General features: G+C 47.1%; 1 protein-coding gene across 1 annotated transcript; it reads right to left on the bottom strand.

Moving 5' to 3' along the window:
- Positions 1-18,237: 18,237 nt before the first annotated feature.
- gcat (glycine C-acetyltransferase) lies at positions 18,238-50,149 on the bottom strand. Its single transcript, XM_068019401.1, has 9 exons — positions 49,916-50,149; positions 46,318-46,448; positions 44,374-44,475; positions 41,374-41,520; positions 38,261-38,415; positions 37,529-37,611; positions 27,113-27,284; positions 21,071-21,192; positions 18,238-19,730 (listed from the first exon to the last, which is right to left on the bottom strand). The coding sequence occupies exons 1-9, from the start codon at positions 50,100-50,102 to the stop codon at positions 19,579-19,581; spliced, it is 1,251 nt and encodes a 416-aa protein (XP_067875502.1). The 5' UTR covers positions 50,103-50,149; the 3' UTR covers positions 18,238-19,578.
- Positions 50,150-72,089: the final 21,940 nt, after the last annotated feature.

Raw genomic sequence — 72,089 nt, 5'->3', positions numbered from 1 at the left:
TTGACCGCGGAACAGATCCTAGAGTACAACAATGTGATTACAGGTTTAGGATGCCTCCCCAGAGAATATCATCTCGAAGTAGATGAGAGGGTAAGACCAATTCAGCATCTGCCATGGAAAGTTCCAGCTGCCCTCAAAGACAAGATAGAAGAGCTGGAAAAGAAGGGAGTAATCAAGAAAGTGACAACCCCTGAAGACTGGATTAGCAGCATGGTAACAGTGAAACAACCTGCAAAGCTGAGGGTATGAATCGACCGAAAGGAGCTAGCTAAAGCTCTGAGGAGATCTCACTACCCCATGCCAACCATCGAAGGAATTTTGCCACAACCTGCAAAGACAAAAATCTTCACTACCCTAGAGGTGGAGGATGGTTACTGGCAAGTGAAACTGGATGAAAGCTTAGATTGGGTGGGGTCAGATTGTTGAAGGGAGGGTCAGAACCAGAGAAGCAAGCCCGAATTGTGCACGTGGCCCAGCAAGAACTTCAAGACTTTAACTTCAACTAAAGACATTGAAACTCAGTACTTAAATTCCATTTATTATGGACTTTACTGCTACCTCCCAACTCTCTTTTCCCCTCTGTATCTATTTGTGTGTGTGCCTCTCGTATGAATGTGAACGTGGATGCATTGCGTATTTTAGTAATTTAACCAGTTTAGAGCGATAAGGTTAATAAACTTTTGTCTTTCTTGTTTAAACTCAAGAAAACCTGTCTGATTGGTTCATTTACAATTATAATTAGAGGAACAGGAGCAAGTGCTCACTGGGGTGGTAAGCTAAATCACTGTGTTAAAAGAATAAACCCTGTTGCAGTCAAACCAGAGAAGGGGCGAAAGGGGAACCTGAGACCCCCCCCTCCCCCCTCCTCCCTCCTCACCTGGTCGTAACAATGCCAACAGTTGTGTGCATCATGGGTAATTTGCGCAACTCACAGTGTAAATGATAATGGATGCTTCTTTTTCTTGTATGGAAAGGGGGACGTTTGGAATAGAAATGCAATACTGTACTCATGTGCCTCCTGGCTTGCCGTAGTCATGTGACCTCTTCCATGAGGTGCTCACTGCAGGCATCCATCACAAGGCGGTTCAATAAAGACACAGTACAAACAAGACTGTTGTCCTGTGTACTCGCAACAGATCTATCTCGAGAGGGTAAAGAGGAGATTTACGAGGCTGTTGTCAAGACTGGAAAATTTTAGCTATGAGGAAAGATTGGATAGGCTGGGGTTGTTCTCCTTGGAACAGAGAAGGAGGAAGGGAGATTTAATTGAGATGTACAAAATTGTGAGGGACCTGGATAGAGTGAAGGTGAAGGGTCTATTTACCTTAGCAGAGAGGTCAGTGATGAGGGGGCATAGATTTAAAGTGACTGCTAGAAAAATTAGAGGTGGGATGAGGAAAGACTTCTTTCACCCAGAGGGTGGTGGGGATCTGGAACTCACTGCCTCAAAGGTTATAGAGGCAGAGACCCGCAACTCATTTAAAAGGTGCCTGGATGTGCACCCGAAGTGCCGTGATCTGCAAGGGGGTCAGATTGAATTGTGATGGGGGGTCAGACTGTTTTGTGATGGGGGAGTCAGATTGTTTTGTGATGGGGGGGTCAGATTGATTTGTGATGGGGGTCAGAATGTTTTGTGATGGGGGTCAGATTGTTTTGTGATGGGGGGTCAGATTGATTTGTGATGGGGGGGTGTCAGATTGATTTGTGATAGGGGGGGTCAGATTGTTTGGTGATGGGGGGGTCAGATTGATTTGTGATGGGGGGGTCAGATTATTTGGTGATGGGGGGGTCAGATTGATTTGTGATGGGGGGTCAGATTGTTTTGTGATGGGGGTCAGATTGATTTGTGATGGGGGACAGATTGTTTTGTGATGGGGGGGTCAGATTGATTTGTGATGGGGGGGTCAGATTGATTTGTGATGGGGGGTCAGATTGTTTGGTGATGGGGGGGTCAGATTGTTTTCTGATGGGGGGGTCAGATTGATTTGTGTTGGGGGGGTCAGGTTGATTTGTGATGGGGGGGTCAGATTGATTTGTGATGGGGGGTCAGATTGTTTGGTGATGGGGGGGTCAGATTGTTTTCTGATGGGGGGGTCAGATTGATTTGTGATGGGGGGGTCAGATTGTTTTGTGATGGGGGGTCAGATTGTTTTGTGATGGGGGGTCAGACTGTTGGGTGATGGGGGGGGGGTCAGATTGTTTTGTGATGGGGGTCAGATTGTTTGGTGATGGGGGTCAGATTGTTTTGTGGTGGGGGGTCAGATTGTTTTGTGATGGGGGGGTCAGACTGTTGGGTGATGGGGGGGTCAGATTGATTTGTGTTGGGGGGGTCAGGTTGATTTGTGATTGGGGGGGTCAGATTGTTTTGTGATGGGGGGTCAGATTGTTTTGTGATGGGGGGGTCAGACTGTTGGGTGATGGGGGGGGGGTCAGATTGTTTTGTGATGGGGGTCAGATTGTTTGGTGATGGGGGTCAGATTGTTTTGTGGTGGGGGGTCAGATTGTTTTGTGATGGGGGGTCAGACTATTTTGTGATGGGGGGGGTCAGAGTGTTTTGTGATGGGGGGTCAGCTTGTTTTGTGATGGGGGAGTCAGATTGTTTTGTGATGGGGGGTCAGACTGTTTGGTGATGGGGGGTTAGATTGATTTGTGATGGGGGGGGTCAGATTGTTTGGTGATGGGGATGTTAGATTGATTTGTGATGGGGGGGTCAGATTGTTTGGTGATGGGGGGTCAGATTGTTTGGTGATGGGGGCTCAGACTGTTTTGTGATGGGGGGTCAGATTGTTTTGTGATGGGGGGTCAGACTGTTTTGTGATGGGGGGTCAGATTGTTTTGTGATGGGGGGTCAGACTGTTTTGTGATGGGGGGGTCAGACTGTTTGGTGATGGGGGTCAGACTGTTTTGTGATGGGGGGTCAGATTGTTTTGTGATGGGGGGTCAGACTGTTTTGTGATGGGGGGTCAGATTGTTTTGTGATGGAGGGGTCAGACTGTTTTGTGATGGGGGATCAGATTGTTTGGTGATGGGGGGTCAGACTGTTTTGTGATGGGGGGGTCAGACTGTTTGGTGATGGGGGGTCAGACTGTTTTGTGATGGGGGGTCAGATTGTTTGGTGATGCGGGGTTAGATTGTTTTGTGATGGGGGGTCAGATTGTTTGGTGATGGGGGGTTATACTGTTTTGTGATGGGGGGGTCAGATTGTTTTGTGATGGGGGGTCAGATTGTTTTGTGATGGGGGGGTCAGATTGTTTGGTGATGGGGGGTTATACTGTTTTGTGATGGGGGGGTCAGATTGTTTTGTGATGGGGGGTCAGACTGTTTTGTGATGGGGGGGGTCAGATTGTTTTGTGATGGGGGGGTCAGACTGTTTTGTGATGGGGTGGGTCAGATTGTTTTGTGATGGGGGGTCAGACTGTTTTGTGATGGGGGGGTCAGACTGTTTTGTGATGGGGGGGTCAGACTATTTTGTGTTGGGGGGGGTCAGATTGTTTTGTGATGGGGGGGTCAGACTGTTTTGTGATGGGGGGGTCAGATTGATTTTTGATGGGGTGGTCAGACTGTTTGGTGAAGGGGGTTCAGATTGATTTGTGAAGGGGGGTCAGATTGTTCGGTGATGGGGGGTCAGATTGTTTTGTGATGGGGTTCAGACTGTTTTGTGATGGGGGGTCAGATTGTTTTGTGATGGAGGAGTCAGACTGTTGGGTGATGGGAGGGTCAGATTGTTTGGTGATGGGGGCTCAGACTGTTTTGTAATGGGGGGGTCAGACTGTTTTGTGATGGGGGGTCAGATTGTTTTGTGATGGGGGGGGGTCAGATTGTTTTGTGATGGGGGGTCAGACTGTTTTGTGATGGGGGGGGTCAGATTGTTTTGTGATGGGGGGTCAGATTGGTGATGGGGGCTCAGACTGTTTTGTGATGGGGGGGTCAGACTGTTTTGTGATGGGGGTCAGATTGTTTTGTGATGGGGGGGGTCAGATTGTTTTGTGATGGGGGGTCATACTGTTTTGTGATGGGGGTGTCAGACTGTTTTGTGAATGGGGGGTCAGACTGTTTTGTGATGGGGTCAGACTGTTTTGTGATGGGGGGGGTCAGATTGTTTTGTGATGGGGGGTCAGATTGTTTTGTGATGGGGGGTTATACTGTTTTGTGATGGGAGGGTCAGATTGTTTTGTGATGGGGGGTCAGACTGTTTTGTGATGGGGGGTCAGACTGTTTTGTGATGGAGGGGTCAGATTGTTTTGTGATGGGGGTCAGACTGTTTTGTGATGGGGGGTCAGATTGTTTTGTGATGGGGGGCTCAGATTGTTTTGTGATGGGGGTCAGATTGTTTGGTGATGGGGGTTAGACTGTTTTGTGATGGGGGGGTCAGATTGTTTTGTGATGGGGGGTCAGATTGTTTTGTGATGGGGGTCAGATTGTTTGGTGATGGGGGTTAGACTGTTTTGTGATGGGGGGTTCAGATTGTTTTGTGATGGGGGTCAGATTGTTTGGTGATGGGGGTTAGACTGTTTTGTGATGGTGGTTCAGATTGTTTAGTGATGGGGGGTCAGACTGTTTTGTGATGGGGGGGTCAGATTGTTTTGTGATGGGGGGTTAGACTGTTTTGTGATGGGGGGGTCAGATTGTTTTGTGATGGGGTTCAGACTGTTTTGTTATGGGGTTCACACTGTTTTGTGATGGGGGGTCAGACTGTTTTGTGATGGGGGTTAGACTGTTTTGTGATGGTGGTTCAGATTGTTTTGTGATGGGGGGTCAGACTGTTTTGTGATGGGGGGGTCAGATTGTTTTGTGATGGGGGGGTCAGATTGTTTTGTGATGGGGGGTCAGATTGTTTTGTGATGGGGGTCAGATTGTTTGGTGATGGGGGTTAGACTGTTTTGTGATGGGGGTTCAGATTGTTTTGTGATGGGGGTCAGATTGTTTGGTGATGGGGGTTAGACTGTTTTGTGATGGTGGTTCAGATTGTTTAGTGATGGGGGGTCAGACTGTTTTGTGATGGGGGGGTCAGATTGTTTTGCGATGGGGGGTTAGACTGTTTTGTGATGGGGGGTCAGATTGTTTTGTGATGGGGTTCAGACTGTTTTGTGATGGGGGAATCAGTCGATCGTGTAGCAGGAACGCTGTCAGACTGTGCCCTGTTATCCTGGGGAGGAAGGGGAGGCACTCCTGCTCCCCCTGCTGGAGAAGCAGCGATCTGGCAGCTCCCACCTCCCTTCAGCTGCTGGTTTCCTGAGCCCTGGGAAAGCCAGTCAGCAGCTGCTTAACCTGAACTCATGATAATATCTGAGGTATGCAGCCTCATTTAAATATTATAATCACTGAACTGCCTCCCCAGAGTGTGTTACCCACCCAACCCCAAACCAACTGCTGTTAAACCGGGATATGGTGTGCTTGCACTGGGCCTCCCAATATTTTCAAATTTAATCCTCCCTAACCCTCTCCCTCCTGTCCTGAGGAGAGCAAGAGGGCTAAATTTCCCAACATTTTTCTCTGCCTGTTGGATTCTCCATGAAGGCCGGAAGTTATAGGCCAGTAACACAGACTCAGATGGAAATCATAGTATATTACGGCACAGAAGGAGGCCATTTGGCCCATTGTGCCCTATGCTAGCTCTTTGAAAGAGCTATCCAATGAGCTCTTTCCCCATTGACCTGCAATTTTTTTCCCTTCAGGTATTTATCCAATTCCCAAGTTCCTATTGAATCTGTTTCCACCACCCTTTCAGGCAGTGCATTCCAGATCACAACTCACAGAGTAAAAATATTTCTCCTCATCTCCTCCCAGTTCTTTTTCCAATTACCTTAAATCTGTGTCCTCTATTACCAACCCTTCTGCCACTAGAAAGTTTCTCATGTACTCTGTCAAAACAGTTCATAATTTTGAACGCCGCTATTAAATCTCCCCTTAACCTTCTCTATTCTAAGGAGAACAACCCCAGCTTCTCCAGTCTCTCCACATAGTTGGTTATTTGAGAAATTCAGGAATTGAGAAATTGAAATGGTAGGCCGGAGCTCGTGTTCTAGGTTAGAAAGAATGGAGTAAGGAAGAAGAGGGAAGACAACAGTGTATAGATAAATGCAGCTTGGGGTTTAAAACTCTGTAGAGGCAGGGAAGCCTAAGTGAGGTTAGCGATTTCCTTTCTCAATATCCTGGAAATGGTGAGGTTGAGGAGCAGATGAGAGAGATAACATTTGATTTCAACATAGTATAGATAGGAACAGGGTATAAATGGAGCTTACATGGAGCAGAGAGAAAATTTCAGAGAGGCAATGACTCAGAGCATTGACAAAACAGAGAGACAAGAAAGATTTTGATGGAAAGAGAGGGTTATAGTCTGGAAATGGGTGAAATAGTAAGCCACGAGAAAGTGACTCTATCTCAGTAGTCAGGATACAACTTTGGATGGATGTGTGTAGAAGCAGGGGCTGGGGAATGAACTGTTTATCGGGTTTAGACTCAAACACAGGCTTTGCATCAGTGTCAGAGCAGTGACATTTGACCCTTGTCCCTTTGTCTAACGTCACCACCAGTTTAACAGGTCCAGCTGACAGTACTGAAGCTCCACTCTCACTGTACCACATCCCACACTCTGATAATACACTTATTTCAGGTCATCCCGACACCAGAAATGTTCCAGAAAGCTACAATGGCATAGTTGAGACCTTGCCAAATTCCGTCAACACGGTCCTTTGATAACAAGAGCTGATTGTCGACTCCATCCTTAGCCAAGTCAGCAGGGGTCATTCCCCATCAACACTAATCCAGGATCAAACCGCACACTATGGAATTTAAAAAGGTACATACAAACATTCAGAGAATGACAGATAGGTAAAGACACACTCGTCCATTCAGCCTGACCCGCACAGTTGTGATGCCTTAAGTATCACAATATAAACATTCCCCATCAATCCAGGGCCTTAATCCCCTGGGACAGGTGAAAGCGGTATAAAATCCAGGCCAAGTCGGGAAAAAAAAGCTGGAATATTCCCCTTCGACCAACTTTGGCAATCAAACTCGTTCAGGAGACCTGGCTAATGCTAACAGGTACTTACTTCTTGTCAGAGATGATTTCCCCCCCCCATCCAGAAACACGTTTGCTTGAAGCAGTTCAACGAATGAGCATCCACCACATGTTCCATGGGCCCACTATTCTCCCCAAGAAGAACCACTCTCGATACCTAACCAAGATCTGTCCTGAGAGAAGTTGTGTGACCCTTGGCCTTCCCAACCTACCCAGTTGAGGTAGTGAATTTGGTGTTGGTCCGGCTGAAAGGAGCTCAAACCCACAGGAATCAAACTCGCAACGTTCCCAGAGTGTTTGGTTCGCAGGCCCACTGGGTGATGCCTTCAGCCGCTGAGGGGATACTCCGGGAAGAAATCGGGCCCTCCTGCATCCGCCTCCCACCCAGACTGGGGCAACAAAGCACCAATTTCCCAGTGCGGTTCCCCCACCCACTGCCCTCACCACAGTGCCTGAAATATGTCCGATGCCATATTGGTTTAGGCGACCCTGCCGGTCGCCTAAAACAGGGATTAGGCCCCATGCACATGTTAATGAGGGGCCGAATGTCTGCCTCAGGTCCTGCCCAGGAAATTGGTTAAGACTGAGCATGCTCAACTCAGGCTTATGGGTTCTCCAGCAGCTTCATCAATGGTCTCCAAGGGTCTGCTGGAGAGCTGCATAGAGCAAAGAGTATTCTTTTAAACAGTCCTTTATACACAGCTGGGGCTGGGGGAGGGAAGTAGGAACGTTCTCCTGTTATACAGCACACATTATACAGCCGTGGGCACACATTATCACTCTCCAACCTTACCCCACCCAGGTCCTCGTTCTCCCTCCCAGGACTCCTCTCCCAAGGGTTCCCGGTGTGGCAGCCAGCGCCAACTGATCCCCTTCATGCCTGCGAGCCGCCTCTGGATAACTGAATTGCATTTGCAGCTCTCTGGAAAGATACTGATGAGGCCCCAGGTTCAAGTTTGGTCTCACCCTGACCCTCCCGCTTCAGAAAACGGGATAAAACACAATTCTATAACAGAATGACGCAGCACATTCAGCCCTTTGTGCCTGAGCTGCTTCCTTGAAAGAGCGGTCCAATTAATGTCAAACCCCTGCTCTTTCCCCAGAGCCCTGCAAATCATAAAGTCATCACAGCACAGAAGGAGGCCACATGTCCCAGTGAGTCAGTGCCAGCTCCCAGCAGATCAATCCAGTCAGTCCCAGTGAGTCAGTGCCAGCTCCCTGCAGATCAATCCAGTCTGTCCCACTGAGTCAGTGCCAGCTCCCTGCAGATCAATCCAGTCAGTCTCACTGAGTCAGTGCCAGCTCCCTGCAGATCAATCCAGTCAGTCTCACTGAGTCAGTGCCAGCTCCCTGCAGATCAATCCAGTCAGTCTCACTGAGTCAGTGCCAGCTCCCTGCAGATCAATCCAGTCAGTCCCAGTGAGTCAGTGCCAGCTCCCTGCAGATCAATCCAGTCAGTCTCACTGAGTCAGTGCCAGCTCCCTGCAGATCAATCCAGTCAGTCCCAGTGAGTCAGTGCCAGCTCCCTGCAGATCAATCCAGTCAGTCTCACTGAGTCAGTGCCAGCTCCCTGCAGAGCAATCCAGTTAGTCCCAGTGAGTCAGTGCCAGCTCCCTGCAGATCAATCCAGTCAGTCTCACTGAGTCAGTGCCAGCTCCCTGCAGATCAATCCAGTCAGTCTCACTGAGTCAGTGCCAGCTCCCTGCAGATCAATCCAGTCAGTCTCACTGAGTCAGTGCCAGCTCCCTGCAGATCAATCCAGTCAGTCCCAGTGAGTCAGTGCCAGCTCCCTGCAGAGCAATCCAGTTAGTCCCGTTTCCTCACTCCATCCCCATAGCCCTGTAAGTTTACTTCACTTAAGTGCCCATCCAATTTCCTTTTGAAATCGTTAATCTCACTGATTCCACCACCCTCGCGGGCAGTGAGTTCCAGGTCATTACCACACGCTGCTTAAAAAAAAGTTCTTCCTCACATTCCCCCTGCATCTCTTGCCCAAAACCTTTAATCTGTGTCCCCTCGTCCTTGTCCCATCAGCTAATGGGAACAGTTTTTCCTTGTCTAATTTATCTAAGCATGTTATAATCTTGTACACCTCTATCAAATCTCCCCTCCATCTCCTTTGCGCGAAGGAGATGAACCCCAGCTTTTCCAACCTAACTTTGTAACCAAAATCCCCCATCCCTGGAACCATTCTGGTAAATCTCCTCAGGCCTAACCTGAGCTTTATAAAGGTTCAGCATAACTTCCCTGCTTTTGTACTCTATACCTCTATCTATGAAGCTCCCATATGCTTTACTAACTACTCTCTCAATATGATCTGCCACCTTCAAAGATTGATGCCCATGCCCCCCAGGATCCTGTCCCTGCACACTCTTTAGAACTGTGCTATTAAGTCACTATTGCCTCTCCCTATCCCTTCTGACAAAATTTATCTCATACTTCTCCATATAAAATTTCCTTTTCAAGTATTTATCCAATTCCCTTTTGAAAGTTACTACTGAATATCGGACAGGTGCATTTAAGGAGAAGCACACGACAGAGAAAGGAAATAGAAGGATATTCCTGTAGTTGGATGATGAGGGCTGGGAAAGGGCTTTTTTTTAGAGATACAGCACTGAAACAGGCCCTTCGGCCCACCGAGTCTGTGCCGACCATCAACCACCTATTTATACTAATCCTACAGTAATTCCATATTCCTACCACATCCCCACCTGTCCCTATATTTTCCCTACCACCTACCTACACTAGGGGCAATTTCTAATGGCCAATTTACCTATCAACCTGCAAGTCTTTGGCATGTGGGAGGAAACCGGAACACCCAGAGGAAACCCACGCAGACACAGGGAGAACTTGCAAACCCCACACAGGCAGTACCCGGAATTGAACCCAGGTCACTGGAGCTGTGAGGCTGTGGTGCTAACCACTGCGCCACTGTGCCGCCCGCTTGTGTGGAGTATAAACACCAGCATGGAGCGCTGGGTTGAATGGCCTGTTACTATGCTGTAAACTAAGGGAGTAACATTAACTCCCAACAATTGGCGGGTTTGGGTTGGGTAGGAAGTTAAAATGTTAAAAATGCCAAATCCGAACCCAAGCCGCCTACTTTCAGTTTTAACAGAGGCAGGACGAGAGGGTGGACAACCAAAACACTCTTAGAAGGCAGATTGGTTGTTGAAAGCCTTCATTTTACCAAGGTTTCTATTTTTCAGTCATGCCAGCTGGGCAAAAGGAGCCGAGAAGGGCTGGATTGATCAGGTAAGGGCCTTTACAGCACTGCTTGTGGGCCAGGAGGAGTTTCTTCCCCAAGGAATGTTTCTTCCCCAAGACTTGACAATCAATCTGTAAACACCCCACTGCAATCACTGATTTCCCCCCCCCCCCATGATCTTTTCAGTCCCCCCCACCTCCTGTGACCTCTACCCCTACCCAGATTCCCTAATCTCTGTAAGGAACTGAAACCCTTTAGCCCTGTTGCCATTTGTTAAATACCCTTTGCACTCTGCAAAGGCCTTTGTTTTTCTGAAAGGATTCTCTGTGTAAAGGAAATTGATGGAAAATGTACGACGAAAACATCGCCCGCCTGCCCTTGGAGTACTGTAAGCTTAATTCTCGCTCGATATCTCTGAGTTGAGACCAGTTAAATGTCAAGATGACCCACCATCCCAGCAATTGAGTGGCATTCCCGCACGTACACACTCATCGAGGCAGCTGAACTATTAAGAGTGCTTTATTCCCCACACACCATGTACAAAATCCTTTGAATTGGGGGAAGGCCAACTAAATTGGGGGAAGGCCAACTATACCAAAATTCGGCAGCAGCTGGGGAATGTAGATTGGGAGCAGCTGTTTGAAGGTAAATCCACATTTGATATGTGGGAGGCTTTTAAAGAGAGGTTGATTAGCGTGCAGGAGAGACATGTTCCTGTGAAAATGAGGGATAGAAATGGCAAGATTAGGGAACCATGGATAACAGGTGAAATTGTGAGACTAGCTAAGAGGAAAAAGGAAGCATACATAAGGTCTAGGTGGCTGAAGAAAGACGAAGCTTTGAAAGAATATCGGGAATGTAGGACCAATCTGAAACGAGGAATTAAGAGGGCTAAAAGGGGTCATGAAATATCTTTAGCAAACAGGGTTAAGGAAAATCCCAAAGCCTTTTATTCATATATAAGGAGCAAGAGGGTAACTAGAGAAAGGATTGGCCCACTCAAGGACAAAGGAGGAAAATTATGCGTGGAGTCAGAGAAAATGGGTGAGATTCTAAACGAGTACTTTGCATCGGTATTCACCGAGGAGAGGGACATGACGGATGTTGAGGTTAGGGACAGATGTTTGATTACTCTAGGTCAAGTCGGCATAAGGAGGGAGGAAGTGTTGGGTCTACTAAAAGGCATTAAGGTGGACAAGTCCCCAGGTCCGGATGGGATCTATCCCAGGTTACTGAGGGAAGCGAGAGAGGAAATAGCTGGGGCCTTAACAGATATCTTTGCAGCATCCTTAAACACGGGTGAGGTCCCGGAGGACTGGAGAATTGCTAATGTTGTCCCCTTGTTTAAGAAGGGTAGCAGGGATAATCCAGGTAATTATAGACCGGTGAGCCTGACGTCAGTGGTAGGGAAGCTGCTGGAGAAGATACTGAGGGATAGGATCTATTCCCATTTGGAAGAAAATGGGCTTATCAGTCATAGGCAACATGGTTTTGTGCAGGGAAGGTCATGTCTTACCAACTTAATAGAATTCTTTGAGGAAGTGACAAAGTTGATTGATGAGGGAAGGGCTGTAGATGTCATATACATGGACTTCAGTAAGGTGTTTGATAAGGTTCCCCATGGTAGGCTGATGGAGAAAGTGAAGGCGCATGGGGTCCAGGGTGTACTAGCTAGATGGATAAAGAACTGGCTGGGCAACAGGAGACAGAGAGTAGCAGTAGAAGGGAGTTTCTCAAAATGGAGACGTGTGACCAGTGGTGTTCCACAGGGATCCGTGCTGGGACCACTGTTGTTTGTGATATACATAAATGATTTGGAGGAAAGTATAGGTGGTCTGATTAGCAAGTTTGCAGACGACACTAAGATTGGTGGAGTAGCAGATAGTGAAGGGGACTGTCAGAGAATACAGCAGAATATAGATAGATTGGAGAGTTGGGCAGAGAAATGGCAGACGGAGTTCAATAAGGGCAAATGCGAGGTGATGCATTTTGGAAGATCCAATTCAAGAGTGAACTATACAGTAAATGGAAAAGTCCTGGGGAAAATTGATGTACAGAGAGATTTGGGTGTTCAGGTCCATTGTTCCCTGAAGGTGGCAACGCAGGTCAATAGAGTGGTCAAGAAGGCATACGGCATGCTTTCCTTCATCGGACGGGGTATTGAGTACAAGGGTTGGCAGGTCATGTTACAGTTGTATAAGACTTTGGTTCGGCCACATTTGGAATACTGCGTGCAGTTCTGGTCGCCACATTACCAAAAGGATGTGGATGCTTTGGAGAGGGTGCAGAGGAGGTTCACCAGGATGTTGCCTGGTATGGAGGGCGCTAGCTATGAAGAGAGATTAGATTAGATTAGAGATACAGCACTGAAACAGGCCCTTCGGCCCACCGAGTCTGTGCCGACCATCAACCACCCACTTATACTAATCCTACACTAATCCCATATTCCTACCAAACATCCCCACCTGTCCCTATATTTCCCTACCACCTACCTATACTAGTGACAATTTATAATGGCCAATTTACCTATCAACCTGCAAGTCTTTTGGCTTGTGGGAGGAAACCGGAGCACCCGGAGAAAACCCACGCAGACACAGGGAGAACTCGCAAACTCCACACAGGCAGTACCCAGAATCGAACCCGGGCCCCTGGAGCTGTGAGGCTGCAGTGCTAACCACTGCACCACTGTGCCGCCCTAAAGGAGGTTGAGCAGATTAGGATTATTTTCATTAGAAAGACGGAGGTTGAGGGGGGACCTGATTGAGGTGTACAAAATCATGAGAGGTATAGACAGGGTGGATAGCAAGAAGCTTTTTCCCAGAGTGGGGGATTCAATTACTAGGGGTCACGAGTTCAAAGTGAGAGGGGAAAAGTTTAGGGGGGATATGTGTGGCAAACACGAGGGGACATAGCTTTAAGTTGAGGGGTGATAGATATAGGACAGAGTCAGAGGTAGTTTCTTTACTCAGAGAGTAGTAGGGGCGTGGAATGCCCTGCCTGCAGCAGTAGTAGACTCGCCAACTTTAAGGGCATTTAAGTGGTCATTGGATCGACATATGGATGAAAATGGAATAGTGTAGGTCAGATGGTTTCACAGGTCGGCGCAACATCGAGGGCCGAAGGGCCTGTACTGCGTTGTAATGTTCTAATGTTCTTTCCGCAGAGGGTGGTGGGTGCCTGGAATGCGTTGCCAGCGGAGGTGGTAGACGCGGGCACGATAGCGTCTTTTAAGATGTATCTAGACAGATACATGAATGGGCAGGAAGCAAAGAGATACAGACCTTAGAAAATAGGCGACATGTTTAGATAGAGGATCTGGATCGGCGCAGGCTTGGAGGGCCGAAGGGCCTGTTCCTGTGCTGTAATTTTCTTTGTTCTTTGTTCTTTGAATTCAATGCTAGCACAATCCGTTCAAAGCCTGAAACTCCAGCGAAGGAGAGGCAGACGTAGCTCAGTGGAATTACTGTTCCTCTGCTCCAGTTTTACCCCTCCCTCTGTTGTAGGGACTGCTGTCGCATAGATTAGGGTTGCCAACTCTGATTGGGAGTATTCCTGGAGGTTTCATCACATGACCTCCCACCCCTCCGACCACTGGTCCATCCTACGAGCAGAGTGCCAATTGGAAAAGGGAACAGATGCTGATACCCAATTTGGTCCAGTACTAAAGCAGACATTTTCACCATCTCCAATATTTTTATAACTAATAAAGGAAAATGTTTGAAGCAAATAGAAAACAAAATCAACTTTGTTTCATGTGCCCTATGATTTATCTCCTTGGTCTCTCGCAGCAGCGGCCAGGAGATTGGCCTTCAATTGCTAGAGGCGTCAGGTCTGGAGGGTTGGCAACCCTGATATGGATCCACAGATGCCAACTGCTCTCTGCCAGTGAACCTGCTTCATGTGTTAGACTCCAGCTTTGGCTCATTGGACAGTCAGGGTATCATCTTTACAACAGATTGTCATGAGTGGGAGATATACTAGAACGATCCCAGGGATGCGAGACTTCAGTCACATGGAGACTTGAGAAACTGGTAAGCTGAATTGAGGTACTGATTAGCAATGATCTCATTGAATGGTGGTGCAGATTTCAGGAGCTGAATGGACCTCTGCACCTCCTCAACCCAAAGGCACTGAGGCCAACTGAAGCACCCAAACTGGTGTCAGGATCACTGACCAGAGATAGAACCTGAGACCTAATTTGTCTAAGATTCTGGCTGATTTAGAAACACAGGAACAGGAGGCCATTCAGCCCCTCGAGCCTGTTCCGTCATTCAACTAGATCATGGCTGATCTGCATCGTGATTCCATCTACCATCATTGGTTCTGTAATCCTCAAACATTCAAGACTGAGGGCATCAAGCGACATGGGTCAAAGGCCCTTAAATGGAGTTGAGGTGCAGATTAGCCTAGATTTAATTACATGGCAGAACAGATTCAATGGGCTGAATGGCCTCCTCCTGTTGCTATGCCCTCGGGAATTAGCCCTCGTCATCTAAATCGTGCTGCACTGCAGAAAGAGCCAAAGCAATCACCAGTCTCTGAATTTCTGAGGCAATTGGCAAAAGAACCAAAGGCGACATGAGAAAAAATACTTTTTAATGCAGCGAGTGGTCAGGATCTGGAATGCATTACCTCAGAGTGCGGAGGAGGCACATTCAATTGTGTCTTTCAAAGGAGAAGTGAATAATTACCCAAAAGGAAAACATTTGATGGGCTACGGGGAAAAGGCAGGGGAGTGGGATGAGCTGAGTTGCTCTTGCAGAGAACCGGCACAGACATGACGGGCCAAATGGCCTCCTTCTTTGCTGTAACCATTCTATGATTAAAGGATTGAGGGCATGGAAATTGGGAACTTGAAGTTTGGGACCTGACTTTTCCCTCCTACACTCGGCAGGAGAGAGACTTTCTGCTCCCAGGGCAACAGGAGATTGGAAGCAGAAAACAAAGGCCATTCTGAGATCTCAATGATTTTTTTAAAAGTTTTTTATAAAAAATATTACAAGGCGCGAGCTGCTTCTCTTGCTTGGGTAAGGCAACAATAGACTCCGCACCTTATCCGTGCTCAGCACTGTATGTTTCCTGCTTCGATGCTTGGTCAATTTTCGTGGCTTTAGCAAATTCAGAAAAGCCCTGTTGCCAATACTGTTGCCTCATGACTGGATAAATCTTAATTCAGAACTTGTGGTAGTGCCATCTTCCCGAGATATATGTACATTAATGAGAATGTGGATGGGATTGTTAGGGTAAAGGGGACACACATGAAGCAGACAAAACCAAGCCACCGTCCATTAGGCGTGTGATCTTTTAGTTAAGATCAAGACTTTCTGAACTCTGCTCTGGCACTCTGCTGTGTCGAGATGGCAATCACCATCTTACAGCAAGGAAGGCCATTCAACCCATTGTCTCTGTGCTGGCTCTCAAAGACGTATCCAATTAGTCCCACTCCTCTGCTCTTTCCTTGCAGCCCTGTAAAATAGTCCTTTTTGAGTATTTATCCAATTGCCTTTTGAAATGTAATTTTAAATCTGCTTCTACCACCCTATCAGGCAACGCATCTAAGATCATAACAGCTCAGAGTAAAAAAACAATTCTCATCATTTCTCCCCCTGGCTTTTTTAGCAATTATTTTAAATCTGTCTCATCTGGTTAATGACCATCCTGCCACTGGTGAGAGTTTCTTCCTATCTACTCTATCAAAATCTCTCATGATTTTGAACGCCTTATTAAATCTCTCCTCAACCTCCTCTGTTAGAAGAACAATGCCAGCTTCTCTAAGCTCTCCACATAACTGAAGTCCCTCATCCCTGGTCCCAATCGAGTAAATCTCCTCTGCACCCTCCCCAAGGCCTTGAAACTTCTGTGGCCACAATTCTGCAACTGAGGTTATGGGCATCTTTCGCTTCAGAAATGGCACTGGCATCCAACAGGGATAAACGCCACCTATTTACCAATCAGTTCTTCCGCCCACTATGTTTTTCTCCCGGTCGAATGTGTTTGAAAACTTGTGTTTTTAACACCGAAAACCAGTTTGCATGCGCACATTTAGATACTGAATTGCTAGCGCAAACACGCAAAGTCAACAAGTGAGCTTGGCAATTTTGCAGAATAATTTATCATTTAAGAAATGATTTTTCAGGCTTATTCATTTTACTGGGACCCATGTAAGCTGCGGACAAAGTGAAGCCCGCACCTGGCTGCTTCCTGCCCTGGAAGGGGTTAACCCCAACAGTGGATCCCTGGGCTGCCCCACTAAATTCTTCACCTAACGAACACAACATTTAGAGAGAATGAACAACCACCCGTGGGTATACAGCTCACCATATCTTATCGGGAACCTGGAGATTCCGAACACAAATCGTCCGCTGGTGTGACAGGAAATATTGAGGTTAATTTATCAGAGTAATTTGGCAGTACAGCCAGTCCTTGCATGTTAAACAAATAATCTGCCTGACCCCAAATATTTTATTTACATTCCACACGCGCTGACCATTTTTCAACACATCTAAGTTATTCAACTGAAAATTTCAAAACTGCAATTGGTAGACTTTTTGTTGTTAAGGGTTATGGAACCAAAATGCGTAGATGGATTTAATTGAGCTAATTGAATGGCCTTCTCCTGCTTTTATACAATGCAAAAGCTAAATACTGCAGATGTTGGAAATCTGAAATTTTCTGCTCTGTATTGAAAATTAGAATTAGTTCATCTATCCACTCTGTCCCTTTAATACATACACATGGAAAACCTTCATCGGTAAAAGAAACTTTCTAATAAAGAGTTAGGAAATATGCACGAAGGACCAACAGAATGGGACAACAGCAAGGTTGGAAATAGTCAGACAGAAGCTTTGTTGTGACAATCAGGAAGGTGACCTAGATGGACCTTAGTCCTGTCTCGTCTAGCAATTCTTAGTTCCCATGAAAACCAAGGTAATATAGGTGATATAGCTTGGGATTTAAAAGTATTAATATTGCAGGAGGAAGAAAGGTTTACAGTTCTGAGCTCCTTAGAAAGAATGTGTTTAAAATGAGTCTTGATTTTAAGACAGGAAGAGGAAGAATATGGAGGACAATGAACATGGAGTTTATAAGGAATGAGAATACAGAGCAGCAGTGACCAAAGCAGTAATCCAGAATATTCACCTTTGAAATGCCCCCTTGAACTTTGTGTGATGTTTTGCATGGGTCTATTATGATAATTAATACAATACTTTGTGTAAAGGATGGTCAACAGTAACGATTACGTAAAGATCTCCTCAATTTGGACTTGACATTATCTGCAAATGTTTTGCCCAGGTATAATTCCTAGACATCCAGTTATAGGATAACAAGAGACTGGGACCTGAATGGTTCACCAGACTCAGACGAAAAGTTCAAGGCAGCAAGCAAGTTTGTTTTTTTTTTAAATTCTTTTTTTTGTAGAATGTGGCTAGGCCAGCATTTATTGCCCATCCCTAATTGCCCTCGAGTGGCTTGGAATGGTCACCATTAGACTAGATTTTTTAATGCCAGATTTATGAATTGAATTCAAATTTCACCATCTACCGTGATGGGATTCGAGCCCATGTGCCCAGAGCATTAGGCTTGGCTCTGGATTACTAGTCTAGTGACATTACCACTACGCCAGCACCTCCCCTTGTTACACAAAATGTAAGGTGCCCTTCAACTGAGTTCAAGTCTCTGCAGCGGGACTTGAACCTACAACCTTCTGGTTCAGGAGGTAAGAGTGCTACCGACTGAGCCACAGCTGCCATGGGGTAATTAGTTGAGATTGTGACTGAAGGTGGACAGTCAGTTCTACTTCCCCTGTCACAACCAGGCAGGAAGTCCAAGGCCAAGCTTTTCCCTGCCGTGTGTTATTGAGCACCACATGTCCAAATCACCACATACTGCACCTTCTTTCTTTCACTCTCTGTAACAATTTATTCTCCCATCGAGAAAAATAAGCAACAAAACTCCTTCCTTGAGTACTAAAGCACAGATGCTGGAAAGCAAGCTGTAACGCAGATTATAAAAAAAGCAATACTTCATTTTTAATAAAATCACAAACACAATTGGTCATGTGGCTGATAACATCTTCCGTAATAGTCACATCCTGCTTCGAGTTGGAAATTCAGATATCGAGTGTCCAGTTAGATTTGTCGAGATTTGCTATTTCAGACCTGAGAACAGTCACTCTGTGCAGTAATACATAACAGTTACAGTACAGAGAGAGGCCATTCCGCCCAACCAGTCAGTGCCATAGGGAGGGAAGAATAGAAGCTAAAGAGGAGTTTGAACAGAGTAACTTTCCCTCTACTCTACCCCAACAATACTCTTTAACCTCAGAGATGAGCATCTGCTTCAGAACAGACTACAATGTCCTTGTGCTGTGATTTTCTTTGTTTTGATGCCAAGAAAGCAAAGGAGGAAAAAAGATATCACAATTTGGAATGCGCTGCCTGAAAGGGTGATGGAAGCAGATTCAATAGTGACTTTCAAAAGGGAACAAGATGAATACTTGAAATGGTGAAAATTCGCAAGGAAATGAGGAACGGGATGGGGGGATAAAATGGGACTTATTGGACAACTGGTTCAAAAACCTGGCACAGGTGCAATGGGCCAAATGGTCTCCTTCTGTGCTTTAAGGTTCTATTGACCAGAGGAATATAGAAGAACCCACGTTGCTGGACAGCCGAGTAACTCACTGACAGGACCATTACACTGCTCACTTAGAGCCAGGATGTGCATCCATGATTGTGTGTGAATTTATCACTGAACAATTCAGTTCACCAATTCTAACAACTCACTACAGAAGCATCAAAATGCAGAAAGATATGTCGATAGATGAAGTAGGAGGCTCGTGTGGAGCATAAACACCAGGGCAGACCAGTTGGGCCGAATGGCCTTTTTCTGTGCTGTACATTCTATATAATACAGCAATAAAAGGCCTTGATCAAATAAATAATTCCGACAGACAGGGTCTGAACCTTAACAGGACTGGCCTCTGATAGACATGCCTCAGCTTTAAACGTACGTTATGTAGAGGAACCCCAGAACTCAAGATACCAGACTTTGATTAAATATAACATCTCAGAACCAATAGATCAAGTGGCTGCAATATTTTTGTTTTATAAATGCAATGATAGACAGCACTGATTTCACACAAGCCTGATGCATCCTTTAGAAAATAGGCACTAGCAGTTAAACTGAACCCAGTGAACTTTGGTTAAATTCAGTTTTCTGTGCAAAATAATGTTCAGAAGTTTTGTTTTTAGGAGAGGTGGAAATCCGATGAATATTACAACATCCTTTACGCCATGTATGAAATGGCTCACAATAGATTGTGCTGCAGGGATTCAGACATCTTTCAGGAAATCACTCCGTGTTTGCGCCCAACCTCTATGAAGGCCTCCACACATTGGTTGATATCCTCGTCGCTATGGGCAGCAGAGATCTGCACCCGGATTCGTGCTTTGCCCTTAGGCACCACAGGGTAGCTGAAGCCAATCACGTATATTCCTGAGTCAAAGCAAGGCAAGGCAAGTTAGATCGGAGAAAAAAGCTCCAGATGGACAAGAAGTCCCAAAGATAAATCCAGCATGTACCTAACCTCCAGATCTTGGAATATAGGAATCCTCTCAGTTCAAACCACATTGTACAGAATATATTACTCCACAATCTGTCTAACAAAGAGGAAAAAACACTCCTGATGTCTCTGCTGTGGAGCTCCTTGGGAATCTCCAAGCCGAGACCCTGATGGAAAAAGTGATCAGGAAAGCAGGGAACTGACAATGAGCTAAGCTCAGTTTTGATCATTCAGGCCACGGAGGTGCTGCAGAGTCGAAGGTCAAAGGATTCATTTAGGAGGAAAGACCAGAGAACCTTTGCCCTTTATCCTTAAAATGAAGCAACTGAGAAAGAACAATATAGAAGTTCAGGGTTAAAAGGCAATGGATAGGGTGAATTAAGAGCAGTACCTCATGATGACTAAGTGCTTTACAGCCAATGAAGTACTTTTGAAGAGCAGTCACTGCTGTAATGCAAGAAACGTAGCAGCCAATTTGTGCACAGCAAGCTCCCACAAATGACAATGAGATCATGACCAGATAATTTGTTTTAGTGATGTAGTTCAGGGATAAATATTGATCAGGACACTGGAGAGAACTCCCCTGCTCTTCTTCGAAATAGTGCCATGGGATCTTTTAAGTCCACCTGAGAGAGCAGACATGGCATCAGTTTAACGTCTCATCTGAAAGTGTCTCCAACAGTGCAGCACTCCCTCAGTACTACACTGGAGTGTTAGCCTGGATTACAGGCTCAAATTTCTGGATTTGGGACTTGAACCCATCTCTTTTTGACTCAGAGTGCTACCACTAGTAATAGGTAAAGATGATAGAAGGACAGTTCAAGACCAAAGTCAGGAGAACATTGGCAAAGAGTGATAAACAGACAGAATGAATCTATACTGCCCTGAAAACCAATCATGAGTCAGTTAGAGTGGGGGCAGTGAGGGGCAATGTCAGTCAGTGATTTTAAGAAGCTAACTAAGATAGGCCGAATATCCCGCCTCATCGCCAGGATACTACCATCTTCATTCAGCCAAAAGCCACTCAGTGGCAATTAAAAACATTTTATATTTCAACAGTGGCAGCAACTCAGAACATTAACATGCGGAGCAATAAAAAGCTCCAAAAAAATTAAAAACCTACTGTGGGGGGGGGGGGGGGGGGGGGGGGGGGAACAACTGCTGAGGCCACAGGCTCGCCCGAGGGGAACAACAATGAAACCCAACGGCTCAGCAAGCAGCTGCCCTTAAACCAGGGCACACAGATACGGTAGGCTCTCTGTCTGCAGGTTACCTCGTTTCAACATGTCCTCTGCCATAGACGATGCCAGCCGGGCGTCTCCCAACATCACTGGGCAAATGGGATGGTCCATTCCACCAATGGTGAATCCTGCAGCTGTCATCTGACTACGGAATCTGTGTGTAACAGCCAATGACAGTTCATTAAAATTAGAAACCTTTCAACAAGAGTTGGAAACGTACATCAGGGAGTTCAGTACCTGAAAGGCAATACATCAACAACTTGCATTTATATAGCGTCGTTATTAAAACATCCCAAAGCAGAAGCGTCAAACAAAATTTGATACCGAGCCGCATGAAGAGATTTTAGGACAGGTGATCAAAGGCAAAAATCACAGATTCGTTACACGGCAGAAGGAGGCCATTCGGCCCATCGTGTCCACACTGGTTCTCTGAAAGAGCAATTCCTTCAGTTCCATTCCCCTGCCTTCTCCCAATAACCCTGCACATTGCTCCTTTTCATATAACTGTCTAATTACCTTTTGAATGATTCAATTGAACCTGCCTCCACCACGTTCCCAGGCAGCGCATTCTAGCCCTTAACCACTCGCTGCGTGAAAAAGTTTTTCCTTGTGTAACTTTTGCTTGGTCAAGGAGATAGGTTTTAAAGACTCTCTTCAAAGGAGGAGAGTGCGCAAGAGGCCAGAATTGGAGGAGCACAGACATTTTGGAGGGTTGTAGGTTTGGAGAAAATTACGGAGATAGGGAGGGGGAAGGCCATGGAGAGTCTTGAAAACAAGGATGAAAATTTTTAAAATCGAGGTTTTGCTGGACTCAGCGGCACAGGGGTGATGGGTGAACAGGACTTGGTGCGAGTTAGGACACGGGGAGGCAGACAGACTTTTGGATTAGCTCGATTTACAGAGTGTGGTGGTGGGGAAGTGGCCAAGACTGCAGCCTCTGTAAGACAAAACAAAGAGTTCTACATTTTATACATATACCACCCCCACAACCTTCCTCAGACATTCCAATACTGCTGGGGCAGTGTGTGTTGCAACAGCATTCGATCCACAGCGGAAGAACCAACCAGAATCATTTGAACTGCTATAAGTGCCCCTTGTAGCAGGGATAATATGCAGTTTATCTAGTTCAGGATATGGGTGCAAACCCAGGTCTGATGAGATGCAAGTGCGCAGCAAGAAACCATCCACAGGCCTGCACTTACTCAGAAACTTCAACAGTTAGAGCAGGAAATGGAAGTAGCATATAGATGCAGTGTGAGCTTAAGTCTCTTGCAAATGTCTGTCTTGCCACTAGATGGTACGTGTGTACTTTACAAGTTGTGCAGTGTGTATTTTACCCATAGAAATATGAGGGACCAGAGATGTCGCTCCCTGTCTCACGAATGAAAGGAAACATTGAAGATCCAGCTCTTTGAGAATGTAAAGTGCCAGCACAAACAGTCACACTGATCTCTTTAGGCTGGGGCTAGAGTACAGCAAAGGGAGTGGCGCACTACATTCTCTGGGAGCGCCTGAAGAGACTTGGGAATCCTGGAATAGAAAGGGTTCTAGTTGCAAATATTAACATCCCTCACTGGATGAGCATCAAATTCACTTAGAGTACAACAAATGAAATGCACTCTGCAGTATTCCCCAGGTCCATTAGGAGGGCCTGGGGCTTTGAAGGCACACAAGATCTCACAGACATAAATGTATTACAGTTAACTCTGCAATAAAATATCGGTTCTGCCCCATTCCACCTCAACCCATGAGGCTAATCAATCACCAACTGTCTAGCTCACTTTTGGAAGGACAGGTTTTGATTTCATGCCTTCCTGATGGAAGCAATATAAATCTAGTCGAAGTGTGAATCTTAGCTTAACACTGCTTTGAACTCAGCAGGTGAGCAGCTGAAGCCCCCGATGGCCTAATGATGTTTTACTCGATTCGATTCCTAGTCTGTGTTACAAGTCAAATCAGTATTCCTAAAGCAGTGAGAGAAAGAAAGTAACCCGGAGTCCCTGCTCTTGATGTTAGATGAGAACAGGATTCGGCTCTCTCCGATTGAGTAACTTACCAGCTCAACTTTACATAGAATATACAGCACGGAGATGGCCATTCGGCCCAACCAGTCTGTGCCAGCATTTCTGCTCCACGTGAGCCTCTGCCCATCCTTCCGCATCTTACCTATCAACATTTCCCCCTGTTCCTTTCTCCCTCGTGTTTATCCAGCTTCCTCTTAAATGCCTCTATACTATTCACCTTAACCATTCCCTGTGGCACTGAGTTTCACATTCTAACACCTCTCTGGTATTTATGCTGCACCTTCCAACGTTAAGGATGTGCCAAAGCACTTCTCAAATAGCCATCGGGATAAACATGCACTCAGCCAGGTACGGAACATAGGAGGGACGACCAAACACTTGGACAATGCTTTGAGGATTTTTCATCAGTGGAGACAAAAAGCGCAGAGTTTGCGAAAGCTCCAGAGAACAGGGCTGATGTAACTGTAGGTGCTGCCAACGTGATGGAACATCACGTCAGAGGGAATGAGAGAGAGAGAGAGAGAGAGCAGAGTCAGAGGAACAGAGTGATTGAGAGGGGATGGGAGGGGTGTTGGGGACAGGGGGCGGATGACATAGTGCTGGAGGAGATGGAAGAAATAGGTGGGGCAGGGCAATGGAAGGATTTCAGCTATGAAGAGAGACTGAAAAGCTAGGGTTGTTTTCCTTAGAGCAGAGAAGGATGAGGGGAGACATGATTGAGGTATACAAAATTATGAGGGGCATTGATAGGTTAGATAGGAAGAGACATTTTCCCTTAGTGGAGGTGTCAATAACCAGGGGCATAGACTTAAGGTAAGGGGCAGGAGGTTTACAGGGGATTCGAGGATAATTGTTTTCACCCAGTGGGTCGTTGGAATTTAAGATAAAGGTTGAATTTAATGCACTGGGGGGTCCGGGAGCTAGTTAGTTGTAGGTGAGTGCAGACAGGGATGATGGGACAGTACCTGTGCAGCAGGGTTTTGGGACAAGTAACTTATGGAGGAAAGGAGGCCAGTAAGGCGTACGTTAGAGTAGTGACTCCCGGAGGCGACAAGACGATAGCTAAGGGATTAGCAGTGAAAGCCTGAGCTGGAGTGATGGTGGACTGGGTGGAACTGAGCAATGGTGAAGAGGTACGATGAAGAAGGGGAGGTTAAATCACAGCTGAGCGTCGAACAGGACATCAGTCAGAGTTCCCTCTCCTGATCACTACCCACTGACTGATCCCGGGGGACAAGTGCACAGATGGCCAGCACCTCATCAATATGTCGAGTGTACACAATGTTACAGATTGTCCATAGAGTCAGAGAGTTTATGCAGCACGGAAACTGGCCCTTCGGCCCATTGTATCTGTGCCAGCCATCAAGCACCTAACTATTCTAATCCCATTTTCCAGCACTTGGCCTCTAGCCTTGCATGCTATGGCATTTCAAGTGTTCATCTAAATACTTCTTAAATGTTGTGAGGGTTCCTGTCTCTACCACCTCTTCAGGCAGTGCTTTCCAAATTCCAACCACCTACTGGGTGAAAAAAATTATCCTCAAATCCCCTCTAAACCCCCTGCCCCTTACCTTAAATCTATGCCCCCTGGTTATTGACACCTCCACTAAGGGAAAATGTCTCTTCCTATCTAACCTATCAATGCCCCTCATAATTTTGTATACCTCAATCATGTCCCCCCTCATCCTTCTCTGCTCTAAGGAAACAACCCTAGCTTTTTCAGTCTCTCTTCATAGCTGAAATGTTCCAGCCCAGGCAACATCCTGGTGAATCTCCTCTGCACCCTCTCCAGTGAAATCACATCCTTCCTATAGTGTGGTGACCAGAACTGTACACAGTATTCCTGCTGTGGCCTAACTAGCGTTTTATACAGCTCCATCGTAACCTCCCTGCTCTTATATTCTATGTCTCGGCTAACAAAGGCAAGTATCCCATATGCCTTCCTAACCACCTTATCTACCTGTGCTGCTGCCTTCAGTGATCTATGGACAAGTACACCAAGGTCCCTCTGCCCCTCTGTACTTCCTAGGGTCCTACCATCCATTGTATATTCCCTTGCCTTGTTAGTCCTCCAAAAATGCATCATCTCACACTTCAGGCTGACACAGAGGGAGAGTTTAGTAACTGAACAAGAGGGAATCAAACCAGCAAAACATATTAAAAATCAACTGGATATTTAACAATGCTGGCCAGATAAGGCTCAAATACAACACGGTTCTTCTTTTTCAGGAACGTGGGAACAGGAGGAGGTCATTCAGCCCCTGAACAGCCTGGCTCTAATTTTAAAGGTTATGTCCCCTGTTCTGGCTTCTCGCACCAGAGGAAATAGTTTCCCTATACCTACCCTATCAACTCTTTTAATCTTTCGGCCAGAAATATTAACTGGTAAGAAACTAGTAGATCTCGCCACAAAAAAAAAGTTGCTGCAGTTAGTGGATGCATTGGCTGCAATCTTCAAAATTCCCCAGATTTTGGACGTAGTAGCAAGACATTTCGAAAATCATATACAATCAAGCAGGGTCAACATGGATTTATGAAAGGGAAATAGTGTTGACAAATTTATTACAGTTCTTTGAGGATATAACAAGCAGGGTGGATAAAGGGGAACCAGTAGATGTGTCAATAAAAGTGCTCTGATGAAGAGTGTTCTGATGAAGGGTCACTGACCTGAAACGTTAACTCTATTTCTCTCTCCACAGATGCTGCCAGACCTGCTGAGTATTTCCAGCATTTTTTGTTTTTATTACAGTAAATGTGTATTTGGGTTTCCAAAAGGCATTCAATAAGGTGCCACATAAAAGTTTACTACACAAGAACCCAAGGTGGTGGGGGCAATATATTAGCATGGATAGAGGATTGGCTAACAGGAAACAGAGTTATTTTCAGGTTGGAAAACTGTCACTTATGTGATCAGTGCTAAAGCCTCAAGTATATATTTCTATTTACATATATTTATATATATGTGAATTATATTTTATGTACATTTATATATATATATATACATTTATTTATCTAAATTAAAGACTGGGAAGAAGGGACAGAGTGTATTGTAGCCAAATTTCCTGACAATACAAAGATAGGTAGGAAAGTAAGTTGTGAGGAGGACACAAAGAGACTGCGTTAATTGAGTGGCCAAAAATTTGGCAGCAGTATAATGTGGGAATGTGAGGTTATCCACTTTGGTGGGAAGAATAGAAAAGCAAAATATTATTTAAATGGAGAGACTACAGAATGCTGCAGTACAGAGGGATCTGGGTGTCCACGTATATGAAAAAACAAAAAGTTAGCATGCAGATAAAGCAAGTAATTGGGAAGGCAAATTAAATGTTGGCCTTTATTCAAGGTGGGATGGAGTATAAAAGTAGGGAAGTCTTGCTACAACTGTACAGAGCGTTGGTGAGACCACACCTAGAGTACTGCCTCTGCTTACTCAAGGAGAGATATACTTGCATTGGAAGCAGTTCAGAGAAGGTTCAGTAGACCGATTCCTGGGATGAAGGGGCTGTCTTATGAGAAAAGGTTGAGCAGGTTAAGAGTTTGGAGTTTAGAAGAATGAGAGGTGATCTAATTGAATCTTATAAGGTTCTGAGGGGGCTTGACAGGGTAAATACTGAAAGGATGTTTCCCCTTGTAGGGTAATGTAGAACTAGGGGTCACCCATTTAATATGGAGACGAGGAGGAATCTCTTCTCTCAGAGGGTCGTTAATCTTTGGAATTCTCTACCCCAGAGAGCAGTGAAGGCTGGGTCACTGAATATATTCAAGGCTGAAAGAGACAGATTGTTAAAATCAAAGGTGAGTCAGAGGTTAAGGGGAACAAGCAGGAGAGTGGAGTTAAGGCCAAGATCAGATCAGCCATGATCTTACTGAATGTTGGAGCAGCCTGCTCCTACTCATATTTCTTATGTTTATCATCTTATGTTTTTTTTAAAGTGAGAAACACTTCCTTTTACCTACAAAGATGATTAAACATTTTAATAAGTCAATTTTCCTCAAAGCAGAGAGTGGAAGTGAGAGTTAACAGACAGACCCGCTCATTGATAACCATACCGTTTGGTTTTTGATGCCACAGTTTGGGCGATGGCGTTGCTGTCCATCAGGAGGTCCAGAGCTTTGGAGGCACAACCGACCACAGGAGGGGGCAGAGTATTGGAGAAGAGGTAGGGTCTGGAGCGCTGACGCAGGAGTGCAACCACAGCCTTAGGCCCTGTGGTGTATCCACCTTAAAGAGAAAAGATATTAATGTCAGGTGCTTCATAAAATCAGAGAATGATACAGCATAGGAGGTGGACATTCGGCCCATCATGTCTGTGCCATCTCTTTGAAAGAGCTATCCAATTAGTTCCACTCGCCTGTTCTTGATACCGGTCTCTATACCAGCAAATGTTTCCTTTTCAAGTATTCATCCAATTCCCTTTTGAAAGTTACTCCACCCTTTTAGGCAGTACATTCCAGATTAAACAACTTACTGAGAAAAAAAAATAACATCCTCATCACCCGACTGCTACTTTCGCCAATCTGTTACCAATCCTCCTGCCAGTGGAAACAGTTTTTCCTTATTTACTGTAACAAAACCCATTGCGATTTTGAACACCACTATTAAATTTCCCCTTAACCATCTCTGCTTCTTTAGTATGTCCACATTCCTGGCACCATTTTAATCAATCCCCTCTTCTGCCTCTCCAATAGTCTCGGAGTTCATTGCTAAAGCTCTTGTGCAGACAAGATTCTAACAAGGGTTCAGCAAATGTCTACCTTGCAACACCTTAACCAGAACGGTGTAGTTCAGGCCCAATTATCCACCCAACAGCTTGGGGACACTATCTCACACACTAGCATGTGAGTCATTTAATTGAAGCAAGTGATTCCCTTTTCTCGGGAGCAGGTTTGCCTGCAGCCAAGAGCTCAAGTCAGGCTGGGACAATTGGGCAGATAGGATTACATTTAAGCCGGTGATCCGGGAGATTGCTTATCTCCCAGGACAAGGAAGGAGTTGGGAGTAGTTCTGCCAGTAAAGACTGGAGGAAGGTCGTGGGCCATTGGTTCCAGTGAAACACACTCAATGCAATTTTAATTGCCAGCAGCATCAATGGGATTGGGTGGCGTTCTGTCCACGGGCATAAACAAATGAGGTAACCCAGCAGCATTGTGATAACCCAAAGTGAGAACTACTGACAGGTTGAAATATGTCTATAGTCCATTACTATTTACAAAGCTTTCCACAGTATTTATAGTACAGAACGAAGCCTTTTGGCCCCAGAGGGCCAAGCTAGTGTTTACGTTCCACATAAACCTCCTCCCACCACTTCATCTAATTCCATTAACATATCCATCTATTTTTTTCCTCACCTCACATGTTTATCTAGCTTCCCCCTTGGATGCATTTATACTATTTGCCTCAACTACTCTTTTTTTTTAAAATTTGTTCACAGGATGTGAGCATTGCTGGCCAGGCCAGCACTTATTGCCCACCACTAATTGCCCTTGAGTAGATGGTGAGCTGCCTTCTTGAACTGCTGCAGTCTATTTGGTAGCAAGTTCCAGATTCTAACCACTCTCGGGGTAAAGAAATTTCTCCTAAAGCCCCTATCCGACCTATTAATGGTTATCTTATAAGTATGGCTTCTAGTTCTGGTCTCCCAACAAGTGGAAACATCTTCTCAACATCTACCCCATCAAGCCACTTCGTAATTTTAAAAGACCTCTATCAGGTCACCCCTCAGTCTACACTTTTCTCTGGAAAACAACCCCGGCCTGCTCAATCTTTCCTCAGTTCTGTTATCAGCCGAGTTAATCTTTTTTTTCATTTCCCCCAGAGCATCCATTTCCATTTTGTAACAGAGACCAGAACTGCACACAGGCCTCAAAGTGCGGTCTAACCTAGGTTCGATATCAGTTTATAAACAATAACAACTTGTATTTATCTAGCAGCTTTAATGTAGTAAAAAATCCCAAGGTGCTTCACAGGAATGTTACCAAACATAACTTGACACCGAGCCAAAGAAGAAGATATTAGGGCAGATGACCAACAGCTTGGCCAGAGAGGTAGGTTTTAAGGAGCACAGTAAGGTAGAGGCAGAGAGCTTCAGGGAGGGCATTTCAGACCTTTAGGGCCTTGGCAGCTGAAGGCACAGCCGCCAATGGTGGAGTGATTAAAACTGGGGATGTTCAGAGGCCGGAATTAGAGGAGTGCAGCGATTTTGGAGGGTTGTGGAGCTGGAGGAGATTACGGAGATAGGGAGGGGCGAGGCCATGGAGGGATTTGAAAACGAGAATTTTATTAATCGAGGCGTTGCTTAACCAGGGGATCAGCAAGCACAGGGGTGATAAGTGAACAGGACTTGCAAGTTAGGAAACAGACAGCAGTGTTTTCGCTGACCTCAAAAGCTCATGGAGGGTCGAAAATGGGAAGCTGGTCAGGAATGGGTTGGTATCATCAGTAACAAAGGCATGGATGAGGGTTTCAGCAGCAGATGAGCTAAGGCAGGGGTGGAATCAGGCAAGGTCAAGAGAGGTGATGGCGAGGTAGACGTAGTCTGCATATATGTAGAAACTGAGTGTTCTCAGATGATGTCACCAAGGGGCAGCATGTAAATGAGAAATAGGAGGGGGCCAAGGATAGATCCTTGGGGGACACCAGAGGTAATGGTGTGGGAGTGGGAAGCAGCCATGGCAGGTGATTCTATGACTGGATAGATAAGAATGGAACTAGGTGAATGCAATGCCACCTAGCTGGAAGGCACTGGAGGAGATGGTGTGGTCAGTCAGGTCAAAGGCTGCATACAAGACAAGGACAAGGAGGAAATGCCAGAGAAGACCATGAGCTCCTTGTACAGGTTGGAGGTGAGGGTGGAGGAGACAGGGGAGAGAGGTTTAAGACGACAGTTTGCAGTAGAGGAAAGAAGCCGAGGGTTATCCTTGCATTCCAGGTTGATCCTGGAATAGTGAACAGTTTTGGCAGATGAAAGCAGGACCCAACAGTCCTCTATGTGGTCTCAGCAGTGAATGGCTAAACTAGTTGACTGCCACATTTGTTCAACTCTGTGTCCTTTGCACATAAAGAAGGCCATACGCGGGGGGGGGGGGAACAGCCAGGGTGACAAAGAGTAATGGTTTTAAAGGGGGCCGGGACATCAAAGATGGAGGTGAGTGTGTGACTGGGCAGATCGGTAGATGCAGAAATGTCCTGGTGAATGGAAGGCCAAAGGCTAGACACTGTTAGGATTTTGAAATTAAGTGCATTGGGTGATGGATTTTTCCAGGGGAAGACAGAGAAGTCATCTGGGTGGGGAGGGGGAAAGGCAGTGATCAGAGATGGCCTTATCAGTGACTGACATGATGGCAGTTGCAAGGGCAAGTGACAAGAGCAAGGGGGCGGCTGTGGCTATAGGTTGGGGAGTTAGTATGGGGGTGGGGGGGGGGTGGGGGGGAGATTAAGGGAGGACAGGAGGGCAGTGAACTCAGAAGGAGAGACATGATGAGTTGAGATGGAGGTTGAAATCACTGAGGATGACAAGTCGCTCAGTGCAGAAGCTGAGGGAGGAAAGCAGTGAAGATATCTCAGTGAGACAATTTTTTTTTAATCGACTTGGGTGGATGGTGGAGAATGAGAATTTTGAATAAGATGCGAGAGGGGTGGAACAAGGTGAGATGCTCAAAGGAGCAGGAAGTGCTAGAGCAGTAGGGGGACAGACCAAGATGTGACTTGGATCAGCACTGGGAGGGAACAGTTTGACAGAAAGGAGATTGGCCAGATTCCCCCCCACCCTCACAGGGTGCCCTGGGTGGGAAGATTGCCGGGAGAGTAGTATGGGGTAGATGGACTTGCTGCTCATTAGGAGGTAGTGACAAGTGGGATCTTTGGAGGATGCCCAGAGATGAACATATGAAAGCTGTAGACTTATCTCTAAGAAAGAGTCAAGCGTGGGATAACAGCAGGAGAGTAGGAAGATTGAGGAGTGCTGAAAGGTTGAGGATTTGGGAGGGCAGAGTACCTGAGAGGAGAGAAATGAAAGGAGCCATGACATCAGGAGTAAGTGGTCTAGGAGGGGTAAAGAAAAACCATCTCAGAAAAGGTAGAAAAAAAAGTGGAAATTGAAGCAATGGGCTTGGATCTGGAGTGACAGGCAGAACATGCATGTGAATGGACACGGGAAACTCAAGTTACAGGAGTCTAGTTACATAGGTATGGATATCCTGGTAGTAAACAGGGAAAAGAGGGGAGACAATAGGAGGGAGTCCAGCATTAAAGCCAGAGATCCCTTAGTGGAACTAGGTTGATGTAGGGAGGAGGGAGTCGGCATGAAGCATTGACAAAACGGCTGCCATGTTCAGAGATAGGTGGTGGCGAGCAACATTCCCTCCAAATATTTTCCCCACCGAGTGCGCGAGCGATTTCTTTAAGTGCACGGCCCTTTTAAATTTTTTTGGCGCAGCCACACACGCTTGGTAATTTAAAGAGGCCAATTAATGTGCAGCCGTGCAGCTTGGAGAGAACATTGCCAGCGAGTGAGTGAAGTCCTAGAAGCCATCTGAAAGGTGGAGTATTGGAGAACACAATGACGCAAGTAATTCTGTGGGAATTCTGTGCAGAATCAATTGCAGGGCAGCAAAAAAAAAAAATGGGGGCTAAATTGGAGATTACCACAAGATCCAAAAACGGCAGAGAAATGTACTTTGGCCCAGGAACATGAAACTCTAGCCAGGAACCAGACTAGCTGAAGCTGAAGAACCAGTAGAAGAGTCACAGGTTCAGCAGTGGCCAGGCTGGGGAAGTAAGCTGATCAAAAGTTACTTTAAAATTTAAACAACAAGGCAGCAGATCAGAGACAGCAGCTGGGTCTTAGTGTAACCCACTGCAGAAACATAGTCTTCATGTCCAGAGAAGTCCAGGAAATTGGAAGCCAAATTTGAGAAAAGATACAGTGCTCACTGAGGAAAAGAAAGAGCATATAATATAAAATAAAAACAAGAAATGCTGGAACCACTCAGCAGGTCTGGCAGCATCTGTGGAAAGAGAAGCAGAGTTAACGTTTCGGGTCAGTGACCCTTCTTCGGAACTGACAAATATTAGAAAAGTCACAGATTATAAGCAAGTGAGGTGGGGGTTGGGCAAGAGATAACAAAGGAGAAGGTGCAGATTGGACCAGGCCACATAGCTGACCAAAAGGTCACGGAGCAAAGGCAAACAATATGTTAATGGTGTGTTGAAAGACAAAGCATTAGTACAGATTAGGTGTGAATATACTGAATATTGAACAGCAGCAAGTGCAAACCTGAAGAAAAACCACCTGAAAAAAACAGTGGGTAAGCAAACTGAACAAACTAAGATGAAATGAAATAAATGCAAAAAAAATTGTAAAAAATGTAAAAAGGAATGTAAAAAAAAAGGAAGAAAAAATAACTAAAAATGAAAGTATAATGGGGGGCTGTCATGCTCTGAAATTATTGAACTCAATGTTCAGTCCGGCAGGCTGTAGTGTGCCTAATCGGTAGATGAGATGCTGTTCCTCGAGCTTGCGTTGATATTCACTGGAACACTGCAGCAATCCCAGGACAGAGATGTGTGCATGAGAGCAGGGGGGAGTGTTGAAATGGCAAGCAACCGGAAGCTCAGGATCCTGCTTGCGGACTGAGCGAAGATGTTCCGCAAAGCGGTCACCCAGTCTGCGCTTGGTCTCCCCAATGTAGAGGAGACCACACTGTGAGCAGCGAACACAGTATACTACATTGAAAGAAGTACAAGTAAATCGCTGCTTCACCTGAGTGTTTGGGGCCTGGGATAGTGAGGAGAGAGGAGGTAAATGGGCAGGTATTACACCTCCTGCGATTGCAGGGGAAGGTACCCTGGGACGGGGACGAGGTGGTGGGGGTAATGGACGAGTGGACCAGGGTGTCGCGGAGGGAACGATCCCTTCGGAATGCTGACAGGGGAAGGGAGGGGAAGATGCGACTGGTAGTGGCATCACGCTGGAGGTGGCGAAAATGGCGGAGGATGATCCTTTGGATATGGAGGCTGGTGGGATGAAAAGTGAGGACAAGGGGAACCCTGTCACGGTTCTGGGAGGGAGGGGAAGGAGTGAGGGTAGAGGTGCGGGGAATGGGTCGGACACGGTTGAGGGCCCTGTCAACCACAGTGGGGGGAAATCCTCGGTTGAGGAAAAAGGAGGTCATATCAGAAGCACCGTCATGGAAGGTAGCATCATCAGAGCAGATGCGTCGGAGACGGAGAAACTGGGAGAATGGAATGGAGTCCTTACAGGAGGTAGGGTGTGAAGAAGTGTAGTCGAGGTAGCTGTGGGAGTCGGTGGGCTTATAATGGATATTGGTAGACAACCTATCCCCAGAGATGGAGACAGAGAAGTCGAGGAAGGGAAGGGAAGTGTCAGAGATGGACCATGTAAAGGTGAGAGAAGGGTGGAAATTGGAAGCAAAGTTGATAAAGTTTTCTAGTTCGGGGCAGGAGCAGGAAACGGCACCGATACAGTCATCAATGTACCGGAAAAAGAGTTGGGGGAGGGGGCCTGAGTAGGACTGGAACAAAGAATGCTCGACATATCCCACAAAAAGACAGGCATAACTAGGACCCATGCGGGTACCCATAGCGACACCTTTTACTTGAAGGAAGTGCGTGGAGTTGAAGGAGAAGTTGTTCAATGTGAGAACAAGTTCAGCCAGGCGGAGGAGGGTGGTGGTGGATGGGGACTGGTTGGGCCTCTGTTCCAGGAAGAAGCGGAGAGCCCTCAAACCATCCTGGTGGGGGATGGAGGTGTAGAGCGATTGGACGTCCATAGTGAAGAGGAGGCGGTTGGGACCAGGAAACTGGAAATTGTCAAAATGACGTAGGGCGTCAGAAGAGTCACGGATCCGCAGAGCTGTTCTGTAGCTCTTCCCGCAAAGTCTAACTATGTCCCTCTTTCCACTTGAAGGAGAATGTTCTCTGACATTGGCTGAGGAGTCAGCTCTGGTGCTAGTGGGGCACCAGGGCAGCCGTGCAATCGCGGACCATGTGACTGGAGTGTCCGCACAAGACTGAGGAAACACTGTGTTCATATGACCTCTACTACATTTCTGGAGATCCACATCTCGCATGGTTGGCATGAGGAGACCTGAACAACCTAACCCACAAATGTGTGTGTTTTCTCATGCAGGTCGTCCTACGTCAGAGGTAAGTGCAGCCACTGGGACAGGGGGCCTGCCATCGATCTCCGAAGAACAGTCACAGGATGCACCGTCACATCATTCCCCTGCAACCTCAACTAGCGCAGATACTTTCACCTCAATAGGTATCCGCTTGGGCTTAGATTCAGGGTCACAAGCTGGTGAGAGCACCGCACACGTGCCTGAGCAGCTAATGGAGGCCTCCAACAGTCGGGAGATTGTGGGTGGCCAGGCCCATGCTGACCACGAGGCAGATGATGAGTGTCTGGTATCGACAGCACAGGGCACTCTGGAGTTGAAGAAATGGATAAGGGAACATCTGGCAGAGATGCCAGTGGCCACGCGCAGACAATGGAGGAATCCATCCATGCCAGAGTGCTGCCATGTCTCAGGCCTGTGAGCACATGGCTTCTTCCACCGAGAGGTTGGCGGCCCTCACAGAGAGTCAGATCCCATAGATGTGCGCAGACCTGCACACCATTGCTTTGGCCATGAGCTCAACACAGCATTGGCATGGTCTTCTCCAGGTTCTCGTACCCCTATGGTCAGCAGTGAAGTTCAAGTGAGCCTTGAAAGGGAGGAGGAGGCGGCTGACATCCACAGCTCTGGGCTCCCCTCAGGGTGCTCTGAGGGTGGACAGTGGCTCAACAGCACGGCCATCAGTGACCCGAGCTCCAGTAGCTGAAACAACCGAGGAGTCTCCTGCATCTGTGCAGGAACCACTCAGCCAACTGGGGCCTTCCAGGCCTCAGGCACCCAGAGGACACCGGCCAAAGCCATTCTAGGCCAAGGGACAGCCTGATCAGCAGCCTGCCTCTACCTCAGCTGCCAGCGCAGGGCTCACACTGTTTGGAAACGTACAAAAATGTATAAAAGAGCACCTAGACGCACTTGGGTATATTAATTGTAGCGTTTATATTGTTTTTTGCAATTGGTGTCAAAGAGTTCACATTCATTGTTGTAAAATTCTCATTTTTTCATAAGATGCAACTTTCACCTTTGCTCCCTCAACGAGCTGCCAGTGCACGCACAGGCCGCCTTTGGTAATTGTTTCAGATGTGCCAGAGCATGTGGTGAAGCTGGGCGCTAGGCATGGAAATGCGATAGAAAGGAGGCGAAGTGCGGAATACAGTGAGGCGAGTCTGTACCAAACTGACTTTGAGAGGCCATCATGGTGGCAGGAATCGCGAATGTATGAGACTGACTGTTGTCTGCCTTGCACGTCTCTCAATGACCCTGGCCTCAAGTGCAAGGGAATCAAGATCCAGTGCTGCCTGTTCAGTAGCCTCCTCCAGATCCTCTTTGTCGGATGGGACTGGCGATCAATCATGCCCTCTTCATGCAAGGCCTCCCCCCTCTGCTGTGCTAGATTGTGCACTGCACAGCAGACCACTATACACGAGGCCCTCGATGGGGCATCCTGCAGGGCTCCACCAGATCGATGGAGGCTCCGGAATACCACCTTCAGCAGCCCAATGGCCTGCTCAATGGTTGCTCGGGTGAACCCTTGGCAGGTATTGTACCTCTCCTCTGCTGCTGTACGAGGGTTCCTCACAGGCATCAATGGGTAGCCCTTGTCCCCGAGAATCCATCCATGAAAAGCTATGGCACCTGGAACCCCCTCCCTAACAACACTGTGGGTGTGTCTGCACCAGATAGACTGCGGCGGTTCACAAGGCAGCTCACACCACCTTCTCAAGGCCAATCAGGGATGGGGAACCAATGCTGGCCTTGCCAGCGATGCCCACATCCCATGAAACAAATTTTTAAAAAATTGCTGAAATACGTAGGCATTGTGGCTGCTTCTCGGGAAGCGGACACACACCTGTAGGAAATGCTTTCAGTGGTCGCAGAGCAGTTGAACGTTGATGAAATGGAAGTCCTTCCTGTGGATAAAGGCAAAGGGCTGCTCCGTGGGAGCCTCGACAGCCACGTGTGCAATCAATGACACCTAGGGGAATCCAGTGATGGCTCCAAAGCCGATTGCCCTCTCCGCCTGACTGTTAGGGTCGGTCTGGCACCGCACATTCGCCAGTGCTCTTAAACAGGGCACTGGTCACCTCCTTGATGTAGCAGTGGGCTGCAGCCTGGGGGTCACCGCACATGTCCCTGCAGCCAGATGCAAACATGTTGAGTTGATCTTCAGGGCCACGAGAATTGGGTTTCCACAGAAGCTCATGGGCCACAGCTCGTCCTGCAGCAGGGCGCACAAGTCGGTGGCTGCCTCCCTGGAGAGCCGCAGTCTTTGCTGACACTGCCGCTCAGACATTTCAAGGCAGCTGAGTCACGTTCAGTACACTCTCTGGTGCAGGTACGCCCTTCTTGGCGTGGCCCACCGCTGCTGCTCTCCTCTTGGAGCATCACGAGCAGGCACAAGTACATCCTGGCCCTCCCTTGCTCCATCTGAGCTGCTGCTGTGCAGCACGAGGTTCCACAAAGACCCATACCAACTGATCAGTACCCCTCCAGAATGTGGTCCATTCAGAGACGAACTTGCCTTGGGGCCTTCCCGTTGCTACTCCCCTCGGAATACGGGCTAATGCCCCTCAGTGCTACCCTTGCAGAGAGCTCGACACCAGATACTGTGCCCACCCAACCCTTGCACCAGAGAATGAACCCACCCATGCAGAGTGACTAGCACTGCAGGCCAACAAAGGCCTCCAACCACCACCCCCACAACCCACCCCCCCCACCCCGCTTCCCTTATCCACTGCCCCATGGCTGACTTCCTGCTGTCTCACAAAGGCCTTGCCTCAGTGCTGCCACCTTTAAACGGCTGGATATCAGAAGGCATGTGATCCCCATGCCCTGTTGACTAAATTTCAAAACAACCTCCATAAAATTGTGAATTCAATGCAAATGTATTGCAACGAGCTGTTCACCAATTTAAAGTACACTCCTGCCACGTCCTTGGAGCTTTCCCACCATTGACAAAATCCAGAACTGTCTTCATGACGTCAGGTTTCTGGGCTAGTCTGTCTCGATTTTTTGGCCCCCCACACGCCTTAACTCCCGCTCCTGCTGACCGGACAAAATCCGGCCCATTGCTTGCAGGTGGCGGGCATTAACTTGAGCACATATAAAGAGACACTTACTGAAAAGGTGGTGTGGTTGAGTTAGGAGGTATATGCTTGTAATTTTTAACTCTGTAAATAAATGTAAAATTGGTTCCAGTACCATCCTTTACTAATTGGCATTCCGGATTAGAACACCTAGGAGCCAGTGTAAATCAGGTCTTAATGTAACTTTTCTGCTTTCCAATGCTACCCCTCTAGAAAGGAACCCCAGGTCTTTATGTGCACTCACCTGCTGCTCCGCCCAGTGCCTTCCCAAGAGTAGAGTTTACAATATGAACCCGGTCCATGACTCCCAGCAGCTCATCTGTGCCCCTGTCCCAATCAGAGAGAAAAACAAAACCGCACTCAATTTAATTTATGATATTTTTAGTTTTGCAGAAATATCAGAAATTCTGGTCCATATATTTTTTTTTTTAAACGGGGCAGCAGTGGAGAGAGGGAAGAAACAGTCTTTGTCACAATTCACAGGCTGGAAACAGAATCTGTGCTCAGAGGCCAGGAATGTTCATACAGGTGATTAGAAGAGTTTCTTGTTGGGTCACCCAGGGTCACCATTGAGCAGTCAGGTCAGGTGCAGAGTAAAGCTCCCTCTTCTCTGTCCCAACAACGAACCAGAGATCTAACCTCAGAGCACCAACTGTGACTGCCCCCCATGACAAATTTCCTTTGCCCCCACCATCCTGTGCCAGTAACAGAGCCAACATGTGGCATCTGGTACCACCCACTGACTTTTGCCACTGATGGAGGAGGGGCAGGAGGGGGGGGCAACTAAACCTTCCACGTTGTTGGGGAACTTATTCCAACTCATTTAATAGTCTACGACCTCAAAACCTAGCAGTCAGGCAGGAAAACAAATGTAGCACAAGGTGGCTTATTTCATGGGCACAAACCTCTACCATCCCCCTCCCCACCACCCCATTAATCCTCTCGTGTGGGCACACCTAGTAGTGTGGCTCCCTACCGTCCATTGGGTCCTATGAACCCGGTGGCGTGACATTCATCAATGAAGACCAGAGCATTGTATTTTTCGGACAGGTCACAAATCTCCTTCAGTGGCGCCACGTCACCATCCATGGAGAAAACACCATCTGTTACAATCAGACGGATCCTGTGTTTCTGAAAGAGAATTCCATAGAATTTACAGTACATTCGGCCTAACTGGTCTATACTGGCGTTTATGTCCACATGAGCCTCCACTCACCCCTCTTCATTTCACCCTATCAACATATCTTTCTATTCCTTTCTCCCCTAAAACGCAGCCATGCTATTTGCCTCAACTACTTCATATGGTCGTGATTTTCTACATTACAACAGTAAAATACTTCATTGGCTGTAAAGCACTGTGGGATGTTCTGAGGTCGCGGAGGTGCTATACGGATGCAATTCCCTATTGGATTTATTAGCGACTATCTTATATTTATGGCCCCTAGTTTTGGTCTCCCTGACAAGTGAACACATCTTTTCTGCGTCCACCCTATCAAACCCTTATATAATCTTAAAGATTGGTCACACCCCACCCACCCCCCCGCCTATTCATTTATAGAGAACAGTGCCCCATCCTGTTCAGTCTTTCCTGATGGTTATAATCTCCCAGTTCAGGTACCATCCTTGTAAAGCTTTTTTGCAACTTCCCCAGTGCCTCTATATTCTTTTTATAATGTGGAGACTAGAACTATGCAGAGAGGAGATGGATTGGTACAGCAGTAGAGGCCAAGTCTGGAGCCAAGGGTGAAGACTGGATAAAGCAGGACAACAGTTCTGCACAGAGAATGAAACAGCAACAACCCTGCTTTTCTTAAAGGCGATTTAAAAGCCTGGCTGGGCAGCCTGGAATACACTCTCCCCCATTAATAATATATCACTGCATTGAACGCAGGGAGAAAATAGTGAAAAACAGAGAATTCAAATTCAAGCAGGGAAAGGTGAACCTTCATTATCATAGAATCATACAGCACAGAGGGAGGCCATTCATCCCATCATGCCTGTGCTTGCTCTTTGAAAGATCTATCCAATTAGTCCCACTCCCCTGCTCTTTCCCCAAAGCCCTGCAATTTTTTTACTTTTCAAGTATTTACCCTTTTGAAAGTTACTATTGAATCTGCTTCCACCACCGTTTCAGGCAGCGCACTCCAGATCATCACAACTCACCTTCCTCTGGTTCTTTCACAAATTATCTCAAGTCTGTTTCCCTGTTTCCTCAGGTTATCGATCCTCCTGCCAGTGGAAAATTTTCTCCCCATTTATTCTAACCCCTCATGATTTTGAATCCCTCTATTAAATCTCCCCTTAACCTTCTCTGCTCGAAGGAGAACTATCCCAGCCTCTCTAGATAACAGAAGCCCCATATCTCTGGTACCATTCCAGTCTGTACTCTCTCCAAGGCCTTGACATTCTTCCTAAAGTGTGGTGCCCAGAACTAGACACAATACTCCAGCCGATTAATAAAGGTTCTGCTTAACCTCCATACTTTTGTATTCTATACCTCTATTTATAAAGGCAAGGATCCTATTTTTAAAAATCCTCATCCTGCCACTTCCAAAGTTTTGTATACGTGAACTCCCACGTCTCTCTATTCCTGAAGTTCCTTTAAAATTGTACCATTTAGTTCCTAATGCCATTAGAGTCATAGAGTTATACAGCACAGAAACAGGCCCTTCGGCCCATCGTGTCTGTACCGGCCATCAAGCACCCGTCTAGTCTAATCCCACTTTCCAGCACTAGGCCCGTAGCCTTGTATGCTATGGCATTTCAAATGCTCATCTAAATACTTCTTAAATGTTGTGAGTGTTCCTGCCTCTACCACCCCTTCAGGCAGTGTGTTCCAGATTCCAAACACCCTCTGACTGAAATTTTTTTTCCTCAAATCCCCTCTCTAAGCCTCCTGCCCCTTACCTTAAATCTATGCCCCCTGGTTATTGACACCTCCGCTAAGGGAAAAAGTTTCTTCCTATCTATCCTATCAATGCCCCTCATAATGTTGTATACCTTAATCAGGTCCCCCCTCAGCCTTCTCTGCTCTAAGGAAAACAACCCTAGCCTATCCAGTCTCTCTTCATAGCTGAAATGCTGCAGCCCAGGCAACATCCTAGTGAATCTCCTCTGCAGCCTCTCCAGTGCAATCACATCCTTCCTATAGCATGGTGCCCAAAACGGTACACAGTACTCCTAACTAGCAGCCTAACTAGCGTTTTATACAGCTCCATCATAACCTCTTGGCTCTTATATTCTGTGCCTAGGCTAATAAAGGCAAGTATCCCATATGCCTTCCAAACCACCTTATCTAACTGTGCTGCTGCCTTAGTGATCCATGGACAAGTAGACCAAGGTCCCTGTGACCCTCTGTACTTCCTAGAAACCTACCATCCATTGTATATTTCCTTGTCTTATTAGTCCTCCCAAAATGCATCACCTTACACTTAGCAGGATTAAATTCCATTTGCCACTGCTCTGCCCATCTATCTCGTCCTGTAATCTAAGGCTTTCCTCCTCACTATTTACACCAACAATTTTCATGTCATCTGTGAACTTACTGATCATACCTCCTATATTCATGTCTAAATCATTAATGTACACTACAAACAGCAAGGGTCCCAGCACTGATCCCTGTGGTACACCACTGGTCACAGGCTTCCAATCGCAAAAACTCTCATCCATCACCCTCTGCCTCCTGCCACTAAGCCAATTTTGGATCCACTTTGCCAAATTGCCCTGGATCCCATGGGCTCTTATCTTCTTAACCAATCTCCCATGCAGGACCTTATCAAAAGCTCATTATATTTGAGAAGGCTTTATAAAAATCTCCATGGCCAAAAATAAACTCTTGCAATGAAAAGCAGATGAAGAGCCATAGGGAAGACTCCAAGGGTGAGGTGATAAAGCAAATCAGAAAACCAATGGTTACAGGGTGTTCAGTTATGGAATGAAGGGAAGGAGGAGGCAGGAAAGGGCTCCACAGGGGGGAAACAGACAGATTACATTAAAGGGATCCAACCATCAATGGGTGAGCGTTTTAGTAATATTATCAATGATTGTTAGCTACAGCGCGGGTATCTAAACGAGTGCAGTTAAATGTACCTGGGCTTCCTTCAGCTTGGCCTCCAGGTCACTGAGGTCCAGGTGTTTGTAGCGGTACTTGTTGGCCTTGCACAGCCGCACACCATCGATGATCGATGCATGGTTGAGTTCATCCGAGAGAATGGCATCTTCAGGGGTTAACAGGACCTGGAAAAGGCAACGGATGGGATACTAGACGGCTGGCTGGAATTGTAGACCTTGATCGTTCTGTAAGAACAGGCTGCTGTCTCAGCTTCGATGTCGCGGTCAGGAGGTTGCTCACAGCCCTGACACATTGCACTACAAAGTGGTGGGTGTAAATCCGACTGCCCACCTGCTGACTTCCATCGGGAGGCAACGCCAAAAAGCAGCCCATCCTTATGGGGAGGAGATGCCAGGATAGTCAGCGGGCAATGCCCTTATTCACTGAGCCCTGCCCATGTCCATTGCTGAGATTTAACATCTTATCAATGCGAGGAGATTACACACTGTAACTACAGGACTACATAACGGGGTGGCACAGTGGCGCAGTGGTTAGCACCGCAGCTTCACAGCTCCAGGGACCCGGGTTCAATTCTGGGTACTGCCTGTGTGGAGTTTGCAAGTTCTCCATGTGACTGCTTGGGTTTTCGCCGGGTGCTCCGGTTTCCTCCCACCGCCAAAGACTTGCAGGTGATAGGTAAATTGGCCATTGTAAATTGCCCCTAGTGTAGGTAGGTGGTAGGGAATATGGGATTACTGTAGGGTTAGTATAAATGGGGGGTTCTTGGTCGGCACAGACTCGGTGGGCCGAAGGGCCTGTTTCATTGCTGTATCTCTAAATAAAAAAAATAAATAAATAACTGGGGAAAACCACTCTCAATTGGAAAAGATCTCACTACCTTTCAGACATGTTCTCACCAATGTGACAGTTTGTGGCAAGGCGGCCGAACTTCACAGTTAAATGGATTTCAGATTAAAAAGTGGCTCAGTGGGTATATGACCTTTGGTTTAGGAAAAGTAGCAGGAGCCCTGAATAATTTTAGGACACATTTTTCCCACACCCCCTGTAAGTCATTCTGTTTTAAGTATTTAATCTAATTCCCTTTTGAAAGTTACTACTGAATCTGCTTCCACCACCCTTTCAGGCAGCGCATTCCAGATCATAACTCACTGCATCAAACAAACTCTCGTCGCATCCCCCTCCTCACCTCAAAACCTCTCATAATTTTGAACCTCTCTGACGTTCAATGCAATGATTAAAATTGTAATGATGTGGCAAAATGCTCCCTGCCTCTGACCGGTTGTTTTAAAGTACAGTCATAGAGTCATTCATGGCACAGAATGAGGCCATTCGCCCCATCAAGTCCACGTCAGCTCTCTATGGAACTGTTCAGTCAGTTCCACTCCCCCGCTCGATCCCCGAAGCCCTGCAAGCCTATTTCCACAAGTGACCATCCAACTTCCTCTTGAAGTCATTGATTGTCTCCACTTCCACCACACTTGTGGGCAGCGAGTTCCAGCTCATTACCATTTGCTGCGTGAAAAAGTTCTTCCTTATATTCCCCCTGCATCTCTTGCCCAAAACCTTCAATTTGTCTTCCCTAGTCTTTGTACTTTAGTTAACGGGAACAGTTTTTCCTGGTCTAACTTGTCTAAGCCTGCCATAATCTTGCACACCTCTATTAAATCACCCCTTAATCTCCTTTTTTCTAAAGAAGAACAATCCCAGTTTTTCCAACCTAACCTTGTAAATCATTCTGGTAAATCTCCCATGCACCCTCAAATCCTTCATAAAGTATGGTGACCAGAACTGGACGCAATAATCCAGTTGAGGCAAAACCAGAACTTTATAAAAGGTTTAGCATTAATTTCCCTGCCTTTGTACTCAATGCCTCTATTTATGAAGCCCAAGATCCCACATGCTTTACTAACCACTCTCGCAATATGTGCTGCCACCTTCAAAGATGGATGTACATGCATCCCCAGATCCCTCTGTTCCTGCACACTCTTTAGAGCTGTGCCATTAAGTATATATGGCCTCTCCCTATTCCTTCTGCCAAATGCATCACCTCAGATTTGTCTGTATTAAATTCCATCTGCCACTTGGTTCCATCCTGCTAGCCTATCTATGTCCTGTTGCAGGTGGTTCTTATCATCCTCACTGTTTGCCACACATCCAAGTTTGGTATCATTGGCAAATTTGAGATTCGACTCTGTATTCCAAGATCCAAGTCATTTATATATAGTAAAAAAAAAGCAATAGGAGACAATGATGGACTGAGAGGTCCATCTCCACACCTGGCTGTGTGCTAGTATCATTTGGGCAATTACACAGCCCCTTGAAGAATACTCCGATGTCAGGAATGAAAAAGAACACTGAGCGGCTACGGCGTTTCATTAAACGGTCATATTTCATGAAAAATGCTTAAGCCTTTAGCTCCAGCCACCAGACGGTTGGCTGCATGAGGCCTTTGCTGGGTCTGCTTGACACTCACCTCACTCAGTGGCAGGAAGGAGGGGTCAGAGGGCATCTGTTTCCAGCGAGACTGCAGGAAACCGCATCACGCGGGAACGAGCCATTGCACTGAGAAGGGGGAGGGGAATGAACTTCACCTCTCAGTCTGCCTGATATGGTTCAATCAGGAGGCAATGATGGAATCACCACATGGCTGCTTTAGATGAGATGACAGGAGAGTATGCAGGGAAAATAGGTCAACTATGTTCTGCTGGACACACAGATACATCTTGTCTATCTGTTGACATGCTTGGTACACATGCAGACCCATCAGATCTCCCTCATTCTAGCTCAGAATTGTGGCCATGCAAATTCCCTGATTAAAAGTAAATCCAGCTCCAGGTAGTAACATGGATCAACAATCGGTCTCACTTTGTGATCACAAATCTCAGGCTTTTGACAGTTCCAGGACATAAAGTGCACATGGAACCAATAAGAAGTAGCAAGCTCTCCCCATGACAGGTATTTTATATCATCAGGTGTAGGGGTAAAAGCTCAAGATACACAGAGGGCATATGACCCACCTCAAAAATCCCAGCATTGGCATCAAAACAGCTGGCATAGAGAATGGCGTCCTCTCTCTGGTGGAACTTTGCGATCTTGGCCTCCAGGTTCTTGTGCAGATTCTAGGGATACAAACAGAAAAAGGCTGGATCAGACTCAACCTCTCTCAGCAACACTGTAAACATCACTTTCAATCTTCCATCCCTGAAAACACAAAATATTTCCCAAACCAGCCAGCAACAATTTCTTCCCACTTGTGGGCAGAATCACTGCTGAGTTGTGTTTAAAAGCCACACCAATTCACATCTCCTGCTGAGAATGGGGGACAAGTAGGAAGTGGGAGGTTGGATGGGGAGGGTGAGAATGGGGGTTATATAGGAAGTGGGAGGTTGGATGGGGAGGGTGAGAATGGGGGTTATGTAGGAAGTGGGAGGTTGGATGGGGAGGGTGAGAATGGGGGTTATGTAGGAAGTGGGAGGTTGGATGGGGAGGGTGAGAATGGGGGTTATGTAGGAAGTGGGAGGTTGGATGGGGAGGGAGAGAATGGGGGTTATGTAGGAAGTGGGAGGTTGGATGGGGAGGGTGAGAATGGGGGACATGTAGGAAGTGGGAGGTTGGATGGGGAGGGTGAGAATGGGGGACAAGTAGGAAGTGGGAGGTTGGATGGGGAGGGTGAGAATGGGGGACATGTAGGAAGTGGGAGGTTGGATGGGGAGGGTGAGAATGGGGGACATGTAGGAAGTGGGAGGTTGGATGGGGAGGGAGAGAATGGGGGTTATGTAGGAAGTGGGAGGTTGGATGGGGAGGGTGAGAATGGGGGACATGTAGGAAGTGGGAGGTTGGATGGGGAGGGTGAGAATGGGGGACATGTAGGAAGTGGGAGGTTGGATGGGGAGGGTGAGAATGGGGGACATGTAGGAAGTGGGAGGTTGGATGGGGAGGGTGAGAATGGGGGACAAGTAGGAAGTGGGAGGTTGGATGGGGAGGGTGAGAATGGGGGACAAGTAGGAAGTGGGAGGTTGGATGGGGAGGGTGAGAATGGGGGACATGTAGGAAGTGGGAGGTTGGATGGGGAGGGTGAGAATGGGGGACATGTAGGAAGTGGGAGGTTGGATGGGGAGGGTGAGAATGGGGGACAAGTAGGAAGTGGGAGGTTGGATGGGGAGGGTGAGAATGGGGGACAAGTAGGAAGTGGGAGGTTGGATGGGGAGGGTGAGAATGGGGGACAAGTAGGAAGTGGGAGGTTGGATGGGGAGGGTGAGAATGGGGGACATGTAGGAAGTGGGAGGTTGGATGGGGAGGGTGAGAATGGGGGACAAGTAGGAAGTGGGAGGTTGGATGGGGAGGGAGAGAATGGGGGTTATGTAGGAAGTGGGAGGTTGGATGGGGAGGGAGAGAATGGGGGACAAGTAGGAAGTGGGAGGTTGGATGGGGAGGGAGAGAATGGGGGTTATGTAGGAAGTGGGAGGTTGGATGGGGAGGGTGAGAATGGGGGACAAGTAGGAAGTGGGAGGTTGGATGGGGAGGGTGAGAATGGGGGACAAGTAGGAAGTGGGAGGTTGGATGGGGAGGGTGAGAATGGGGGACAAGTAGGAAGTGGGAGGTTGGATGGGGAGGGTGAGAATGGGGGACAAGTAGGAAGTGGGAGGTTGGATGGGGAGGGAGAGAATGGGGGTTATGTAGGAAGTGGGAGGTTGGATGGGGAGGGTGAGAATGGGGGATATGTAGGAAGTGGGAGGTTGGATGGGGAGGGTTGATGAGATATATCTGAAGAGAGATGCAACAGATCTGGTGATTCCTACATTTGATTCCAGAAGCTGGTTTAGTGCCCAGGAACCACTTCGTGTCTCTCAGCTCAGTATTAGGGGAAAGTGGAGTGAGGGCTCTGGATTGGGTCAATTATGAAATCAGAGCGGAGGAGTCATGCCTAATGACCTTTGTCTTATATACCCTTGTGGACTGACCTGTGTGCCACAAATGAAACGGACAGAGCTCAGCCCCGCTCCGTACTGATCCAGGGCTTCGATTCCCGACTGTATCACTGCAGGGTGACTCGAAAGGCCGAGGTAGTTGTTCGCACAGAAGTTCAGAATTGCTACAGGGGGAGAGAAATTGCATCAGTGGTTAATGGTAAATGGCAAAGTGAGAGAGAGAGAGAGCACGATGGCAGAGCACGATGACAGATCACTCCCTGGGGCCCCAGCACTGATATCAGAACCGTTCAAACCACAGACAGACCTCACCAAGTAGCAACTGAGTGAAAATGCTGAAGCTTTGCTAACAACACAACCAGTCACCCGCTAGCCAATGTCCCCATTAACTATCCACTAATCACGGCCACCACAAGCCACCCCCGCCCAAAAGACACTCCTGAGACAGCCCCTCTTAATTCAGTGGGTCAGTGATCTGATCCAGTTCAGTACAGACCCATTAAGACCAAGGAGCTCTCAGTTTCTCTGCTCGATTAGCTAATTTCACACAGCATTATCAATATTGGGAAAGAACCAGGATTGCTGCTCCTCATCACTATGCAAATGACGCCAATTGGAAGATGCATATGTTTAGCAGGGAGACTGTGGCTGTGATGCCCTACAGAATTAAATAGCTTGCTGATAATTATTAGGCTTGTGCAGGTAGAATGGTCAATTTTAGAGCCATAGAGTACAAATGCAGCGAGGCTATGCTGAAGCTTTATAAAGCTCTGGTTAGACCACAATTCTGCTCACCACACTTCAGGGAGGATGAGAGGGTGCAGAGGGGATTTACCAGAATGGTTCCAGCACAATGGTTCCAGGAATGGGGGATTTAGCTACAGGTTAGATTGGAAAAGCTGGGCAAAGGAGATTGAGCGGAGATTTGAAAGAGGTGTACAAGATTATGGCAGGTTTAGAAAAGTTAGACGGGAAAACTGTTCTCATTAGCTGATGGTACAAGGACTAGGGATCACAGATTGAAGGTTTTGGGCAAGAGATGCAGGGGGAATGTGAGGAAGAGCTTTTTTATGCAGCGAGTGGTAACGACCTGGAACTCACTGCCCAGAAGGGTGGTGGAAGAGGAGACAATCAATGACTTCAAAAGGAAATTGGATGGGCACGCGAAGGAAATAAGCTTGCAAGGCTACGGGATCAAGTGGGGGAGTGGGACTGACTGGTTTGGTCCACAGAGTTCCAGCATGGACTTGATAGGCTGAATGGCCTCCTTCTATGCCATAAATGACTGTGACATGAGAGCAGACACATGTGCAACAGGATCTCAGCGATAGTGAGCACCTTCAGGAGCAAAAGGAGGTGCAACAGTTCATTAATCCAGATATTTTGACAAACTAGATTAACAGTGGAAAACTACAGGAATAAACTATGATAAACTGGCCATTCAGAAAGTGAGCAGCTCACAGGGTTCAGCTCCGGACCTTCAGTGCTACAGTACCGGGCCCCGTACTGACTGTCACCGTGCTACAGTACCTGGCCCCGTACTGACTGTCACCGTGCTACAGTACCTGGCCCCGTACTGACTGTCACCGTGCGACAGTACCGGGCCCCGTACTGACTGTCACCGTGCGACAGTACCGGGCCCCGTACTGACTGTCACCGTGCGACAGTACCGGGCCCCGTACTGACTGTCACCGTGCGACAGTACCGGGCCCCGTACTGACTGTCAACGTGCGACAGTACCGGGCCCCGTACTGACTGTCAACCTGCGACAGTACCGGGCCCCGTACTGACTGTCAACGTGCCAGAGAACCGGGCCCCGTACTGACTGTCCCCGTGCTGTATAGGCCCCGTACTGACTGTCACCGTGCTGTACCGGGCCCAGTACTGACTGTCCCCGTGCTGTACCGGGCCCAGTACTGACTGTCCCCGTGCTGTTCCGGGCCCTGTACTGACTGTCCCCGTGCTGTACCGGGCCCAGTACTGACTGTCCCCGTGCTGTTCCGGGCCCTGTACTGACTGTCCCCGTGCTGTACCGGGCCCTGTACTGACTGTCCCCGTGCTGTACCGGGCCCTGTACTGACTGTCCCCGTGTTGTACCGGGCCCTGTACTGACTGTCCCCGTGCTGTACCGGGCCCTGTACTGACTGTCCCCGTGCTGTACAGGGCCCTGTACTGACAGTCACCGTGCTGTACCGGGCCCTGTACTGACAGTCACCGTGCTGTACCGGGCCCTGTACTGACTGTCCCCGTGTTGTACCGGGCCCCGTACTGACTGTCCCCGTGCTGTACCGGGCTCTGTACTGACTGTCCCCGTGCTGTACCGGGCTCTGTACTGACTGTCCCCGTGCTGTACCGGGCTCTGTATTGACTGTCCCCGTGCCGTACCGGGCCCTGTACTGACTGTCACCGTGCTGTACCGGGCCCTGGACTGACAGTCACCGTGCCGTACCGGGCCCCGTACTGACTGTCACCGTGCCACAGAACCGGGCCCCGTACTGACTGTCACCGTGCTGTATCAGGCCCCGTACTGACTGTCCCCGTGCCACAGAACCAGGCACCGTACTGACTGTCCCCGTGCTGTACCGGGCCCCGTACTGACTGTCACCGTGCTGTATCAGGCCCCGTACTGACTGTCCCCGTGCCACAGAACCAGGCACCGTACTGACTGTCCCCGTGCTGTACCGGGCCCCGTACTGACTGTCACCGTGCTGTACCGGGCCCCGTACTGACTGTCACCGTGCTGTACCGGGCCCCCGTACTGACTGTCACCGTGCTGTACCGGGCCCCCGTACTGACTGTCACCGTGCTGTACCGGGCCCCCGTACTGACTGTCACCGTGCTGTACCGGGCCCCCGTACTGACTGTCACCGTGCTGTACCGGGCCCCCGTACTGACTGTCCCCGTGCTGTACCGGGCCCCTGTACTGACTGTCACCGTGCTGTACCGGGCCCCTGTACTGACTGTCACCGTGCTGTACCGGGCCCCGTACTGACTGTCACCGTGCTGTACCGGGCCCCGTACTGACTGTCCCCGTGTTGTACCGGGCCCTGTACTGACTGTCACCGTGCTGTACCGGGCCCCTGTACTGACTGTCACCGTGCTGTACCGGGCCCCGTACTGACTGTCACCGTGCTGTACCGGGCCCTGTACTGACAGTCACCGTGCTGTACCGGGCCCTGTACTGACAGTCACCGTGCTGTACCGGGCCCTGTACTGACTGTCACCGTGCTGTACCGGGCCCCGTACTGACTGTCACCGTGCTGTACCGGGCCCCGTACTGACTGTCACCGTGCTGTACCGGGCCCCTGTACTGACTGTCACCGTGCTGTACCGGGCCCCTGTACTGACTGTCACCGTGCTGTACCGGGCCCCGTACTGACTGTCACCGTGCTGTACCGGGCCCCGTACTGACTGTCACCGTGCTGTACCGGGCCCCTGTACTGACTGTCCCCCCTGCTCACCGCCCTACCCCCAGCCCCATGTTCTCCCGGGATCTCGCACCCCCACCCCGGGGTCCTCCTTCTCCCCCACCCCGGGGTCCTCCTTCTCCCCCCCCCCCGGGGTCCTCCTTCTCCCCCACCCCGGGGTCCTCCTTCTCCCCCACCCCGGGGTGCCCCAGCGCCGGTCCTACCTCCAGTGCTACCCTGGACATTGATATGCGCTCCCTGTTTGGAGGTGATGATCCGTTCGCTTTTCCAGGTGCCCGCCCCCCGGATGCTGTCCAGCTCAGCCTCCAGCACCGTGTTGAGTTGGGCCAGGGCGCTCCGGGCCCGGCTCAGGTTCCGGTGAACCGCCACCCACACACTCCGGGACAACATGATCACGCTCGAGCGCAGGCCGAAGGGGCGGGGCGAGTGACATCACCTGGGGGGCGGGGCGAGTGACATCATCGAGGACGCTGCCATCCCTGACCAATCATTAGCTGGAGGGGCGTTGGATAGCACATGACACTATTCTACCAATCAAAGCGCAGGGGCGACCTTTTTAAAGAGACAGTCCCTGCCACAAGCTCCACTGAAAACCCCTGGAGGACCTTACACTGTGGTCTTTCCCCATTGAGCCTTTGCTGCGGCTGCCCCAACCTTTAGTGCGTCCCTCAGCACGTAGTCCTGGAATGTGCCAGTCTGCAACATTCGGTCGTGAACAACTCTTTGCGCTGGGAGACCAGCAAGTTTCGGGCAGACCAAAGGGCGTCTTTCACCAAATTGATAGTCCTCTAGCAGCAGTCGCTTCCGGGAGATTTACTCGTCTCGAAGGACTTGACGGCCTTTGTCAGCTCGTCCAGAGTTAGCGGCTTGTCCAGTCTCTCTTTCATGCTGTCATCTAAGACCTCTGTGATAGATGACAGGAAGTACTGGGAGGCTCTGCTGTCTGTGGGCTTCGCGTCATACAGCCCAGCATAAAAGGATTTACTGATCCTTAGTATGTCGAACTGCGAAGACGTTACCGAGCCATCCTCTTCCTTCAGGCTGCTGATCACAGAGCTCTGTGTGTGTACCTTTTGGAAGAAGAAACGCGAGAATGTCTCATCCCACTCAAGGGAGCGGACTCTGGACCAGAAGATGATCTTGGAGGCCTCCATGGCAAAGAGCGAGGCCTGTTGGCTCTTCACCTCTTGGAGATCGCCCTTGACCTCAACCCCCATCGACTGCAGCCGGACCAGATTCTGCATACTTTTCTGGAGTCGTGACATTTCCCTCTGTCTCTCTCTCGCCCTTTGAACACCTTTGAGGATAAAGAACCTTTTGATGTTCTCCTTGATCGCTTACCACCAGTGCACCGGAGACTCAATGAGGGGTTTCATGGTTCTCCTACCTTTGTAATCCCTTTTGAGTTCCTCAATGTTCTCTGGGGTCAGCAGTTTTACATTCAGCTTCCATGTCCCCCTGCCAACCTGCTGGTCATCCTGTAAGTGACAGTCAGCCAGTAAGAGGCAGTGGTCGGAGAAGAACACCGACTTGTCGTCGGTGGATCTGACCGTGACATCATGGGACACAAACAGGAAGTCAATCCTGGAACGGGCAGACCCGTCTGGTCTTGACCAGGTGTATCTACGCTGTGCTCCGTCTGCAGGTTTGTTGAAGATCAATGATGCAGTTGAAGTCACTGCCTAGAATGACCAGCCTGGATGTCACAAGCAGCAGTGGTAGCTGCTGGAGGATGGTCAGCCGCTCACTGTATTGAACCGGGTCGTACATGTTGATCAACCGGAGCGGAGCATTGTTGTACATTACATCTGCTACGAGGAGCCATCCACCCACAACCTCCTTAACTTCGGAGATGGTGAAGTTGCCTCCCCGCAGCAGAATACCCAGGCCAGGGGAACAGGAATCATTTCCCACTGACTAGATCGATGGCCCGTGGGACTACCAGCACGACCATTGCCTTTAAGTGCTGAGGTGCGGTAACCCACACTCCTGCAGAAACAGTAGGTCAGCTTTGACCTTGACCGTCTACAGCTGGATGAATCATGGGTCCTCCGAAGGGCAAGTGCCAAAAATGAGGCCCCCATGGGGCCTGCCTCGGGTTGCCAACTCTAGCTGGCCACATTCCTGGAGATTTTAATCACAAAACCGCCCACCTCCAATCACCAATTCCCGGTCAAACGGCCTTCTTTTCCCCCCCATCGCCAATAACTTTATGAACAAGAAATGTTCGAAGATAATGGAAAACTTTGAACGGCCCTCTGATTTTTCTCCTGGGTGTTGCACCCTGCGGTGCCCAGGAGATTAGTCGCAAAGACTCCAGGTTAAGCCTGGAGGGTTGGCAATGCTCCGCCTGCTGCAGGCTCCTCGCCACATTCCGGGGTTAGGGAATTCTGTACGAAAGTCGGAGCAAAGAAAACCAGCCAACAGAGGTTGAGATATTCAGAGCCACTCCCTGTGACTCCAGCACAGCTCAGAAGGCCTGGGCAGATTCTCCTGGAAAGTAATCAATCTCCTGTTCAGATTGGGTGTCACTAGGAGAAAGAAAGAAGAATCAGCTCATTCATTACTTATTGAAGAGATGTTGGTAAAGTTACACAACTACTGTTACTTACTGTGTTGTCCATTATTACTGTTTACCTTTTACTTTTAATAAACACGTTGTATAGGTTATCGCCTAAACCACAGTCTGATGGTCTCAATTTCTGATATCTTGACCAGGCAAGAGCTGATTACATCAAGTAAGTAATTGCAGTAACAAGGGTTTCTGTTCAACAACAAGTTGCATTTATATAGTGCCTTTAACAGAACGAAACAACCCAAAACTTCACTGGAGTGATTATCAAATAAAATTTGACACCGAACACGTAGGCCGATGTTAGGACAGGTGAATTCAGTCAAAGCGGTAAGTTTTAAGAAGCATAAAGGAGGATAAAGAGGTGGAAAGGAATTCCCGAATTTAGGGCCCACCAGACAGCTGAAGTCTCTCCTGAGGCAACTGATCTCGACCAGGGGAGCAATGTGGATCCTACAACTGGTTTCATTGCTCCCGGGACTATGGCCACGAAATGCCAACCAGTTTGCTGTTCCTGGGTGCTATTCTGCGATTCCTGCTGGAATGTGCACTGCGGGTGAGGACAAAACCAGGCTCGTCTCTGACGAGAATCTTTGTTGAAAAGCATTCACTGTCTTGGTTCATAGGAAGCATGGCTGCTGGAGAGTTGCTTGGACTTGAGAGGCTGTGGAATAATTCTATGTTATAGGATAAGTTATAGGATGACGCAGCACAGAAGGAGGATATTCGGTCCATCGTGCCTATACTAGCACTTTGAAAGAACGATCCAATTCATCTTACTCCCCTGCTCTTTTCCCAACAGTCCTACAATTTTTTTCTCTTTAAATATTTAGCGAATGAATTTTTGAAAGTTATTATTGAATCTGCTTCCTACACCCTTTCAGGCAGGTGCATTCTAATTATAAGTCCCTGCGTAAAAATGCTTTTCCTCACCTCTCCCTTTGTTGCCACTGGCCGGGCTCATTCCCCAATACCAGGTCCAGAATGGCCCCATCCCTAGTTGGACTATCTACATACTGTTTCAAGAAGCCCTCCTGGATGCTCCTCACAAATTCTGCCCCATCCAAGCCCCTAGCACTAAGTGAGTCCCAGTCAATATTGGGGAAGTTAAAATCACCCACCACCATAACCCTGTTACCTTTACATCTTTCCAAAATCTGTCTACCTATCTGCTCCTCTACCTTCTGCTGGCTGTTGGGAGGCCTGAAGTAAACCCCCAACATCGTGACTGCACCCTTCCTATTCCTGAGCTCCACCCATATTGCCTCGCTGCATGACCCCTCTGAGGTGTCCTCCTGCAGTACAGCTGTGATATTCTCCTTAACTAGTAATGCAACTCCCCCACCCCTTTTACATCCCCCTCTATCCCGCCTGAAGCTTCTAAAGCCTGGAACATTTAGCTGCCAATCCTGTCCTTCCCTCAACCAAGTCTCTGTAATAGCAACAACATCATATTTCCAAGTACTAATCCAAGCTCTAAGTTCATCTGCCTTACCTGTTATACTTCTCGCATTGAAACAAATGCACTTCAGACCACCAGTCCCGCTGTGCTCAGCAACATCTCCCTGCCTGCTCTTCCTCTTAGTCCTACTGGCCTTATTTACTATGTTCTCCTCAATTATTTCACTAGCTGTCCTACTGCTCTGGTTCCTACCCCCTGCCACACTAGTTTAAACCCTCCCGAGTGACGCTAGCAAACCTTGCAGCCAGGATATTAGTGCCCTTCCAGTTTAGATGCAACCCGTCCTTCTTGTACAGGTCCCATCTGTCCCTGAAGAGAGCCCAATGGTCCAGATATCTGAAACCCTCCCTTCTACACCAGCTACTCAGCCATGTGTTTAGCTGCACTATCTTCCTATTTCTAGCCTCACTGGCAAGTGGCACAGGGAGTAATCCCGAGATTACAACCCTAGAGGTCCTGTTTTTTAACTTACTACCTAACTCCCTAAACTCCCCCTGCAGGACCTCATCACTCTTCCTGCCTATGTCATTGGTACCGATGTGTACCACAACCTCTGGCTGTTCACCCTCCCCCTTCAGAATGCCCCCTGTCCGTTCAGAGGCATCCTTGACCCTGGCACCAGGGAGGCAACATACCATCCTGGAGTCTCTTTCACGTCCACAGAAGCGCCTATCTGTGCCCCTGACTATAGAGTCCCCTGTAACTATTGCTCTTCTGCGCTTTGTCCCTCCCTGCCGAACAACAGTGCCAGCTGTGGTGCCACTGCTCTGGCTGCTGTTGTTTTCCCCTGATAGGCCATCCCCCCCAACAGTATCCAAAACGGTATACTTGTTAGAGAGGGGGATAGCCACAGGGGATTCCTGCACTGACTGCCTGTCCCTTCTAGCGGTCACCCATCTTTCTGCCTGCACCTTGGGTGTAACCACTTCTCTAAAACTCCTGTCTATGACGCTTTCTGCCACCTGCATGCTCCTAAGTGCATCCAGTTGCCGCTCCAACCGATCCATGCGGTCTGTGAGGAGCTGCAACTGGGTACACTTCCTGCAGATGTAGTCGCCCGGAATGCTGGAAGTGTCACGGACCTCCCACATCTCACAGTTGAAGCACTTCACTCCTCTAACTGTCATTTCTAGCACTAATTAGTTAATTAATATAAAATTGTTGTTAGAGAGGCTCTGGCTGTGACCAGGTGGATAAGACTGGATTCACCGAGGGCAGTGGAGAAAGCTGGACAATAGCGGAGAGATATTGGAGGGGGAGGATATGGTCGACAGTGTCAAAGTTTGCTGAGAGGCTGGAGAGGATGAGGAATGATAATGCACTACAGTCATAGACACGAACACAGTCAGAGTCACAGACACAGTCAATGTTATTTATGACCATTTCAGGACTGCGGAAGGAGCAGGATCCTGATTGGAGGGGTTCAAACATGGAGTTGCAGGAGAGATGGGCGTGGATGAGGGAGGTGACCAAACAAGCAAGGACCTCAGAGAGGAAAGGAAGTTGATGATGGAGTGGTAGTTACCGAGGACAGTAAGGTTGAGGGTGAGTTTCTTGAGGAGATGGGTGATCAGAGAAATTTTGAAATGAAGGGTGAGAGCCTCTGAAGGAAACCATTTCCAATATTGGCTAAAACGGGGCATGAAAAGGAAGTTAGATGCTCAAGGGTTTAATGAGAATGGGGGTCAAGGGAGCAGGTAAATAGACTCATGGATGAGGAGAGCTTGGAGAGGGAGAAAGGAATAGAAGGATATGTTAATGAGTACAATGAGAGGAGGCTTGTGTGGAGCATAAAACACTGGCACAGGCCTGTTGGGCCAAATGGCCTGTTTCAGTGCTGTTGTTCTAGTCATAATTCCAAAGGCATCTCTCTCCATTAGAGATAATTGGTAATGTATAGCTTGAGGGGTCATCACTCCTCAAGCATGGTGCAAGGTGAGGAGGCAGGCCTCTGTGAGCTATCAAAGCCAGTGCAGGGATTGAACCAGTCCTGTTGACATCACTCGAGCAATCACACTCTAGTCAACTGAGCGAACCAACCCCCATCAGTGCTGTTAGCTCTATGTAAATATGTACCTATGTAATCGCTGGTTTAGGAGGCCAATAACAGCCAACAGAACATTGAGGTTGACATAAATCAATGCTTGCCTCCTCACATGTGTTAGTTGGCAGCACAGTGGCGCAGTGGTTAGCACCGCAGCCTCACAGCTCCAGCGACCCGGGTTCAATTCTGGGTACTGCCTGTGTGGAGTTTGCAAGTTCTCCCTGTGTCTGCGTGGGTTTCCTCCGGGTGCTCCGGTTTCCACCCACATGCCAAAGACTTGCAGGTTGATAGGCAAATTGGCCATTATAAATTGCCCCTAGTATAGGTAGGTGGTAGGGGAATATAGGGACAGGTGCGGATGTGGTAGGGATATGGGATTAGTGTAGGATTAGTATAAATGGGTGGTTGATGGTCGGCACAGACTCGGTGGGCCGAAGGGCCTGTTTCAGTGTTGTAACTCTAAACTAAACTAAACTAAACATTCTCACCTCTGAGTCAGCAGATTGTGGGTTTGAGACCATCTTTAGGAGTCAGAGTCGTTATGACACAGAAGAATGTGTATTCCAGTTCTCTGTTAAGAAATCTAATCAGTCTCATTGCTCTGGAAGTTTATTTCCCTCAAGTGCCCATCCGATTTCCTATTGAAATCATTCATAGTTTCCGCTTGCACCACCCTCGTGAGCAGTGAGTTCCAGGTCATTACCACTCACTCTATAAAAAAGCTCTTCCTCACATTCCCCCTGTATCTCTTGCCCAAAACCTTAAATCTGTGGCCCCCTAGTCCTTGTATCATCAGTTAATGGGAACCGTTTTCCTTTGTCTACCTTATCTAAACTTGTCATAGTCTTGCACACTTCTATCAAATCTCCCTCCTTTGCTCCAGGGAGAACAACCCAAGCTTTTTCAACCTAACCTTGTAGCATAAATCTTGAGCACAAAACTCAGAAGCTCTTCTCCAGTGCAGTACTGAGGGAGTGCTGCACTGTCAGTGGTGCCATCTTTTGGGGGAGACATTAAATCAAGGCTCTGCCTGTACTCCCAGATGGATGTAAAACATCCCAGGGCACTATTTTGAAGAAGGGGTGTTATCCTTTGTGGCCCGGCCAATATTTATCTCTCAATCAACATCACAAAAACAGATTATCTGGTCATTATCAGGTTGTTGTTTAGGGGAGCTTGCGGTGTGCGGGTTGACTGCCACGTTTCTGACATTACAACAGTGACCTCACTTCAAAAGCATTTCATTGCCTGTAAAGCACTTTGAGATGTTGTGAAAGGTGCTATATAAATGCAAGTCTTTTCATACCACACTGTCACTGCCTGTGAATAAAAGTGGACAAGCTTCCATGATAGTTCAGTTGGTGGGATGGGGCAGGGGGGAGTGTGGGGCAGGGGGTGGTGATGCTTTGTGTGGAACTGAGAAACACTAACCAGAAAGGTCCTTGGTTGGTTCACTGGTCATTGCTAATCTCGGCTGGGGCTGTTGTCGAGTTGCTGCAAGTGGAGTCAGTGCCACCAGCATATGGAATGGATTAAACAAAAAATCAGCCATAGTCCACATTCTTAATTACCATCCAGTAGGCCCTGGTTGGAAAATGCTTGGGTTTGTGCAATGGATCAGAATAGCATTGGGTTTGTTTGAGGTCTAAAGAGTGCAAACTTAAATGCACTCAGTGCACAATTGGTTTAGGCAACTATTGTCCAACGTGACTGGTTACCTCAAACTCTACTAGGTCTTCCTTTCCAATACTGTTGAATCATTCTGGAGAGACAAGGTAACTCTTGGATCATTTTTTCCATTACCAGCCACCTCCTTAAATTCCTCTCTCCTGCCTCTTCCACTCTTACCTCTAACAACAAATGCAAGGAGCTCATTGGATTACTTCATCACCAAGATACAGATCCACTGTTCATCTGTTTCTGATACTTCACTCCTTCCCCTTGTTTAACAATCTAATCCTTCCCTTCCCTACTTACCTAAGCCCTTAACCCCCATCTTTCTCTCACTTTTCTCCCATTACAGCACTGAAATATGTCACGCCACACAAGTGCCAGGCAATGACCATCTCCAACAAAAGAGAATTTAACCATCTCCCCTTGACATTTAACGGCATTACCATCGCTGAATCCCCCACTATCAACATCCTAGGGGCTGCCATTGACCAGAAACTGAACTGGAGTAGCCATATAAATACCGTGGCTACAAGAGCAGGTCAGAGGCTAGGAATCCTGCGGCGAGTAACTCACCTCCTGACTCCCCAAAGCCTGTCCACCATCTACAAGGCACAAGTCAGGAGTGTGATGGAATACTCTCCACTTGCCCGGATGGGTGCAGCTCCAACAATACTGAAGAAGCTCGACACCATCCAGGATAAAGCAGCCCGCTTGATTGACACCCCATTCACAAACACTCACTCCCTCTACCACCGACGCACAGTGGCAGCAGTGTGTACCATCTACAAGATGCACTGCAGCAATGCACCAAGGCACCTTAGACAGCACCTTCCAAACCCGTGACCTCTACCAACTAGAAGGACAAAGGCAGCAGATGCATGGGAACACGATCACCTGCAAGTTCCCATCCAAGTCACACACCATCCTGACTTGGAACTATATCGCCGTTCCTTCACTGTCACTGGGTTAAAATCCTGGAACTCCCTTCCTAACAGCACTGTGGGTGTACCTACCTCACATGGACTGCAGCGGTTCAAGAAGGCAGCTCACCAAGGGCAATTAGGGATGGGCAATGAATGCTGGCTTAGCCAGCAATGCCCACATCCCATGAATGAATTTAAAAAAAAAAAAAATTTGGCCCAACTGGGCTATGCCAGTGTTTATGCTCCACACCAGTCTCCTTCCACCGTACCTCATCTCATCCCATTAACATATCCTCCTATTCCATGTGTTTGCTTGGCTTCCCCTTAAATGCATCTATGCTAGATTTGTGGTTTGAATCACATCTGGGATGCCGGAAATTTCCCAGAAGATTTATAACCATGCAGACAAATGTTGGGTGGGTGAACAAGGTGAATTCCACAATAATATAATCAGGGATAGTACAACCTCAATGGTGTGAATGGCCTTCTCTTGTTCCTGTGTTTTCATTTTTTGCGTATGACTATTAGTGACTCTCAACTGCAGGATTGTGTCCAATTCTGGACACCACCCTTTAGAAAAATTATCTAGCCCTTTGAAGACAGTACAGAGGAGATTTAGATTAGCACCAGGGATGTGGGGCTTCAGTTATGTGGAGAGACTGGAGAATCTGGAATGGTTCTTACAGCAGAGAAGGTTAAGGGGAGATTTAATAGAGCTGCTCAAAATGATGATAGGTTTTGACAGAGCAGATATGGAGAAACTGACTTCACTGGCAGGAGGGTCAGTAACAAAAGGGCACGGATTTAAGATAATTAGTAAAAAGCCAATGGAGAGATGAGGAGAATTTGTTTTACACAGTGAGTTGTTATAACCTGGAATGCACTGTCTGAAAGGATGGTGGAAGCAGATTGAACAATAAATTTCAAAAGGGTATATACTTAATAAGGAAAAACTGCGAGGCTATGGGGAAAGAGTAGGGTTGGGAGTAATCGGTAGCGCTTTCCGAGAGCCAACATGGTCACGATGGGCCAAATGGCCTCCTTCTGTGTTGCATGAGACTATAATTGTAGTGAAACTACCCGGCAGCAGGAGTGATCAAAATACTGACCACCAGCCCAGCACAATCCCAAGCCGAGCCTGAGGATTGATTCACATAGACTGTTAAACTTTGATTGTGGAACTGTTTTAAAAAGATTTATTTATGTCATCAGCATTAACTTGCATCATCGCTATCAGCTACGTGGCAACATAATGTGTTGACTGTTTGCCTTTTAGCACAAGCTGGTATTGGCGAGACACAGAGATTTTAGCATAATTTATCTCTGGCAAAATCTCAGCACCACACTCAGTGTAGCTGGGCTTTGCTGCTGTATTGTTCAGGGTCGGCAGTCACAGGATGTTAAATTGGAGTTGGAGAGATTCAAAAGTAGGAGTGTTGCTTGATGGAAGGTTTGGGGTTAGGGTACAGGTTGGCAATGTGGCAGAGCCGAACCAAATACCAGCGGTGCTTGTTCTCTGACCCAAACTATGTACAGTTCTGTTAAAGTCAGAGGACCTGAATATGGAGCAGGCCATAAGACAAGCAGCTGAAGTGATATTATCATAAAATTGCAAGTAAAGCGCTTTCATTTTGAAAGTGATGGTTCACCAGGAAAGTTCCAGGTTCAATCTCTGCTCTAGACCTAGTCACTTAGCCTCAACTGCAGTAGCCATGGAGGGGGCATCAATTGGCCTCAGCACCACAGTTACATGAGGAGACAAATCAAACCACTTTTGACCTACTGTGCCTCCTACAGAGAAGTATGTGTATGGAGGACAAGAAAGAGAAGCTTTGTTCTCACACAATTAACCATTTGGTAAAGGATTAGGTTTGTTTTCCTCTCCTCCCACCCACTGCCCCCAGTCAAATAACAACAACAACCTGCATTTAGATATCGTCTTTAATGTCGCAAAACGTCCCGAAGTACTTCAGGGATCATTCTCAGACAAATCTGTCACTGAGCCACATGTTAGGACAAATGACCAAAAGTTTAGTCAAAGAGAGAGGTTTTAAGGAGCATTTTACAGGAGGAAAGCAATCTAGAGAGGCAGAGTGGTTTAGGGAGGGTATTCCAAAGCTTAGGGCCTGTAATATTACTTGTTCTTTTGATATGTTAACTATTGTAAGACTCACAGGACTACAAGTAATATCCAAAGAAAACATGGGTTTTTATTATAACTTAACTAGAATATATATTATATGTATATATATATATATATATATATATATATACAGTTACTGTACAAGTCATACCCAAACACATCTCACTCTGTCACGCTACACCCACAACTCCCTAGTCATGTTTAGTTTTAGAGATACAGCACTGAAACAGGCCCTTCGGCCCACCGAGTCTGTGCCGACCATCAACCACCCATTTCTACTAATCCTACCCTAATTCCATATTCCTACCACATCCCCACCTGTCCCTATATTTCCCTACCACCTACCTATACTAGGGGCAATTTATAATGGTCAATTAACCTATCACCCTGTAAGTCTTTGGAATGTGGGAGGAAACCGGAGCACCCGGAGGAAACCCACGCAGACACAGGGAGAACTTGCAAACTCCACACAGGCAGTACCCAGAATTGAACCCGGGTCACTGGAGCTGTGAGGCTGCAGTGCTAACCACTGCGCCACTGTGCCGCCCTGTGTGACGGGACATCACTTCCTCTGGTGATGTTCACTTACAGTGGGGTGCCACATGGTTCAGCGCTGGGGCCTCAGCTATTTACACTCTATATTAATGACTTGGATGAAGAGACAGAGAGTAATGTATCTAAGTTTGCTGATAATACAAAATTCAGTGGAAAGGTAAGCTGCAGGGAGGATGTAGAGAGGTTGCAAAGAGGTATAGACAGGTTAAGTGATTGGGCAACAAGATGGCAAATGGAATACCATGTAGGGAAGTGTGAAGTTGTTCACTTTGGTAGTAAAAATAGAAACGCAGAACATTTTTTAAAGGTGTGAAACTGCTAAGTGTTGATGTTCAGACAGATTTGGGGGTACTCGTACAAGGAACGCACAAAGTTAAGATGCAGGTGCAGCAGGCTATTAGGAAGGCAAATGGCATGTTGGCCTTTATTGCAAGGGGATTGGAGTACAGGAATAAAGAAGTCTTACTAAAATTGTACAGGGTTTTGGTGAGACCACACCTCGAATATTGTGTGCGGTTTTGGTCTCCACATTTAAGAAAGGATATACTTGCACTGGAGGCAGTGCAGTGAAGATTTATTAAATTGGTCCCTGGGATGAGGAGGTTGTCCTCTGATGAGAGGCTGAGCAAATTGGGCCTATATTCTCTGGAGTTTAGAAGAATGAGAGGCGATCTAATTGAGACATACAAGATTCTGAAAGGGCCGAATAGGGTAGAAGCTGAGAGATTGTTCCCACTGGTCAGGGGATCTAGAGCACGGGGACACAGTCTCAGGATAAGGGGCCAATCATTCAGGACTGAGCTGAGGAGAAATTACTTCACTCAAAGGGTTGTGAATCTTTGGAATTCTCTACCCCAGAGGGTTGTGGATGCTCCATCATTGAATACATTTAAGGCTGGGACAGAGAGATTTTTGGTCTTGCAGGGAATCAAGGGATATGGGGAGTGGGCAGAAAAATGAAATTGAAGCCTAAGATCAGCCATGATCGTATTGAATGGCGGAGCAGGCTCGATGGGCCGTATGGTCCACTTCTGCTCCTATTTCTTGTGTTATTGTGTTACAGCTCTTAGGGTGGTCTGCTCTTAAGTTCATCCCACAACAGGGCCCAGGCAGCTAAAGGCATGGCTGCCAATGGTTGAGCAATGAGAATTGGGAATGCTCAAGAAGCCAGAATTGGAGGAGCTCAGAGATCTTGGAGGGTTGTGGGACCGCAGGATGTTACAGAGATAGGGAGGGGAGAGATTCGCTGTCTATGCACCAAGTGACAATTGCCAGCTGGGTGAGGAGAAATAGTCACTCATTCTCCCTGCAATCCTCATAGATCACCAGGTCTATACAGAGTATTTAGCCCAGCATGTCAGTTTAATCTAGCAAGTGAGATTCGTGTCAGGGTATCAGTAAGCTAAGGGTTCAAGTAACACTCCAGCACTTGACCACTGTTACGGATAGGGGAGAAGTGGTGTGGGTGACTTCCACTTTTCACCTCTTAATTGACCGCAGATGGTGTTTTGAAAATAGTGTTTTAGTCCCTGAGTGTTTATAAGGTTCAAATAAATAGACAAATGACAGGTTTTCTCACAGGTTAAAAAAAGGATAAATGTTATTTTTACACAGTTACCAAAAAATGTTCGCAAACTCTCCCACTCACGCATTCTCTCTCACACACACACACACACACACACACACACAGGAAAAGATAGACAGTAGACTAGTAGCATGTAGTTAAGAGTCCAATTGTGGTAAAAGAGTTTGCCGTTTTAAGAAAACCTTTAGAAGCTTTTCGGGAGGAAATCTTTCAGGCCTGAATGTTCGTTGTCTTGAAAAGGATGAAGTATTTCAGGCTTCTTGTGGTTGAGTCTCTATCCGAAGTCGATGGGGAAATTCCTGGTTCGCTTTCACAGGTGGAGTTCCAAAGTCCCCTTGCAGTTTCTCTGCTGCAGTAGTTAGAAGATGTGGTCAGCAGGGGTCCTGCTTAGCTGGAACAGTCTCTCAGCTGTTATGCTGGAAAATACCTTCTCTGGCTGTACTGCCCCCTTTCTCCAGACAGATAACTTTTAAGATAGAAACTTGTCAGGTTGGGGTGTCTGTCAGGTGACTAAGGGCTTTCTCCCCTGGGGTGATTCATGCAATGTTCCTGGATATGGGAACCATTGCTACCTGATGGCATCTGAATGTGGTCCATGCTGATGAATAGGTGCTACTTTACACCTATTATTTTAGTCTTGGTTGCGGAGTCAGTCTGTCTACAACAGTCTTTGTTAACTCCAATCCTGAAGATAGGAGTTATTTCCATGGAATGGGCTGTTTTACATTTGAATGTGTTTTCCCCAAAGTGAATTCAGATCTGGATAATGAGTTTCGTCTTCAACAGACGGATATGTTTATTGACAGTACAGGAGGGGTCACCTGACGTCTACTCCATTTTGACTGTGACATAAATGTGTCCATTTGTAGTTCAGTTCAACAGTTGACTTTTATTTCATAATTCCTCCAGTTCATTTCATATTTCCCTTTGTGTGCGTGACACCACATAATCTGGTCTGGTACTCAAGTACACTGAGGGGATGTTGCACTGGCTGAGATGTTGTCCTTGGTGGTGAGATATTAAACTAAGGACGGAACGTTTCTGTGGAACAGACTGTAACTTCTGAAGTGCTTAAACGTGAGTTTGAACAATGCAGTGCTGCATTTGTGGAGTGGCCTTAACACCAGCAACGGGCCAAATTTGGCTGTAAAATTTTTACATTCCCATTCTAGTTTTGAAATCCCTCCATGGCCTCGATCCCTCCCTATCTCTGTAACCTCCTCCAGCCCGACGACCTTCCGAGATCCCTCCAGTCCTCCAATTCTGGCTTCTTGAGCATCCCCGATTTTCATTGTTCCACCATTGGTGCCGTGCCTTCAGCTGCCTAGGCCCTAAGATCTGGAATTCCCTCCCTATACCTCTCCAGCTCTCTACCTCTCTCTTTCTCTCTTTTCCTTTAAGGCACTCCTCAAAACCTACCTCTTTGACCCAGCTTTTAGCCATCTGGCCATCTTGTGATTTCCCTGTTGAATTTACTACTTGGTGGAATCCCGTACACTGTTCCCTCTGACAGGGTTTGGTGTAGCTCAGTGAGACAGGTTAATTTTTTTACAGTGTGTCATTGGCTCAGAGCTCCGTTGTAGAGAGCTGCTGTATTTCCAACATTGCTTGCAGTTTTGAACTGTTTTGGATCTTTGTTGACCTCCAGTAGATAATTATATTGAAGAATACAGACTGTAATTTTATATATTGTTTTACAAGCATATGTAAAGTTGGTTTGACGAATTTAAATATCCTGCATTCTACAAAACTCCATTTCACTGTGTGCACAGGTATAACAATACGAGAAATATTCTGTGTCACTCAGTAAAATAAATCCCAGTGGAGTTACTAAGACATCTATATGAGCTTTCTCCCCATTGGCCTCTACAAAAATTCCCGTCCCATTGGTCTTCACATGAACTCGCTCCCCACTAGCCTCTACAGAAGCTCTCCCCCCATTGGTCTATACATGAGTTCTCTTCGCATTGGCTTCTACAGGAGCTCTCTCCTAATTGGTCTATACAGGAGCTCTTTCCTTATTGGTGTCTCATAGCGTCGTACAGTCATTACGGCACAGAAGGAAGCAGTTTGGTCCATCGAGTACATGCTGGCTCTCTGCAGAGTAATCCAATCAGTCCCATTCACTGGCTCTCTCCCCGTCGCCCTGTAAGTTTATTTCCCTCAAGTACCCATCTAATTTCCTGAGGGAGAAATTGACCAGGAGAAATTTTCCTCTAAAGTGACAGAATGGTCTGTGCATATCCCATTGATAGCAGGGTTGGTTCATGGTTCACCCTGCAGCAGGGCTCTGCTAGATATTTCACACATAAAGTTCAGAGTCAGTTCACAGGAAGGACATTGCCTGTGGTAGTTGACTTTTGCATTCAGCACAGGTAAAGGACATTGGGAAATTGCCTAAACTGTCTAAATTGTCTAAGCAGGTACCATAGCGACGTTTAAGAAGCATCTTGACAAATACATGAATAGGATGGGAATAGAGGGATACGGACCCTGGAAGTGCAGAAGGTTTTAGTTTAGACAGCCATCAAGATCGGCGCAGTCTTGGAGGGCCGAATGGCCTGTTCCTGTGCTGTACTGTTCTTTGTTCTTTGTAACCATGCTGTTTCATAATGACTGGAGCATTATGCTATGTTAACGCACAGTGTGCTACTCTGTTGCTAAGATGGAGCTATATGAAACTGACCTATCTTTTAAAGTCCCATGAGCTAATTGTTAAATTTAAATCGGCCCACCCACAGGTCAATTAGGCTAACTCAAGTTAGAGAGACCCTAAAGTCAGTTAGATGGTTAGAGTTTACCACACGATTGGAAACTGGGTGTAAATTCTTGCGTCACATCCGAACAAAAAGTTCCTCTTTTTTAATACATTTTGATGATGTCAGAAGTAATAGGTTTAATGCTAGGGAATTTTAACATGGGTGAGTGGGTGGGATTGGCTGTGGGTGGGGGCGTTAAATTCCGAGCGCGTCGGGAAGCCGGTTCCAACCCACCAACTTCCGGGTTTTACTGAGGTAGAACAAGGAGCGGGCAAGAGGTGGATTGACATTGGAAATATGTTAAGGAGGCTGGGAGTCTCAGATTTAACCTGATTCGCGGGTTTAACTGTGACCGGCAGACTTTCCCAGGGCTCAGGAAAACCTAGCAGCTGCAGCAAGGGTGCTGGCAGCCTCATGGAGAAGCCCGTGCCTTTACAGCACGGCTTGAGGGTCAAGATGAACAGGAATGCTTCTTCCTAGTCCCCCGAGCTCCCCCACTATCAGACCGCACCCCCCCCCCCCACACACAGAACAAACCCCCACCACACGCAATCAAACACAAGCCCCCCCACCCCGCCACCCCCACACCCCTGGGATCAGGGATAGGAATCACTTTGGCATCAAACCTGCCCCCACAGTTGGGAATCGGAACTACCTGGTCCTCCAGCCTGCTCGCCGTCCAACCGGAAGCCAAGCCTGTCACTCAGGTTAACCTCCGGGCAGGGAACCTGTCAGAGCCAAAAGTCACATGTTGTTGAGTTAAAACTCCACTGCATCCAGAGAAACCCAGACTTCCGGGTTTTCCCTAGGTACTACTAGACCCCACCCCACCTCCACTCCCGCTGTGTTGGCAAGTAATAATCCCCCAATATGATGTACTATTGCTGTGTACATGTGTGGTTTAACAACAAAATCAATTTGAAAACTAAAGTCTAACCCAGAACATTGCTGATTTAGTTTATGAGATTCCTGGAGGAAGAACTGGGCTTTCCCCTCAGGGCTATGTGAAGAGATTTAACCGGAATAACTATAGACTCAACACCTCCAGTCACTCTCTGCTACTCGGCTTGGCTGAGTTGCCAATTTCAGAGACTGGGCTCAGCAGAGTGAAGGGTGGGGAATGACTTTTACTTGGTGACATGTATACACCTGCGTAACATGCTAGATCACCAGGAATTAAAGGACTTGGGTCATAACTCAATAAAATCGGGCTGACCTTACTTAGAAACATCTAAAACGTTCTTTGACTTCTATCTGGCTGAATCTTGTACAACATTCAAGAACATTTTGGAAGAGTGCTGATGTCTTGGAGGGTTGTAGGGCTGGAGAAGAATACAGAGATAGGTAGGGGTGAGGCAATGGGGGGATTTAAAAAGATCATGACGTTGCCTGACCGGTAGCTAATGTAGGACAGTGAGCACAGGTGAATAGGTAAGCACATGATCTTCCGCATCCCCTCCTTGGGGAACGGGGATTCATTCCTATTGGACCTGTTGCAGTAATTATATATTGCAGCATAGTGTTGCAATGTACATCAGGATCAGGGCTTGTAGATGGATACAGGGAAGGTGGGGACTCACCAGTCTTAGCAGCATCTGTCTCCCTGTGAGAACAAGAGAATGATTTACCTGCTTGATGGGTGTATCTTTGTGATGCCTTTTGAGAATGGTGGTCACTTGGTTTTAAAGTGATTTGCACAAACTGGGCTGAGTTTTACGACGTAAGGGGTCATGGCGGGGGAGGGGCCCACCATGGGGCTCGCGCCAAGAAGGGAGCAGGGCGGAAGTGGTGTCCGAGTCATTTCATTGGTGTAGGGGATGGTGGGAAGGGGTAAAGGTTAAAAGTTGAGAACTTTGGTGGGGGAAGGTCAGATGCACAGGATAAGTGTTTTGTGGGGGAGGGGAGAGGGCAGGTAATTAATCCGATGGTTATGTGGGGGTGGTGGTGGGAGAGGGTCAGGATCAATTTATTTAATCTTTTAAAATCACTTGTCTCTTTAAATATTTAAATTGAAATGTAAATCTCAGAGCCCTTTAAAAATGGCGTCAGCACCTGCGCAAAGGCAGCTGACGCCATTGCCGGGGATGGACAGCCCCTCCCCCTCCACAGCATTGGGGTGGGCGGCCCACCCCGGCTAGTCAAATGAGCCGCCGTGGCTCCGCAACATGCGCCCCACGCGGGCTGTCGTTTACGTCCGCCGCCGTTAGTATAAATTTCAGCCCACTGTGTTGAAAACTGAAATAGTCTCCAGGAATCTCCCATTGGGAATTGGCCGAGTTATTGATTCTCTCGGAAGGAGAAAGGTTTTGTTAAAAATTCTGATCTCAGTGTCACCGTATCAGGCAAAGATATTACTTGGCACTGGTGTGTCAATAACGTTACCAGGGGCGTCCACTCCACTGCCTGTGACGTGACTGCAGCTCCTATTTGTCCTGCGTGTTAAGCAAATATATCCATTGTAAATCCTGGTTTGGGATTCGTGTCAAATAGAACGACATAGAATGCACAGAACAGAAGCCCAACTGGTGCATAGTGGTTTATGCTTCACATTAGCTTCCGCCCATCCTACTTTTTCTCAGCCTTATCTTTCTATTCCTTTCTCCCTCATGTACTTATCTTCCTGTTAAATCCATTCATACAATTCACCTCAACTACTTCTTTTGAAAGTGAATTTAACTTTCTAATTACTCAGAGGATAAAGAAACATTATTATCACTGACAAGATTCACTGCTGCTTTGAGCCTCACTGTAATGATACTTGATAACATCTTCAAGGGAAATGTCTGAACTTCAGAAAAAAATCCTCATAGCTCTGCTTGATTGTATGCACTGCAGGTGAGCAGAGCTCTGTAAAGAAGACTTACTTATGCACCACAAGAGAATGTGCCATTCCAAGAGTTTGCTGAGAGAAGCTGGAAGAGCTACAAGCCCCATCAAGCAGTTGAAGTTGGATTGTATGTAGTGTTAATTTCCTGGTTGTGCCATAAAAAATGGTGCCTACAATTTTTCTTCTATGCATCATTTTATTTGTAAATAAATCTGGACAGTAGTTTAGCCTGTGTGAACTGGGCTAGCAGTCTGATATAGGCACGAGGCACAGTGGGTCATCCTACATATTCTCCAACATTCCACAAAGCAGCGTGACCAAGACTCGGACTATGGAAGGCAGTTCCAAGCCGGAATAGGGATCCAGGTTCAAGTTATAGGAGACTCTATTTGCTTATGGAAACTGTCATCAAGTAGTTGTACCAGGAGCAGCGCACTAGGGAAAGTCTAAACTGAAACACTCTATCTGACCCTTAATAACAGTCTCTCCCTCCTTCTGATGTGGGGTTGTTGGGGGAATTGGAAAGTCTTGTATAGGTCACTCTTAAAGGGGCATAGACCGCTCAATACTTTCCCCAGGATGTTACTTTATTTTGGTGAAGGCTCTCAGTGTTGGACACCACCCAGATAGAGAACAGATGAGGTAAATCACGGAATTGTGATGAAGTGACACCAAGCTCAGGGTTGAAAAGCCTGGAGATCATCAAAGGAAGTGAAGAACAGCGGACGTTGACAATTCCAGTTTTGAAATTGTGGGGATACAAATGAGTTATAGTGGTAGATAGATCAGCAGTGATTAAAACTGAAAAACAAGATATCGACAAAGGTGAACCTGAACTAGTTGCCATTACACTAGTGGCTCAATCGATGAAGTCAAGTCTTTTTTCTCCAACATTCCCATAATATGTTCGGTCCCCTGCCCTGGCCTGTTCCTGTAAATATCTCACACCACCTGACTTAGACCATCTGGCGCAGTAAGTCTTCCGATTAACCCCAACAACCTGGTGTATCATTGGAGAGGTCTGTTATAATGCTTTGCATCTGAAATAAACATGAGGTGTGAAATCCAGCCAAGAGGGTTAAGTTTTATCCATGAGAGTTAACAGCAACAGTAAGTGGGACAAATGTAAAGGATCTGAAAGAAAAATGTAGCAGATTGCCCATCATGAAACGAACAGGTGAAACAGAATAAAACATACTGGCTCAGTGCTGCTAAATACACAGCTATCGATAAACTTTCCAATGTAGATGGTCCTTGATGGTTCCCAAGGTGATCCGAAGCATCGACCCCCATTGAATAAATTATAGCTAGTCTGGGATACGGTAATGCTTTGGAAGCAAGAAGAATAAAATGGAAGGTCGCCATTGGACAACACAGAGTTAGACCATAACCTTGGTTAGACCATACTTACAGCACCGTGCACAGTCTCCAAATTACAAAAAGGACATAGAGGCACTGGGGAAAGTTCAAAACTAGGGGTCAGTAATATAACACAGTCACTAATATCAAATCCAGAAGAAACTGCTAAATGTGTAACTCGCAACCATAGGAGTAGTTGCGGTGAAAATCATCTAAGGGGAAGCTAGATAAAAACATGAGGAAGAAGGGAATATCGTAAGTTTGAAAGAACAAGAATAAGAGATAGAAATGACCAAACCACGGATGCATTTTGCTAAATATATGCAAGCTGGCATAGCCCCCATTCGTGGTCAGTGAAGGCGAGGTGAAATCTGATCCTCAGTCTGACAGGAATGTCTTAAGCACTTGATCTGCCTGTGACACTACTTTAAATTTTAGAAATGCATGCTATCTATTCGGGGTCAAATTAACTTGAAAATTAGCCAAAAAATATCTCACACCTCATTGTACCCATCTTGCTTGCTTTCCTTCCAGTGTCTAACTTATTATAAATTTCTATGTATATGTAAAAAAAATCTCCCTCCCCCAACCAGATTTTCTTTCTCTAGTAAATCTAACCAGCACAGGCATGATGGGCTGAATGGCCTCCTTCTGTGCTGTAAGATTCTATGATAAGGTTACACTGATAGGACGGGAGGAGGCTCGTGGACTTGGGTGAATATCCTCTGATGTCAATTCTACGCAACAAATTGGAGGTTTAACCATGTTTTCTCCAAGTAGAAATTGGGAATACACTCTTTCTAGACATTTTTGCCCTTTTTGTTAAGTTTGGAACATTATTCTTCACACTATAATGATGGTATCCAGTTTTCCAATTCAGCTTCTGTATAAACTGCATCTCCACATCACCTTGTCGATCTTGAATTGCAAAACCTTGCATTGCATCTCTCTTTAACTTCCCTTTTTTTCCCAATCAGAGCGATTAAACTTTTTTAACCTTCCACCTTCATTCAAATGATCTACAGTTGGAATGCTATCTGTTGCCTTTCTCTGAATCCTTTGCAGTTTGTTTAAGGCCTTGAAACTTCACCGTGAAAAGATTACGACACAGAATTAATGTGTGAAATTCCTCGATCTGATGTTTTAACAGAGACAGTACTCCATTTATTTTCAACAGGTTAATGCCTCCATTAAAATAGTGGACCGAGAAATTACACATGAATAAATTAAGTGTGTGGATGGTAATCATTGCGAATTGCAATTTCAAGGTCTGTATCACTTTGTAAGGCTGGGGACCTCAGTTAGACACAACCCTTCATGTGCAGCCTCATACACACCAATATTTTATATACCTCGCTATCAACTGTCCTACGTTATCTGCCTGCTGGGATTATGTCACCTTTCGTATCTGGGTGAAGTCCTGACCCACCTTATTCAATAAAGAACCCCTGAATTTATATTATTGGTTCATCTTCCCAGTTGCTTCTCCACGTCAATCTATCCATAATGTATGAAAGACATTATCTGCACAGATATCCTGTCACTTCTTTCCATTATAAATCCCTCGACAGGGGATTTATCCCCGGTGTCCTTCCCAGTAGTTATATCTCAGTTAACATCACTTAAAAAAAATATCATCTGGTCATGATCATATTGCTGTTTGTGGGAGCTTGCTACTGCATTTCCTACATTACAGCAGTACTACAATTCTGAAATACGTCATTGTGCTGTAAAGTGCATTGGGATTGCCTGAGACGGTGATAGGCACTATAGAAATGCAAGATTTCCTTTTATTTCTGTTTTTACGTTCACATTTACAGCAGAACTTACCCATGTAAACTTGTCAAACTGTCATTGGTCCCTCTTCCTCCAGTCGGGACGCTGTAGCACCATGACTGGTGGGATGGTGAATTACAGCATGGCACATTAATATCCACATAGGGACGTAGGATTAGGCCATTGAGCCCCTTAACTCCATTTACCAGCCTTAGTTCTGTAGCCCTTAATACCCGTGTCAAACCAAAAAACTATCAATCTCAGCTTTGAAATTACTTTTATAAATATGAAGATCGGAATTTATAGCAGAGATAGACAAGTAAGGACGGAATGTATGACTTTAGAATGGTTATTGAATTCTGCCTGTAGCCCCTAGTCTGAACTTTACCTGAAGACTTCACCTGGAATCCAAAGTAGAATCTCAAAATTTGCCAATGATAACAAACTGGAGGAGTGGCAAACGGTGATTATGGTACAAACTGCCTGCAACAGGACATAGACAGGCTAGCAGAATAGGCAGACAAGTGGCAGGTGGAATTTAATACAGACAAGTGTGAGGTGATGCATTTTAGCAGAAGGAATAGGGAGAGGCAATATAGACTGAATGGCACAGTTCTAAAGAGTGTGGGGGAACAGAGGAACCAGGAGGTGCATGTGCATCGATCTTTGAAGGTGGCAGGACATATTGAGAGAGTGGT

The sequence above is a fragment of the Heterodontus francisci genome, chromosome 41 (genome assembly GCF_036365525.1).
Source record: "Heterodontus francisci isolate sHetFra1 chromosome 41, sHetFra1.hap1, whole genome shotgun sequence".
Taxonomy (NCBI): Eukaryota; Metazoa; Chordata; class Chondrichthyes; order Heterodontiformes; family Heterodontidae; genus Heterodontus; species Heterodontus francisci.
The sequence above is the reverse complement of the archived record's forward strand: the minus strand, read 5'-3'. Positions and strand labels throughout refer to the sequence as shown.

Coding starts and splice junctions, on each gene's coding strand:
- gcat (XM_068019401.1), bottom strand. CDS start 50,102: ATGTTGTCCCGGAGTGTGTGGGTGGCGGTTCACCGGAACCTGAGCCGG. Junction 27,285..37,528: donor GGCACTGGGCGGAGCAGCAG/GTGAGTGCACAT, acceptor TTTCTCTTTAAG/GTGGATACACCACAGGGCCT. Junction 19,731..21,070: donor AGAGGACATGTTGAAACGAG/GTAACCTGCAGA, acceptor GCTTTGACTCAG/GAATATACGTGATTGGCTTC.